Raw genomic sequence first — 72,089 nt, forward strand, 5'->3', positions numbered from 1 at the left:
CTGGATATGTTGCATCTCTCGTCTCGACAATGTAGAAGTCGACAGGCACTACGCAATCTCCTATTCTCAAAGGAATTTCATGAGCTATTCCTTGAGGTGTTGCATTTGAATCATCAGCTAGACTAATCTTTGCTCTAGTCTTGTGCAGGTGTTTGATACCAAGTCTCAAAGCAATTGCCTTGGACATCATGTAAAGACAAGCTCCAGAATCACATAGCACGTTTTTAAACATTTCTCCTCTAATAGAACAAGAGATAAGAAACTGACCTACACCTTCGATTTTGTGAAGTGTTCGAATAGGTTTACCTTTTCTTGCATGGTTGAACAAGTCTTCTATCTCAGAGATTGATTCCTTGCTCTCACAGAAGTAATGGCCTATCATGAAGTCTTTGCAAGCTCTGGCAAAGGTGATTCCTTCAGGCAAATTTCGAACCACATCATTGAATTCATCGAGCTTTTCCTTGCTGATTTTGTTGGTGTAGTGGCTGCAGTCTTCCGGTCTTTGAAGGTGGATTGAATAGATTGCAGCATCAGGTGATGTTCTGGGAAAAGTCAGACGTCTGGCCCTCCCAAAGTAGGTTCGGATATCCTCCTTTGTCTCCTTGTTGTACCTAAAGAAAACTTGCAAACAACCAAGATGCCATATATCATCCAAACCTGTGTAAAGAGGGAACGATTTCACAAACTTGTTGAATTCAATGAGCCTTTCTCTGGAGATTGGTGCTCCTAATTCCACCATTTTGTCTGGATTGCCTCCTTCTATGAACAGACGATAATCTTCATCTTCGAGATAATGTCCTTCATATTCATCTTCATATGCTAAAACTATGTTGCAAGGAAGTACCTCATTTTCTTCTTGAGATGTTTTGGAGCTGATAGCATACACCGTTTGCTCATGAAGAGGGGTTTTGACCATCCCAGCAGATGTATCAAATGAGCATTGACCTGTAAGAATAGAAAGGGGTTGAAACGTATCTGACGGAGCAATTGCCGCGGGTGGAGGCTGCACGACCGCGGGTGGGGAGTGTTTTGCGGCGGTCAGGAGGCTCACGACCACGGCTGGAGGGTTGTTGGCCGCGGTCGCGAGAGTTTCGACCGCGGGATGGAGACTCCGAGTTGTTTCCTCTGTTTCATCTTCTCCTTTGCCATCTAAACTGATTTCTGGATCCTCTAACTCTGTTTCCTCGTCTTTTAGGTCAAGATCTTTGATGGGAAGCGTCAAACCATTCGCTTCACGTCCTTGCATAAGCTTTTCGACCTTCTCTTTGACTTCATCAAGAGCATAGACTACTTTGTCCACGGTTGTGTTGATTTCCTCTGCTTTGTCTTGAACCTTGTGTACTCCATCCCAAATCTCTTCCACGTAGGAGTAGGTTTGGTTGTTATGGTCGTTAATAGTTTCTTCTGCTTCATCGAGCTTGACCTATAGGGTGCGGATGTTTCCACTAGCTTTGCGAATGCTAACTTCGTTCTCTCCAACTCGTCCTTCAACTGCTTCCATCCTCTCTTTTATAGTTTCAGCATCCTTGTTTGCTTGAGTTTCGATGGTTTTGACTTGAGCAGAAAGATCTTCAAGCTTTTTGTTAAATTGAGTTGACATGTTGTCAATCTTCTCGCGAAGGGCGGCTCTTGATGTTGCTTGAGCGTCGATTAAGTGCATTACCACCATCTCTAGTCGACTCAGTCGGTGAATGAGTTGGTCGTTTTCATCTTGGTGAGGCAGACGACGAGCAGGATGTCTAGGATTAGCCATTGGAAGTACGTAGGACTCGTTCTGGAACGTTCTGTAGTCTTCGGTTCGAATTTCTTCGTAGAGATCGCGTAAGTACTGCTTCTCTCTGCGTCTGGTGGCTTGAGGAGTGTTATAGAAACCTTCCTCATAGTGTGTATTTCGATTTATGGGATCCATATCTTCTGAAATGGAAACAAAATAACCAAAAAAATGGAAATATGCAGAAAAAGAGGTTCTAGAGTCGATTTACCAACCTTTCTTGGGGTTTTGCGGAAAAGAAAACGCGTGCCTTCCCCGGCAACGGCGCCAAAAACTTGATGTGTGTTGTCGTGGGGGTTGTCAAGTTTTACCCTAAATGAAATCAATAGCCGCAAGTGCACAGCTGATCGATTGTAGTACTTAGGGATTGAATCCACAGGGAAGGAGGATTTTTCCTGCAAAAGCCTTCGAAAGAAATATAAAGTAAGGAAGTCTAGAACCAAACGGTTTTGTGGGGGTTTTGGTGGTGTGTTTATAATGTAAAAACGAATCTAAAGAGAAAATACGAAAATTAAAATGACCTAATAACTAAACTTAACGAAAATGGGTAAAAACGAGATAAACGGCTAATCTAATTGCTTAAATGAAAATCGATTAAAAAGGAATGAAAATATTGAACTAAAGCTTGAATAAAACGGTGTGAATCTATAAGGAAGAAAGTGCTGGGGTTGAGGGAAGTTTTCTCAGGGGTACGAACGATTCAAAACATTGCTAGAGAGTAAAATTGATAAGATCGTAGCTTAAACTTTTCGAACTGGAGTCACGTACGTATGAATACGCCACTGTCGTGATCATAGACAACTATCTCTCTCAACCCTGACCAGTAGGTTTCCACTCTGGCCCTGGAAAAGAAGAGATGCATTATGTTTAAGACTCGTCAGCATTCACAAATCGCCCATAGGTTGGTTTCCACTCCTATGTTTGTTTTGCTCTCCCAAACTAGATCTGACACCGGATGAACACTTTCGTGTCACCAATCATCTGGATCAGATTGTAGTTCATGACGCTACTCTCATGCAGTAGAAACGAATTTAGAAGAAAAAATTCTAAGATTCGGCTCAAAAGCTCATGGAATCCTCATCGAACATATAAATCCCCATCGAAAATCCCTTAGTCCCAGCAATAAAACTACTGAGACATAATGAACGAAATCAAAAACATAGTATTAAAAAGTAGAATAGAAACCGAAATTGAAAAAGAAAGAACAAGGGTTCAAGAGACAAATCTCTCTCTCCCTAAAACCTAAAACTTAAAAAGTACTCTAAAATAATAAGAAGATATGAGGGCATACGAATTAGGATTCCTAAAACATGTATTTATAGTGCTCAAGACATCTTTGGGCGTCACTTAGGGTTTCTCGAAATGAGGGAATCATTTTGGGCTTCAGAAATGGGCCTTCGGGCTCAGAGTTAGCTGGCCGCGGTCGGGATGAGTGCGACCGCGGGGAATGGGTTGCTGTCCGCGGTCGGTGCCTCTGACCGCGGGAAATGCTCTGTCGCGGGTGGAAACGCTTACCGGCTGGTTTACGGGACATCTTGCTCTTCGCGTATCTTTTGATTGAACCGTTGGATTGCCAAGCTGTAAAGTGTGCTGGAAAGCTGATACTTCCATCTTTAAGATCTCCAAATTTGAGCTGGATCAGACGGTGAGAAGGCCTTCAATCAGGGGTGAATTTCTGACGGTTTGACTCTGAGCTGAAATCTGGTTTTCTATCCATTTTGTTAAGCTTTTTCCTAAATTACCTGAAAAGAGTTTTGGAACTATAAAAACTAGAAAAACGTAATAAAAGTACTTGAAAGCAATTAAAAACATAGAAAAAATATTTCAAAACGATCCATAAAAGTGGTCAAAATATGGTGTTATCACACATCAACTTATGCTAAATCTTTAATTAGTTAATACGTTTTTAAACATAATATAAATATATATATATATATTCAAACAAAAATAGTTAAAACTACATTATTTACATAAAAATTATTAAATTAAAATTTTTAATATATTATTAAAATCTTAATATATAAAAATTATATTTATTAATATATTATTAAAACATTAATATATAAAAATTATATTTTAATAAATTTAATTGATTGTATATAATTTTTGTTTAACAACCACAATAATAATCAATCACACAACAATAATAATCAACAACAAGTTTATTCTCAAAATTTTCACTGTATCGGAGGTAGATCCAATTTGAGAACGATCATCGAGCGATGGATTTGGTTGAATTGTGGGCGATTTTCGGGCCTGGTTTCTCCGGCGCCATTTTCGGAACCGGCTGGTGGTTCTGGGTCGACGCCGTCGTGTGCAGCTCCATCCAAGTTCCCTTCCTCCACTACCTTCCCGGTAAAATTATCCATCAACTCGAAAAATTCTTCGTGAATTAGGGTTTCAAAACTTGACCGCTTTTGGTCCGATTTGATTTTGGGGGTTCGCAGGCATATTCGCATCTCTCGGAGCTTTGATGTTCAATTGCGTCAGAAAAGAAGACATCGATTACTCTCCTTATGACGAAGGCGAATGGAGGTTAGTTCTCATAGCTTTCTTCGTTGATTAATGTGCGATTGTTGATTTGGAGTCAGTGATGATCATTGACTTTACGCAATCAAAAATTAGAAGTTTGTTACTTCCTTTTAATAATTTGTATTAAATCTGGAAACGAGAAGGTAGTTAAGATATCTTGTTAGGTACCCTCTTTTTTGAAATCGAGTTTTAGCTGAGATTTGTGACTGATGCATATAGTTTTTCATTGGTTTCTACAACATAAGTGTTGTTGATTTATTTTTTGTCTGTATTTGGATTCTTCAGATTGAAACTATGGCTTTTCATAGCGTATGTGGTAGCGTTTGTTTCGCTAGCTGCTTCTGTTGGTTTGCTGATTCAAGATTCGGTCGCGAAGACTGGGCCTTCTACCTGGACTGGTGTGGCTGGTGTCTTTCAATGTGTATTTGTATTGATAAGGTAAAGCAATTCTACACTCAGCTGTGCATTAGATTGAGAAGAATGAACTCGAATAGTTTTAGAAAAAAATTACCCAAACTCTAACAAAAAGATCAAGAAGTTTAGTGAATCTTACAATCTTAGACCTCTGATTCCAACAATTCCCTATTTAGCTTATGTGCGTGTCTTTCCTCTGTGAACTTTGCTTTATAACGACCATAGATTTTGTAGTGATAGCTATAAATCTATACTGAATCATTAGTTCGTTAACATCGAGAGTTTTCTCGGGCGAACATGTTTCAGTCTGAAAGTTTGTTCTCTAGTTTTCCTCTCAGCTAGAAGTAGCATATGATTAAATGGTTATAACTAGCTTTTGTGTGGCATAGTAAATCTGGAAAATGTTATTTGAATTGGAAATCAGGCATTAGACTCTGACTAAACTTGTTTTGGCAGTGGGCTAATGTATTGGACATCGCACTCAGAGTAAGTAGACGCACAGGGACATACTTCATATTCGACTCAGATACATGTTATGACAACTTAAAAGTGCTTCTCTTTACTTTCACTCTGTAAATTCTTGCGTCTTGTCTGGTCCAGCTTGGTGTTGTGTGCTAGATTCATCCGTTGCATTGGTGTGTATTTGCGTTGAATTGAACTTTGTCGTTCTAAGCTTGGGTTATGTCGTAAATTCATATTCAGAAGATGGAAAGAGAAAATTCGCGAACTTTTTGTGAATGCTATTAAAAGCCCTTGTTATAGTACAAGAATGCCCAGATGGACTGGAAATCAATCAACTCGAACTGCCAAAGTCGTTATACTGTTGCTAGCTCTGCTCAATCTTCTATAGAATCGGGACACGGTCTCCTTATTATGAAATCATCCGTAATGTGACAGTTATATAGCCATTTGAATCTTAGGATACAAATGCAAATGTCTCCTGCCCTGCACCACTCAAGATCATAAACTAACGACTCTAAGAACCGTGTATATTCTCACTGAGACTTAGGATGAGGTACTAAAAGCAAATGCTTAAAGTCTAAGCTTTTTTTTTTTCTTTTTTGGGTTAAATTGTAAATATTCAATAAAAATGAAATGTTTAGGTCAACTTGTTCGACCTAAAAAAGTTGTCCTAGGGTAAAAAAGAGAATCATGGAAGCAAATACAATTGTTATTTTGTCGATAGCTATGTAGCAACTATAAAAAAACCGGTGATAAGGAGCTTGAAAACCTTAAGTGTTGTTTTTCCTCTTAGGATTTAGCTGATGGTCGAACAAAGACAGTTTCGATGCTCAATTAACAAACCTAGATCCAATAGTAAAACATGACTACACTAACTAGTAAAGCTTAGAAGCGTAAGCTCACTATACCAAGATCTTTTCCCGATATTGGCTAGAATAGAGCCAAGTAACATTACAGCTCATTTACCTTTACTATAGGGTATAGACCCAAACTTGATGTAACCTCAATCAAGTCGCACAAACCAAAACACCTACTCCAAACCGAGAAAACAAGCAAACAAACTGTGGAGAGAAGAGGAGCCACACAACATAGAGACATTTCGAAAGTCTTGACGGCAGCGGCGAAAAAATTTGTAAGAGACTAAAACTACGACGAGCGATGCTGTTACGGTTGATGTCGTGGCTTTAAGTTTTATAATTATAAAATCCTAGTATCTGCAAGTGAACAACAGTGCAATATAATATTTAGGGTGAAGATCCACACTAAGAGGTGTCTTTTCTGCAAAAATTTCATATTGAAATTAATAAACGGTTTCTAAGACTATCAGGATTTTTATAGGGGTTTGGTGTCACGTAAAAATTAAAATTCCATAAGGAATAGGAAAAGAAGTAAAGTAAAATCGATGAAGGCTAATGATAAAACGAATGTTGGACCAGTAGGAATATCTCGGGGATGTTTGATTCATACATGCTCCAAATGTTTTATTTATTTTTAGGTCTACCATTGCAATTTCTCCCGCACATACCTAAGGCTAGGAGAGGCTTTATAGGTCAACGAGGTGGCAGTAAGAGCTTTTGCATGGTCCGATGGGATATCTTGCTTGATAAGTATGCAGCCACATGTTATTTTGCTTGGCTATAAATAGTGAACCAAGCTCCACATGAAGGCATTTCCGAAAACTCTACCTTCTCTCTAGAAAAAAATATAAGTGAGCTTAGTGAGAGAAAGTTGAGAGAAAAGAAGTTCTGGGAAGGAAAGGATCGTGGTTAGGAGTGTGGTTAAGAAGATACATGGGCAGGATCTTGATAACTAAGAGTTTTTGGGGCTCTTAGAAGGGTTATCAATCCCCTTGTCAAAGTAGTATAAGGGGTGTCAAACCAAGCTTGTAAACGAGACACTAGCCTATGTCATTTGTTCACTTAAGTCAAGACAAGAAGATAAAAGTTTGGTGACGATGATTAACAGGCAAATAAGCAATAAAATTAAATAAAAGCAGAGATTTAAACTAATCAAGATGCAAACAACAAACAGGTGATTCAGATGATGATAATATGCGATAAGGGAAGAGACTCTAGACAAGATAATCGACTCGGGTGCTTCCAAGCTAAACTAATGGGTTAATGAATTATTTTGTCAAGCGATTTCATTTAACTTTGAACTCAAGGCATGTTAGTCTTCTCATGAAAGTATTAAACATCTAAACTGATCCTCCTTCATACCAAAATGTCGTTTGAGAAGCACGAATCAATCAGCAATAATATTCAGTTCAAATATGTCATTTAAGAGAACAAACTATCACTCTCGCGATGAAAGACTCTTAAACCTTTAACCGAGTGGTTCAGACATTTCTACAAACACTTTTGATGCGAGATATGCCTCAGATCTGAACCTCAAGTGATATGCTTGGATCCAGCCTAGAGATCTCGTCGGTTAAAGAATGAAACATGCAAGACTAGACACCTAAACCCACTAATCTATCTTGAAAGCACCCTAATCTACTTATCTAAAGCCGCTTAAACGACTACTCACTGATCATAACTAGCTCACTAAGTCCTTTGCAAGACGTGTAGCTGGTCATGATTAGGAGTTTAATACTGATAATAAAAGAAGAATAAAGAAAGAACAAGATTCAGATGCAAAAACGAGATATCGGATTAGATTAATCTGGTTTCACAAAAGAGGCAAGTTCTTAAACGTAAATGGAGATAAAAGATAAGATGATTAGGTTTTTGGTCCTAAAATGTATTTATAGCAAAAGGGAAAGAGTCGCGGGTCAGCCCGGAACAAACCGGGTACTGAACCGCTTCCTTGGGTTGATGGGTGAGTGCCACGGTGTGTCGGAAAGTGAATCCGAGGTCTTCATGCCGAGGTGTGCACGTGAGTCAGGATCCAGATGAAGATCTCGTGAAGAACACGTCAAGAACATGCATGAACCCTAGTCTTTGATCCATCCTCACGTGTGTGTTCTTAAGCCATTCTGTTCTTGATTCTGGGTTCGTGACAAGGGACCTCGGGATAAAATGTCGAGGGGTCATGATGTCGAGGTGCTTGGGAGAACACAGTCCGGCATGCACGCCGAGGTCATTACACCGAGGTGTACTTTCAACACTTAGTCGTTTCCAGCTTCAGTTCTTACGTATGCATGCCTCGATCTAATCATGCCAAGGCTTTGGCACGAGGTCTAGTCCAGAATATCCAAGATATGAGCCTCGACTTGAGTGATGCCAAGGTAAAGATACCGAGGCTTGTGAAAACACTTAGCGCGTATCGCAACTCATTTAGGCTTGTATCAACCATGTCACATTCCGGAAGCAGTAACTTTCAACACACGACTCCAGTTGCTCTGAGGCCAGTTCCATAGTCAAGATGACTCAATAAGCTCGAACTTTGGTGAAGAAATCGTCGGAGCTTGGGAAGTGGAAGGCTTCCTGGATTTCACATCTTTGCACCGCATTGGATTCACCGGAAAATGAGCTTTTGGACCGATGTGAACTCCGGAGAGCTTATCTTTCAAACCATTGATCCGAATTGAGTGATTCCAAGCGTTCTGAGAAGAGCTTTCACATATCTCAAACTTTGATGAAGACCGGGCAAGCTAGTTCAGATCGGAAAGGCTCCGTCCGTCGTAATCCCTGAAATCCGCTGTTCGGTTCTCGAGTACGCGTAATGCTGGTGCTTCTTCCAGAAGCTGTATCTTCCTCCTCACTGGTACGAATTGGATGATTCCAACTGTTCCGAGATCTTTGCTTGATTATATCCAACTTTGATGAAGACCCCGCCAGCTGATTCGGACCGGAAGGTTCCCCGGATTGCTGATCTTTGAAACGCGCAGGCAAGGACAGGTTTTGGTCGAGAAAAGCTTCCCGCGGTAAGGAAAATGACTGAGGGCTGTGTACCGCGGTAAGCTTTTTGGTCGTAAAAATCCTTGCCTCGGTCAAAAACTTGTCCCGTGGTATTTTTGCACTCGATACTCGATTCTGGCCGATCGGTAAGGTTTTTGGCCGGTAATGAGCATCCGGTAAACATTTTGGCCGAAGTTTCCGACCAGCCGGTACGAGATTTGGCCGAGAAATTCCTCCAAGCGGTTTTCACCATTTTTGACCCTTTTCTTCACCGTTTTCTTTTCTGTTCCTCTTATTAGGCTCCAATTGGTCTCCAAAGCTCCTGATAAAGACTTCAAAACATGCAAAACTTTTTGGGACCTAATGCAAGCCCTAAGTCCTATTTTGACGCCTAAAGACTCAATTTACATGAGAAAACACATGATGAGGACTCTATAATGCAATCTAAATGATGTAAAATATAGACATATCAACTCCCCCACACTTGTCATTTGCTTGTCCTCAAGCAGAAAGAACAAATGAGAGAGAGAGGTTGTAATGCAGATGGAGCTCATATTTCCTTTTTAGAGAGAAGTGACCACAAAGAGAACTCAGATTCATGCTCAAATATGCAATGCAAAGCTATACTCAGATATTTTCCAACTAAAGCACGGAATCTCCACAAGTCGTTATCACATTCAACTCTTTCACATTCATTAAGTTTGTAACCGGTGAATCAAATGATGCAATGTTCAAATAGGCTGGCTTGGCTAGGGTAAGGTCATGAGATAAAAATGATCTCATCGATATTCAAGCGGGTGCAATGCAACAAGGATCTCTCTATGAACGACCAAACTTTGGGAGAATGCTAAAGGTAAAAAGCAACCGATGCATACAAGGGCAAGACTCATCACACCCCACACTCCACTCAAAGCGTTTCTCACTTGCTCACCCTCTCAGAATCCTCACTCTTCACAATCGTTTTCTTTTCACTAGGGGACTCGCCTTTTTCTTTTATTTTCAAGCCTTGGTTTTCACTTATTCACACAGCTCTTTTCTTTCATAGCGTATAGCCTCTTTCATTTTCATTTCAGAACACTTGAGCCTTTGGCTTCTTTTCATTTCAAAGCTTATCTTTTCACATCCAAGACTTAATTCATTTTCATTCATTCCCCTAGCTATTTCCACTCTCACTTTTCCACTCAGCTCACCTTTTTCCACTCACCAACAAGTCTTTTCCCCCACACTTATTTCTCACCAATACTCTTGGTTCCTTGATGTTGGAACATATCACTCAATGAGCCAAGCCCTTGTCGCTCTAAACCTAACACTTTCTGCCAAGTTCAGTCCAAGGTGGCCTTACAATTCACACACAAAGATTGGCTCGAAAGAAAGATGGGTTCAAGGTGAGGGAACTGATCCATGATGCGGATTCAGCTACTTGAGCTAAGGAAGGAGGGTGGTAAAAGCAACGATTCTAGCTCAAGTATGTATATCGGTATCCACAAGCCTATTCAAGCAATGCATCAAAAGATATTTACAATTCAAGTTCAGGGTTATCACTTAGTTAGAGTTGAGTGTAATTCAAACTTGCTTCTCAGATTCAAATCGTTTCAAGCTTTACAAGCACAGAATGAGTTTCACAAGCATATTTAGTTCAAGTTCTCAATTGATTTACTCTCTAGGAAAAAATCTATCATTGCTCCTTGCACTGATGCAATCCTACATGATGCAACTAGACTAGATCTTAAAATGCGAGATGCAACTAGAATGATGTATTTTTTTGTGTTTTTGGGTTTTATCATATGTGCTAAGCTAAATGAGACTCAAGAGTGCAAAAGTCAAACAAGAACAAAGAAAACAAGATTAGCAAACACAAAGCTCCTCCCCCACACTTAGATAACACAGTCCCTTGTGTTATAAAAGCGTGTGAGAGAAGTGAAAAGACAAACTGAACGAATGCAAGATGATATATACAAGATGCATATGTACAAGGTTTGAAGTCGATACCTTAGTCGGAGAGGTCGGATCCCAAGTAGTGCGAGGGATTCGATGTTGAGCAGGAGGGAGTGGGCTGACGTGGTGGGCTGCTTTCTGAGGGTTCAGGCAGGAAAGCCGTGGTTGGATCGATCCAGTCTTCTTTGCCCAGTGGAAACTCCGGGTTCCTCGCGTTTGAGCTTTCTCCAACTCCTTCTTCTGTAATTGGTGCGGTTGAGGTCGCTGAGTTCTTATCCAGTGAGGATGGCCTCGTGAGCTGCTTTACTTTCTTCTTCAAATGCCTCACACAATCCACCAATGCGTGGATGGTTTTGTCTTGCCACTTACACCAATTTTGGAGGGTGTTCACTCGTGAATACAGCTTCTTGGTGTGGTATTCAGGCTCACCCCACACTTGCGGATCAAAGTGATAGCGGCCTGCTCCGATCCTTCTCTCATAGTGTCTCTGCTCCTCGTTATCACAATCTTCCGGGCCATTAGTGTTCTCGGGTTTGCTAGGTGCTGCCTTGGTGCATTTGCGTGTTGGTGGGTCGAAAGCTGGGTTATACAACTGGTCTTCGAGAACGTAGAATGAGACGTTACACTGCTTGTCGAGCATGGTGAGGCTTCAGTTAGGCAGCAGAACCTGCGTGCCGTCTCTATGCAGTAGGGTGAAGTTGTAAACCCATTTGTCCCCTGACTTTCCTCCGAAGAAACCACTTTTACTTAGGTATAACTCATCAATGAGATTCGGCTTGGGCCTTACTTTGGTGAATCAGGGAATATAAACCCTTGAGCCCTCAGGATCTTGGTGACTATCCAACCGTTCTGAAGTCTTCTTGCTCCTCGCTTCTTGCGGTCGCACCATACATTGTGCCGATAAGTGAGCATTTGAATGGCAAAGAATGCACCCAATGATGGTACATGCATTGGCCCTTGGAACTCTTTCTTGTTCTTCATTTGAGTGATGAACGGCTTCAGTCCGAGTCCCAACAGTTCAAGCTCGGCCGTGTGAATAACACCAGGGTTAAAGGTCGAGAAGAATGTTGATGCTAGAACGCGGTTTGCGTATCTGATCGCAGGGTTCCTTATGCAGCTTGTCTTGCTCTTGCCTCCGAGGTAAGGTCCAAAAGATATCGTTTCCCACAAGGCGACCAACTCATCACGAGGGTACACAAACTTGTCAAGCGAGCTTCCATTCCTTTCAAACCCAAAGATTTCATCAAGCTCCTTGAAACTGACCTTGTAGTGCACGCTATCCATTGCAAACTCAATGTGGCCGAATCCTTTGCCATGTAAACGCTTTGGATCTCTCTTGGGGTAGATGATGACCTCCAGGGTTGCAATAAACTGCTGTGTAATCCCTTCATAGGCAACATCGCTCATCTCGAAGAACTTTGCCAAGCCCATATTCTCAAAAATGAGGGTCACGTCATCAAGTATCTCGACTTTCCTCAGCAACTCCAAGTCAGGGAATCGACCTTGAGCCACTCTTATTGAGTTAAAGTGGTCCAAGTATTCCTCAGTAGTTGGGAAGTGTTCTTCCTCGGGCTCGGCCTTTGGTTCTTTCTTGGACTTTTTGTCACCGTTGTCCACATAAGGGACTAAGGCTCCGGGCTCGTCGTCATCCGATCCCACAGCTGCCTTCTTCCAGTTCCTTTTTGATTCGAGAGCTGCTGCCAGATTGAGCTCAGTATTTCTTGCTCGTTTGGGGGTTGGCTCGTCATCGGGTCGCATCGAGGGTTTCTTGCTGGTCTCTCCACTACGTGGCACGGCAACGGCTTTACCCTTCAAAACTCTCTTCTGGCCCGCACTTTTGTTTGTCTCGTGGGCAGGAACGGTTCGGTCTCCGGTCATCTGCAAGGGAGATTCTCAAAGAAACCGTCAGAACCAAGTATATCGTTAAGCACATGTATCTCAAGATTGGCAAGTACAAAAATTTTTCTCTAACAGAACTGGTATTCATAGCTTTTTCAAACATCAAGGAAAGTAAAAACAAGCCAGAACAACCGATTAGAGACAAGTTATCTAGACATTTCAGCTCAAACACACAAATCATCATTAAGACCGATTCCAAGCGTATTTTCTCAAGAATTTAAAAAACTCAAGAGCAAGTGATATTAAATGCAAAGACCGGTTTTTCGTGTGTTGTCTACCCTGGTGGAATTTACAGAATTGTTCCCAAAGGCCGATATACTCTAAAAGAATCGATTCCACATTTTACAAACATTTAAGCTCGCAAAGAATGAAGGAAAAAGATGAGTTCTTTAAGATGCAAATACCTTTGGGAATGCAAGATTTAGGCTGAATGAGATGCTTATGCAGAGTAGACAACACCCTAACGAGTCTAGAACTCTTGGAATCACGCAAAATGAACAAGAAATGAGTGAGTTGTGTTCGTGAAATGCAGAGAAAAGAGTCAAGAGGGCAAACTCTGCGTTTTGGCCAAGTATGGAGGTTGGTATGGGCTGGAGCGCGCTTTCCAGCTGGCATTTGGACTGTTGTGGGACTGGTCCCCCCTTCTGCTCCAGCTCCAGCCGTTGACCGCGCCAAAAACTACCTTGACCGGGTGTTTAAATTCAAAATGCCGCGCAACCCTTCAAATGGACGCAGTATGGGGATGACGTGGGCTGTACGGACCAAGCCAAATTTTCTCGCGTTACTCTGAGCTGCCTCGACTTGTTCCACGCCGAGGGTACCAAGCCGAGTAGTCTGAGCCCGTGCCAACGAGTAAATCCCCATAGCTTTCACGTCTTTTCTTTGGACCTCGCAAAGCCTCTTCTTCGTTCTAAATGTTTCATGTGTTCTTGCTTTTGATCATCTCTTGAAACCGAGTACCTCGGCACGCTCCACCACGAGGTCATCATGCCGAGGTCACTTGTTTTTAGCAAAGAACACGTGAAGCTTGGGGGTTTAAACAGGCTGGCCTTGGTGTAAACTGGTCGCGGCCTCGGATCAAGGTTTTTTGACTGTTTTAAGTGAACATCGACTTATACCGAGGTGTTTACACCGTGAGCCTCCCCCACACTTAGTTATTTTACCATAGGACTTCTCAGAAACGACCATGATGAAATTAAGTCGAGGAATCTAGCTGAGGTTCTCAAGCTTTCACTTGGTAAAAGATGACCATGGTATGAATATACCGAGGGTCGATACCGAGGCTATGTATGCTCTTTGACTTAATTCATCAGGCCGTGTTTTTTTTTCAAGCTTTCTCTCACTTTCACCCTCAAGGTTCACTGTCTAACTCCTGAAACACTCAACAAACCCTTCAAAAAGCTTCAAATAAAAAGAAAAAGAAGATGAAAAACGAAATATGTACATAGATAAGCTTGGGGTGTCTCCCAAGAGCACTTTGTTTAATGTCGCTAAGTTTGACTTTTCATACCTTTTCAGGCTGATTCCGGTTCAAGTATAGGAACTGAGGTAGCTCCCCCTTTGTTTCTGATGCCAAGTAATGCTTTACCCTCTGGCCGTTTACCACAAAACCTCGTCCATCTTTTCCTTTCAAAACCACGGCTCCATAGGGTCTTACTTCAAGAATCGTGAACAGACCGGACCACCTAGACCTCAGCTTCCCAGGGAACAGCTTAAGTCTTGAGTTAAACAACAGAACTTGGTCCCCTTCTTTGAACTCTCTCTTGTGTATCTTCTTGTCATGGAGCGCCTTGGTTCTTTCTTTGTAGATCTTAGAGCTCTCAAAAGAATCTAACCGGATCTCCTCAAGCTCATGAAGCTGTAGAAACTCTTTTTTCTTGTGCGGTCTTGATGTCAAAGTTCAAAAGTTTCACTGCCCACAAGGCTTTGTATTCCAACTCAACCGGTAAATGACAGCTCTTCCCATAGAGCAAGTTAAATGGTGAGGTTCCAATGGGGGTCTTGTAGGCGGTTCTGTAAGCCCACAGAGCATCGTCAAGTTTCTTGCTCCAATCCTTCCTGGATGAGTTCACGGTCCTTTCCAAAATGGCCTTTATCTGACGGTTGGAAACCTCCACTTGGCCGCTGGTTTGCGGATGATAAGGGGTGGCCACCTTGTGCTTTACTCTGTGCTTCTTCAAAAGACTCTCAATAGTCTTGTTGATGAAATGGCTTCCCCCATCACTGATGACTACTCTTGGTACTCCAAACCGTGGGAAGATGATACTCTTGAAGAGTTTTACCACCACTTTTGAATCGTTGGTCGGAGATGCAACCGCTTCAACCCATTTACTCACATAATCCACCACTACAAGGATATATTGATTCCCATACGAGCTTACAATGGGACCCATGAAGTCAATGCCCCAACAGTCGAAGACTTCTACTTCAAAGATTGGGTTTTGGGGCATTTCATTCCTTTTGGATAGGTTTCCGTGCCTTTGACAAGCTTCACACCTCGAGACCACTTCCTGGGCGTCTTTGAACATGGTCGGCCACCAGAAACCGCTCTGTAGAACCTTGGCAACTGTCTTGAACGCACCTAAATGACCACCATACGATGAGCCATGGCATTCTTGTAGCACCGGATGAATTTCTTCTTCGGCCAAGCATCGCCTATAGAGATGGTCCTTGTTAAGCACGTAAAGGTACGGCTCATCCCAATAATACCTCATCACATCTCTAAAGAACTTCTTCTTCTGATAGGTATCAAGATCCGGTGGCTCTAAACCGCAAGACAAGTAGTTCACTAGATCTGCGAACCATGGTAGGCTTCTTTCTTTGATAGTGTTGGCTTCCTCCACTTCTAGGTAAGACCTGACTAGCATAAGGGTCTCCTCCGGTAATGCATCATCAATTGGGACCTGTTCTTCAATCCTCAACCTGGAGAGGTGATCTGCGGCTCCGTTTTCAATGCCTATCTTGTCAAGTATCTCCATATCGAACTCTTGGAGTAATAGGATCCACCTCAACAACCTCGGCTTAGCGTCCTTCTCAGCCATCAGATATCTCAAGGCCGCATGATCTGTGTAAACTGTAACCTTTGATCCCACTAGATAACTCCTGAATTTATCAAATGCAAACACAATGGCAAGCATTTCCTTCTCGGTGGTCGCGTATTTTTCTTGAGCTGAGTCCAAGGTGCGGCTCGCATAGTAGATCACATGGAGCTTTTTATCTTTCTTCTGCCCCAAGACAGCTCCTACAGCATAATCAGATGCATCGGTCATCACTTCAAATGGTAAAGACCAATCAGGGGCTTGTACAATCGGTGCACTGATCAAAGCCTCCTTGATTCTCTTGAACGCTTCCTCACATTCTTCATCAAAGTTGAAATCCAGTTCTTTGCACAATAACCTGGTCAAGGGCCTGGCTATCTTGGAGAAATCCTTGATGAACCGTCTATAGAACCCAGCGTGGCCAAGGAAGCTTCTTATTCCTTTCACACAATTCGGGGCTTGTAAGTTCACCATCACCTCGATCTTGGCCTTATCCACCTCGATGCCTTTCTCTGATACCTTGTGTCCCAAGACAATGCCTTCTTGGACTATGAAATGACACTTCTCCCAGTTCAAGACAAGCCTATGCTCCTCACATCGCTTGAGGACCTGAGAAAGATTAGCAAGACATTCGGAGAAAGAGGAGCCGTATACGGAGAAGTCATCCATAAACACCTCAACTTTCTCTTCAATTAGATCAGAGAAAATGTGCATCATACATCTTTGAAAATTTCCACTGTAGCTTCTGTTACCTTGCTGATTACCAAACCTCTGACCCTGAAATCCTGATCCACTGACAAAGTTGACATCCTCTTCCTCAGCTGCATCCTCAGGTTCGAAACTCTCCACCTCCTGTGCGAATCTGACAAATTTCTTACCCACTAAAAGGCTATGCACAGAATCAAGTTTAGCCTTCACTTCAGCGATCTGCGATCTATCCATGTTCCCAGCTTGCTTCTTTCGCTCAAGATCAGCATTCTTGGTGCTGTTGCTGGATGCCAAATTTTCGATGAGCTCAACAGCTTCGTCTGGGTATCTGGTGTTGAAGTTTCCATTGCTCGCTGCATCAAGAGCCATCTGATACCTCCAGTCGATGCCTCTGAAGAAAATACCCAGCAACTGCACATCGCTGAAGCCATGATGAGGGAAGTCTCGCTGGTACGATTTGAATCGCACCCAAGAAGCCTTGAACGCTTCAGTAGGGTCCTGAGAGAAAGTTGAGATCTTAGTCCTCAACTCCTCAGACCTAGCATCGTCGAAGAAGTTGTGCAGGAAGGCGTTTCTGGTCTCTTCCCAAGTGGTGAGTGATCCTGGCTCCAATTGCTTCAACCAGTTAGTTGCTTCTCCAGCAAGAGAGTAAGGAAACAGCTTGCAGAGGAGGAAATCATTGGACACTCCATTGTATTTGATGCTGGTGACCAAATCCTCAAACCTCTCGATGTGATCCATAGGGTGCTCATGAGAGTGGCCATGGAAAGGATGCTGACCCACAAGAGTGTAGTACACAGGCTTCAGCTCAAAATCGTTTCTTTGAAACGCAGGAGCGCGAATCGCAGAACGATTTGCATAGAACTGCTCAGGCCTGTTGTAGTCTCCAAGTGTTCGTCCACGTCCAGCTGCAGGTGCAGGTTCCCTCGCATTCCGATCCTCTGAAGCGTTCCTCTGTTGTGGAACGATCGCAGCATTCCCACGCGGTGCAGGTGGTGGGTTCTGGTCAACAACATCCACTGGTAAAGGAGCTGGTGGAATGATGTTACCATCTCCATCAATCCTTTGGCCTCTTGCATTGCACAGATGACCCTCTCGGTCTCTCCAGGTTCCATCATCATCACGAACAAGTCCATTGGCGTTTTCCATCATTGCCGGATCTCTTGCTTTCCGCTTCGTTCGCTCTAACTCAGCTAGCTGTTCGTTGCTCAAATTCACTAGCGGGATGTCCTTGTTGCTCCTGGTTCCACGAGTATGCATAAACCTGAAACACCAAAAACAAAGAGAGAAAACGAAAATAAGTAAACTAGATTAAAGAAAAGAAGGTGTCGCGCGACACCACAAGTGGTATCGCTCGACACTAAGTCGAAAAACTTAGTCGAAACTCAAAAACTAGGTTTAATGGCGAAATCAAGTCCCCGGCAACGGCGCCAAAACTTGATATGCTCAAAGTTAAATCCCTAAGCTACTCTGCAAGAGCACAGATGTGCAGTTGTAGTATCTAGGGGTCGAACCACAGAGACAAGAAATCACTCAATAAACCTTATGTAGATAGAGTTACGCTAAGCCAAGATATGCGAAATAAATAGTATTGCGACAAAAGTAAATAGAATAGCGATGAAGACAATTGTAAATTCGATGTGATGAAGGATAGGTCTAGGGTGATTTTCAGGAGATCAATGAATGCAAATCAACTTAACAAGTCAGGATTCAGTTATTAAGCACGGTTCTTGAACTCGAAACACAGAACTATAATTAACCAACTTCCGTTGTGAGAATTATCTAAGTTAAAATCCTAGAATTCCAAATTACTTTGTAAATCCTACAGATTTAAACCAGCCTTAATGCACAAGTTCGATATGTTCACAAAGCTCCTAAACCAAATTCCTTTGTGAATAGTTACTTTGCTCAACTCAGGTTCTTTCCAGTTATTCAATTACACTTCCGTGTCAATTAAGCAACCTAAGATCTAAGTTCTAGGTGATCAGTCTAGAATTAGCTTTAAGAACAACCTAAGGTGAAGAACAAATAGATATGAACCCTAACTAGCAAGTTAATCAAACATTCAAAGAAAACCCTAATTAACCCTAAACCTAACAGGTGATCTACTCAGACATGGTTACTGAAATAACAAACATGATGAATAGAAAGCAATAGAATAAATCGATATAGATAAAGGGGTTCGAAATCTTCTCTCTAAACGAACAGAGTACAGACTTGTCTCCCCAAGCTCAGAAATCGCAAAAGCCGAAAACTCAGAGTATCTCTCTCTCAAAAATCTAAGGTGTACGTAAAAAGGGAATAAAAATCCTATATATATCTCTAAAACACGTCTTGGGCTTCCTTGAAAACGTTTGGGCCCAACTCCTTCTTCAAATAGGAAACAAAATCGCCTTTTCCTTATTCCTCCTGAGTTAGACTATCTTCATTAACATTGTCAAAACTTGGCCCTTGCTCATCAAACTCGCCTACAAAGTGTATTGGCTTTTGAGTCGCCATCAAAACCTTGTCAAGCTTGCTCTGAAGCTCTCTTATATCCTTTTTCATACGCTGTTCATCACTAGATCCCTCTGTACGGTTTGCTCTATCTAAGTCCTCTCCATACGTGTCATTGGACATGGCTAGGTTCTCGACTAGTTCCATTGCCACATTGATCTTTTTCCCAAGAAAATTTCCATTTGAAGCTGTGTCGAGTTGGTTTCTGATCTTGGGGAGTGCACCTCGGTATAAAGTACTCAAGAGGGATGCCTCTGAGAAGCCGTGGTGTGGGCATTGGTTAGTATAGCTCCTAAACCGTTCCCAAGCCTCACTAAAGCTCTCGTTGTTGTGCTGCGTGAAACTTGAGATCTGATTCCTGAGCTTAGCCGTGCGTGATGTGGAAAAGAACTTTGATAAGAACGCCAGTTTACACTGCTCCCAGGTTTGTATAGAGGCCCTCGGTATATTCTTTTCCCACTGGTGTAGTTTATCACCGAGGCTGAAAGAGAACAAGCGTAGCTTGAAGCTATTTCAGAGACGCCATTTATCTTGGTTAAGTCGCAAACCCGATCAAATTGATCTAGATGCTCGAGAGGGTCTTCTCCAGCCAGACCGTGGAACTTAGAACTCAGCATTAGATCCAGAGCAGCCTACCATGTCAAAATGTGAAATGCAACTAGAATGAACATTTGTTTGTGAAAATTTTCTGATTTTTCGTATGCACTAAGCTATATGAGACTCAAAATGCAAAAAGTCAAATAAGAACAGAGAAAACAAGATCAGAAAACACAAAGCTCCTCCCCCACACTTAAATAACACAGTCCCTTGTATTATAAAAGCGTGTGAGAGAAGTAAAAAGAAAACGAGACTAATGCAAGATGATATAGACAGAATGCATATTTACAAGGGTGTGAAGTCGATACCTCAGTCGCTGAGGTCTGATCCCACATAGTATGAGGGATTTGACGTTGAACAGGTTGGTGTGGGCTGTCGTGGTGGGCTGCTCTCCGAGGGTTCAGGGTGAAATGCCGTGGTCGGATCGATCCAGTCCTCTTTGCCTGGTGGAAACTCGGGGTTCCTCGCATTCAAGCTCTCACATCCTTCCTCTTGTGTTACCGGTGCTGTTGAGGTCGCCGAGTTCTTATCAGGTGAAGAAGGTGCGGTGAGCTGCTTGACCTTCTTCTTTAGCTGCCTCACACAATCCACCAGCGCGTGAATGGTCTTGTCTTGCCACTTGCACCACTTTTGGAGAGTGTTAACTCTCGAGTACAGTTTCTTTGTGTAGTATTCGGGTTCTCCCCACACATAGGGATCAAATTGGTATCGGCCAGCTCCTATTATTCTTTCAGAGATTCTTGGTTCCTTGTTCTCACACCCAGCGGTTCCTTGTTCGTTTTGAGGCTTACTAGATGTAGCCTTTTCTTCTTTAGTGCACTTGCGCAATGGTTGATTGAAGAGTGGATTGTAAAGCTGATCTTTAAGCACGTAGAAGGAGACATTACGTTGCTCGTGTAACATGGTGAGGGCTCTGTTAGGCAAAAGAACTTGAGTGCCGCCCCTGTGTAGCAACGTGAAGTTATAAACGCACTTGTTCCCTGCCTTGCCTCCAAAGAAACCGCTCTTGCTTAGATATTGTTCATCAACGAGGCTCGGCTTGGTCTTGGTATCAGGGAATACAAACCCTTTCGATCACACCACACAATTTGATGGTAAGTGAGCATTTGAATCACAAAGAATTCACCTAGAGAGGGTACATGTATCGGCCCTTCAATTTCCTTCTTGTTCTTCATGTGAGTGATGAGTGGCTTCAAGCAAAGGCCTAGCATCTCAAGCTCAGTCAAGTGAATAACTCCAGGGTTATAAGTCGAGAAGAACATGCAGGCCAAGACTCGGTTAGCGTATCTGATCGCAGGGTTTCTGATGCAGCTTGTCTTGCTCTTGCCTCCCATGTACGGTCCAAAGGCGATGGTTTCCCACAGAGAAGCTAACTCTTCCTTCGGGTACACGAATTTCTCCAAGGAGCTTTCATTCCTTACAAATCCAAATATCTCATCTAACTCCTTGAAACTGACCTTGTAGCTGACCCCGTCCATTTCAAACTCTATGTGACCGAATCCTTTCCCATGTAAGCGCATGGGATCTCTTTTGGGGTATAGGAATACCTCTAGAGTGGCTAGAAACTGTTGTGTAATCCGTTCATAGGCAACATCACTCATCTCGAAGAACGAAGCCAAGCCCATGTTTTGAAAAATGAGGGTTACATCATCAAGTATCTCAAGCATCCTCAACAACTCCATATCAGGGAACCGACCTTGAGCCACTCTCTCTGTGTTAAAATTGTCCAAGTACTCCCCAGTAGTTGGCAAGTGTTCTCCTTCAGGCTCGGCTTTTGGTTCTTGCTTTGTCCCTTCATCACACTCGGCCTTATGCTCATGTGTACCGCCCTTTGGAACTACGGCTCTAGCTTCCTCTTCATCAGATTCCGAAGCTACTTGCTTTCCTTTCCTTCTTGGCTCAGTCACAGGTGCAAGCGCGAGCTCGCTGTTCTTTGCACGCTTTGCTGCTGGCTCGCCCTCGGCTCCCTTGGTGGTCGCGGAGGCTTTCTTGCTCGTACCTCCATTTCGTGCCGAGGCCACAGCTTTCCCTTTGTTGTTTCTCTTTGGAACATCTTTTCCGTAAGCTAGAGTGGTTGCTTTCTCGGTCATCTGCAAAAGAAATCCTCAAAGAAGGAATGAGAAACGAGTGTATCGCTTAGCTCAAGCGCCAAAAGAACAAGCAAGAACAGAGCTTTCTCTCAAACAGGGTTGGCTTAATGGTTTCTCAGGCTCCAATTTATCAACAAACAAGTCAATGTAATCACTATTAGCAAAGAAAAGCTGACAGTTCACCCGAGAAACCAGTTTCACCATTAAAGCCGATCTAAAGCACAATTTCTCATGAATTTTAAAAACTCAAGAATAAACGATTTTCAGTGCAAGAACCGGTTTTTCATGTGTTGTCTATCCTGATGGAATTTCTAAAATGGTTCCCAAAGATTTTAACAGTCTAAAAGAATCAATTCCATATTTTACAAACAATAAAGGTCGCAAATAATAATGGAAAAAGATGAGTTCTTTAAAGTGCAAATACCTTAGGGAACTCAGGATTCAAGCTCAGTGAGATGGTTATGCAGGATATACAACACCCTAACGAGTTCAGAACACTTGGAATCGCGCGAAACTAATGAGAAATGAGAGAGTTATGTGCGTGAAATACAGAGAAAAGAGTGAAACAGGCAAACTCTGCGTTTTGGCTCGGTATGGAGGCAGGTATGGGCTGGAGCTTGCTTTGCAGCTAGTTTTTGGACTGTTGCAGGACTGGTCCCCCCTTCCTTTCAAACTCCAGCCGTTGACCGAGCCTAAAATCACCTTGACCGAGCGTTTAAAATCAAATTGCCGCGCAAAGCCTCCAAATGACCGCGGTATGGATAAGACGAGGGCCGTACGGTCTGGACTCATTTTTCTTGTGTTAACACGAGCGGCCTCGGCATGTTCCACCTCGAGCCCACCAGACTGAGGGTTTCCAGCTCATGCTAACACGTAAATTGTCGTTGCCCTCAAGTCTTTTCCATTGACCGCGTAAACCTTCTTCTTTGACTTAAGTGTCCCAAGTGTTCTTGTTTTTGTTCTTTCCTGTTACCAGGCACCTCGGTATGCTCCACCACGAGAGAATCATGCCGAGGGCACTTGTTTTAACATAGAACACTTGGTGCTTGGGGGTTTTGGTGACTCGGCCTCGGTGTAAACAGGTCGCGGCCTCAAAATGAGGTTTTTAATTGTTTCTTCTGAACATTTACCCTCGGTATATTTATACCGAGGTGTTTACACCGTGGTTCTTCCCCCCCACACTTAGTCATTTCACGATCTCTCTTTCACCACACGGCCTTGATGTAAATAAGACGAGGAGTTTACCGAGGTGCTTAGGCTTTCACTCGGTAAAAGGTGACCAAGGCATAATCATGCCGAGGGTCGATACCGAGGCTATAGAAACTCCTGTCTTAAAACATCAGGCCGTGTCTTTACAAGCTTTCTTGCCTTTCTTTTCTTTCAAGATTCGCTGTCTAAACCTGAAACACTTAACAAACCCTTCAAAAAGCTTCAAATAAAAAGAAAAAGAAAAATTAAAATGAAATATTTACAAGGATAAGCTTGGGGTGTCTCCCAAGAGCACTTTGTTTAACATCTCTAAGTTTGACTTTTCTTACCTTTTCAAGCAGTTTCGGGCTCAAGAAGAGGAACTGAGGTAGCTCCCTCTCTCGTTTCGGATGCCAATTAATGCTTTACCCTCTGACCGTTCACAACAAAGCCTTGCCTATCTTTTCCCTCTAAGACAACGGCTCCATATGGCCTCACTTCCAGAACTGTAAACGGACCGGACCACCTAGACCTTAGCTTTCCAGGGAATAGCTTAAGTCTCGAGTTGAACAACATAACTTGGTCTCCTTCTTTGAACTCTCGCTTGTGTATCTTCTTGTCATGGAGCGCCTTGGTCCTTTCCTTGTAGACTTTAGAGCTCTCAAAAGCATCTAAACGGATTTCATCAAGTTCATGAAGCTATAGAACCCTCTTTTCCTGAGCCGTCTTGATATCAAAGTTCAAAAGTTTCACTGCCCACAAGGCTTTGTACTCTAACTCAACCGGTAGATAACAACTTTTTCCATAGAGCAAGTTGAATGGTGAGGTGCCAATGGGGGTTTTGTACGCGGTCCTGTAAGCCCACAAAGCATCATCGAGCTTTTTGCTCCAATCCTTCCTAGATGAGCTCACAGTCCTCTCTAAAATAGCTTTGATCTGACGGTTCGAGACCTCCATCTGGCCGCTTGTTTGAGGATGATAAGGGCTAGCTACCTTGTGCTTCACTCCGTGCTTTTTCAGAAGACTCTCAAGAGTCTTATTGATGAAATGGATACCCCATCACTGATAACTACCCTTGGGACTCCAAATCTTAGGAAAATGATGCTCTTAAAGAGTTTTACCACAACTTTTGAATCATTGGTTGGGGATGCAACCGCTTCTACCCAATTGCTCACATAGTCCACAGCAACAAGTATATACTGATTCCCGTATGAGCTCACAAAGGGACCCTTGAAATCAATGCCCCAACAGTCGAAGAATCGACTTCAATGACCGGTGATGGTTCTTTGGGCTATAAGCTCATCCTTTTCGTTTTTTACCACCGTGATCCCACCTTTCTTGGGCACAATGTGAACAGGAGATACCCACCTTTAGTCAGAAATTGGGTATATTATCCCTGCCTCAAGGAGTTTGAGTATATCCTTTTTAACCATCTCCTTGAGGTTCGGGTTAAGACGTCGTTGATGCTCAATAGAAGACATAGCTTGGTCTTCTAGGTGTATCCTGTGGGTGCATATGTCCGGAGAGATCCTTCTGATATCGGCCAAAGAATACCCTATGGCTCTCCTGAACTTTCTAAGCTCGTTAAGCAATGCACTCTCTTCATGCTCTAACAAGCTATCATTGATGATTACGGGATATGAAGAGTTTGAGCCTAAGAAATCATACCTCAGCCCTATTAGTAGAGGCTTGAGCTCAACAGGGGCGCATCAGCCTCATTCCAATCAGCATCGAAGCTGCATTGCCTCGGAAGAACTTCCTCGGCCCTTTCTTTCTCGCGCGGTTTACTGATAACACCGGATTTTGACCGTTTTTATGGATCACTTTAATATCTTTTACAGGTGTTTTTACTCCATTTCCAAAGGTTTTCAAAGGATTTCTATGTTTTCGGATTTTAAAAGATTTTTCAGGTAATTTGGGATAAAGAGGCACAAATTGGAACAAAAAGACTCTTTTGGATAATTGCAGACCGTCAGAACTCTCATGGAGAGACGAAGACCTTCTCACCGTCTGATCACCCTCAAAATTGGACAACTTATAGAAGACTCAACCAGCTTTCAAATGCACTTGGTTTGGAGACATTCCAACGGTTGGATCTCAAGATATTCCATTAGCCCCGGAGCCACTCGAAGACGGCCAGCAAGTCACGCGACCGCGGCCAACAGCCCATTTCCCGCGGTCACAAGCCTCCCGACCGCGGCCAACCACCTATTCCCCGCGGTCACGTCACTCCCGACCGCAGCCGTCAAACTCCAAACTAAAGCCCATATTTCTGAAGCCCAAAGTCATTCTCAGCCTCAATTCCGGAACCCTAGAGACCATGGAGTATTGAAGACTATAAATACTTGTCATTTAGGTCGTTTTTAGGAACACCCCTTCATACTTTACAGAAACCCTTTTTCCTTTAGCCGTTTTTATGCAATTTTTGTAGAAGATTGTTCAAGTCCGAGTTCTTCAATAGAGAAGCTTTCTTCATCTCTTTTCTTTACCGTTTTTGATTACTTTTATTAAAACCAATGATGATGTAGACCTCAGCCATGTTTGAGTAGATCCCGAGTTGGGCTTAGGGTTCCCGAAAGGGGCTCTCATAATCGATTAAGACATCTAGGTTTATAGATCTGGGATTTCAACTTTGTTCTCTGTTTATTCTTGTTCTTATTGCATGTATGCTTGATTGATCACCTAGTATCTGATCTAGATAGTTAGTGTTGCGAAAGTTTTCATTAAGTATCAGCCCTAGAATGAAACAGGCGATTTTTCCGTAGGAGTGGAAACCTACCTGCGGCGAGATCGTGAGTATTGACGAGTCTTGTGCAGCTCTTGCGTTCTCTCCCTTCCAGGGCCAGAGTGGAAACCTACTGGTCAGGTTTGCGAGAAACAGTTGGTTATGATCACAACAGTGACGTAGTCATACCGCCGTACTCTAGCTCTAGAACCCTATATATCGATATCCGTCAATCCCAATCTATCTACCCTAGTGTCAAAACCGATTATGATCCCTTAGAGTTCCCAAAAGCTCAGCGTTTTTAGCCATAGTTTACAAACCAATCAATTTTTACTTGTTTATTTAGATCTGCATTTCAATTGCCTTAATTCGATATTTTACTTGCTTTACTTGCTTTCCATTCGACTTTTCTACTTGCTTTCCAGGATAGGTTTATTTGCATTCTTTTGTTTTAGTTGAATTCGTGATAAACAACCAACCTTTAAAACCAATCTAGTCTAGACATAAAGTTAGAAACCGTAGAAGAATACCAGGCACACAAATCTCTGCGGCTTTCATTTGTTTTTGTTAAGGGTAAAACTTGTTCCCTCACGCAGTTGACACGCAATCAAGTTTTTGGAGCCGTTGCCGGGGATTTGTTTCGCTGCTTTTTGCTATTTTTCTTGTTTTAACTTCTGTTCTAGACACCTGATCTCTAGTTCTTTCTTAAAGTTTTGCTGAATTATCTTTCTCTTCTTTTTTTTTCTCTGAATTGCATGAATACCAGGCGCAGACCTGTAGAAAACATTCCAATTCTAGACGAGATAGACAGACACGAAAGAGAACTTCGAAGACTTAGACGAATGCAAGGAATGGCCAACGACGACCAGCCTGGAGATCCTATTAACCGAGCTTTAAATATGGACCAAGACGGGTCCGAACATGGAGAAAATGAAGAGAATGATCACAGAGGAGGTGATAATGCTCGACAAGATGGAGAGGAGGATGAGGTTCCTCCAAGAAACCACCAGAACCGCGAGAGAGAAGAGCGTGAAGACCTTGATGCACCCATCAATGCAGCCGATGGTGACCACCAAGGAATGCAGCCGAATGGGTTCGTTAACCGCCCTGTACAGCCAGAAAATCAACACCGAAGACAAGCCAGGAACCATCGCATAGCTGATTTCGATGCACCTACTCAAAACTTAACCGATCTGCAATTCAAGTGCCATTTCCGAACCGGAATGAGTTTGAAGTCAAGCCTCAAATCATCTCATTGGTGAAGCAAAACCAATTCCATGGAGATCCTTCTGAACACCCAATGGACCATATCGAACTCTTTGAAGAAATCTACAGAATGATGAGAACAAACCAAGTTCCAGCAGACTATTTAAAGTGTAAGTTGTTCCCTTTTTCATTAGCAGACAAAGCTCACCGTTGGTTGAAATCTTTACTTGAGGATCGATTACTAATTGGTAAGAATGTAAAACTGCTTTCCTGAATCACTTCTATACTAAGTCAAGGTCAAATTTGTTGAGAACAAAGATCTCAAGCTTTCAACAAGGCCCGACTGAAGCTTTCTACGAAGCCTGGGAACGTTTTAAGGAGTATGAACGTGATTGCCCTCACCATGGATTTCCTGGATCAAGCCTGCTGAGCACATTTTACCGAGGTTTGCAACTAAAATACAAAATTTCACTTGATACAGCTAGCAATGGAGATTTTGGACAAAAGACGATAGCCCAAGGAAGAGCCCTCATCAAAATTTTGGCTCAAGCCAATAGCAATGATTGTCCTGAATACGATCGATCAACGAAGCAAACCGGAACTGACAACAAGGAGATAACCGAGTTGAAGAACATGATGAGCCAGCTTCTGAAGAGCAACAATCGCCCAATCCATGCTTGTGAGACCAACAATGGCACAGAAGATGAAGGACCTAGTGATATTGATCACATTAATCAAGCCTTTCAAGAAGAAGATATGAACTATGTAGGAGCGCTAGAACCATATCAAAATCGCTTCAACAATGGCTTCAACAACAACTTCCGAAATGCAAATTACAACAATCTCTCTTACCGCAATCCAAATGTGGAGAATCCTCAAGATCAGTACTACCCACCTCAGCAAAAATCCTTTCAAAACAAGTTCCAAGGTGGAAACTTCGGAGGAACAGGACCATATCAACCGCGACAGCCATATAACTACCAAGGTACAGGTTTTAACAATCAATTTGTACAACAGCAGGGAGTCACGACGAACCAGCTAGCTTCACAAATCGGTAGACTTGAACAGTCCATCCAACAGCTCGTTATGACGAACGAAAAAGCATCTAAAGACGTGAACGTGAAAGTTGACTGCATGTTCAATGATCTGAACGGGAAGTTTGAAGCTTTATCTTCGCACGTCAAAAAGCTAGACGTGCAAGTCGCCCAAACAGCCGACTCTATGAAGAGGCAAAGTGGAGTTCTTCCAGGAAGAGTTGAAGATAACCCTAAGAGGTTTTGCAACGCCATAACCACATTGCCCGAAGAAGAGGCCAGAACCGATGGAAAGAAAGAAGAAACCCCAATCTTTGTACCACTGTACAAGGATGTCGATGCCAAGCAGCCACCATTTAAGGTACCTGAACGATCACCGTTTCAAAGGCTTACAAAAGCCGACGATCCGGGACGTTTTGTTTTCCAATGTTTCATTTCAAGAATCAAGTTTATAGACTGCCTGTGCGATTCCGGAGCCAATGTCAACATCATGTCAAAGACATTTGCCAAAAAATTGGACATAAAAACCTTAAGGACATCGACGGTTAAGGTTATTTTTGGAGATTCATCTCAAAAAGATACTGAAGGGGCGATTCATGATCTACAAGTTCTAGTTGGAGACAAGATTGTTCCACAAAATTTCCAAGTCCTAGAGATGGACAAAGACCAGAAGAGGCCACTCATTTTCGGGAGACCATTAGCTACTGTAGGAGCAGTAATCGATCACGCAAACTGTCATGCTGTTTTCCTCAATGTGGATCGCAGAAGGTACTACCCGACTATCTTAGACGATTTTCCAAGCAAGGGAAACAGGCCCAAAGAGAAAGAAAAAGAGAAGCCGAAAGCTTTTGCGAAGATCAAGATCATCATTCCACCAGATGCAACAGATACTAGTGAGGACCAAATCCAGGAGCTAATCGAAAACACAAAAAGGGTTTTAAATAATGTTAAAGTCCGAAAGAAGAGTAAAGGAAAGAAGACGGCTCCTCAAGGAGAAGAAGTAAAACCTCCAGCGACCGGGAGTGATAAGGACACATTAAGTGGAGTGCCATTCAAATCAGCCTGATTTTTCATGCTTAAGTCGAGCTAACGACTTAAAACAAAAGCGCTTAATGGGAGGCACCCATTTAGGTACTTTTTCTTTTAGTTTCCTTTTCCTTTTTACAATTTATGCTTTCTTTTTCTTTTAAGTTTCAGGTATTTTATAAGACAAAAAAACACAAAAAAAAAAATCAGAAAATTAGAAAAACCAAGAAGAAAATGGTAGGTTTTTAGCTGCTCGGCCGGCAAAGACCAGAAAGTTGGACAAAGGTCGCAGGAGAAAGAGCCGCGGTCGCGACCAACCGACCCGCGGCCAAAGGTACATCGACCGCGGCACCGTGAATGTGACCGCGGCCGAGCCTTCAATCGCCGCGGTCGCGAGTCTCCTGACCGCGGCCGTTGGTCGTTGAGGTGACGATGCGGATTTCCACCGCTTTTCGAAAGTTCCCGAAAATCCCGGTGATCTCAGGAGCATTCCCGGTAAAGCACGTTAAGATTTTCCGTAAGTTTTAAACCTCCTTTGCGTGCAAGACAAGAAAGGTAAGTTCCCGTAAACTTAAAAAATTCTCGGAAATTTTCCGTTTTTGCTACAAAAACGCTTTTTAAAGAAAAGAAATGCACTTTTTGGATCAAAACTCCTTCTTCTCTTCCCTTCCAAAAGACTTGGAGATTTAGGAGATAGAACACTTTTTTTCAATTCTTGAGCTTTTTAAGAGATTCTTGGCCCAAACCTCACTCTTTTTCAAAGCTGATTTCAATTATGTCATCAAATCTCTCTTTCCAGCAAGGTATGAAGCTCAAACCCGCCATTTTTAATTGATTTTAGAACTTAGGGTTTTCTTAAAAAGCCCAAATCTTGGTTTATTGATGGTGGAAATAACTTAAGAACAATAGATTATCCTCTTAGGTTATGTAAAAATCGATTTTAACACCTAGTTTAAGAGAAATTGAGATTTTTGAAATTTGGATTCTACATGCTTTATAAAAATCGAATTTGGAACAGCAAAATTGATGAATCTGATTAAGTCTTGTGTGATTAGTGATTAGTATTAGGTAACCTATAGGTTTGACATGGAAATTGCTCATAAAACCGATTTTTAGAAGATTTCTATGTTGACAACATCAAAAATCCGAATCTAGTCATGAACTACTCGATTTCTTTGATTTAATGTCAATTCTGCTTGCTCATGGTTTTAATTAATCTCTTTATACTAGTATTAGTATAACTGATCTTAATGTGTTAAAATTAGCATCCATATTCACAATTTTTCCAAGAATCATTTCGTTTTGCAGAAAAAATGGAACAAACCAGATCCCGAAGAAGCCGTCGCACTGGTGACAGCTCTGACGACATTCCCAATGATGCTATTCTAGGAGAGTACATGCTGAACCAAGCCAGACTAAGAAGAAGAAACTATGTGATGAGATTGCTCCAGCACTCAAGAGAAACACGAGCAGCTCCTGAGCCACCACAGATTCGATACATTGGCAAGGAGATAAACCCAAGAGTGGACTATGCAAGACGTTTCAAGAAGCTGAACATCAAACCCACGCCTTGCATTGATTATCATACACTTGAGATGCTTGGAATCAGAGAAGATGTAATCTGGTACAGCGATGCGCTTAAGCAGAGACCCTACATGGAGCTGAACCTTCCGACTTATCCTGAGCTAGTCCGCGAGTTCTTAGCAACTATTACACTCCACCACATGAAGAGGAGGAACCCCAGAAATTGAGATGGTATCTTGTCATTCTCTATCCGCGGACAGCCTTACTCGCTCACCATTTCTGAAGATCTTTGATAAGCACATCTTTTGATTTGGGTAGTTGATGAGTGTTTCAACAGATGCTAGGAACGAAGTACCAAATATCAAGGGTTTCGTTTCATATTTTCTCATCTCCATAACATGGAAATCAGTAGAAACAAGACAACATATCCCTTGAAAAGGCAATTCGGGTTTGAAATCAAGTGTGTCTGCACCTTTGTTTGTCTCAAACAAAGCAAAAGCCTAAACTGGTTAAGTGAAAACAAAAATAGGGAATGCACAAATCTCAGAGACGTGAACTCGTAAACTAGGACCAAAGATCGTGCATCAATCCACAACTTAGTCTAGAAAATTCTCACCAATGCACAAGAGATACTAGTCCACTTTTTTCGTCATGCAAAACTTAAACAATCTAAATCTTGATTCCAGTCAACTAGCTCTCTACATTCATTAAGTTCAATAGTGAGTTCTCATTAAAGACATCATCCAGGGTAGACGGCTTTTGGCATTAAAGGTCTGTTTAAGTGGTGGAGTTAAAGTGTTTCAGGTTACTTGAAGATCTGGAGGATGCAAGATAATATGCAAAACCGCAAGAGAGATAAGGACCTGTTGATGACCGCAATTTTCAGTCACTTCTTCTTGCCAAATTTTGTTGCATAATCCTTCCTCCTTTGTTGTAAACAGCTATTCCCCCAGACTTAGATTCTTTCTGGGAATCCGGAAATGATCTCCAAAACTCCATAAAATTCGAACTCCAATTGCCTTGGGACTTAAAATTCGACCTCTCTAGACTCTCTAAGGCTCTTATTTCCTTTCTTTTTTTATTTTCAGATTTTAATTTTTTAAAATTTTTTTTTTTAAGAAGGAAATGCCTTTTATAGAGAGAGAGACTAGAGGACAATATTGTACCAAAATTTGAGATTTTTCTAGCACAAACTGAGCTTCCTCTTGTGTTGAATCCTTCTGGGAACTTTTCCGGCAAATCGCAGGTCTCTGTCCTTGGTGACTGAAAACTGCGTCGTTCCTCTTTCTCTCAAACGTTTTTGCACTTATCTGCATATAAGACAATAGAAAACAAGAGTGCATCTGGTTTGAAAGAGGATTGGTTAAGGTGGGGAACTAGCTTAAGATGAACTAGCCATTCAGGATCAACAGAGAGTAGTAAAAGGATAAAGGAGTCCTGAATGTATGATTCGTTTCCCTGGTCTAATGCTTCAATGAGAAAGTTAAGTCCGGATTAAGTCCAAATAAAACAGAGTTAGTGTATCCCTTCATCTAAATCGAAGTCATTCAAATTCCTTTGGGGTACTTCGTTTCTAATGTGCTTAGCTACCGCCTAGTCTAGTCCTAAATCATGAATGAGCATGTCACTAGGAACAGTCTAAAGCACATAGTCAACTATCATTGATTCATGTTCACCATTCCCTTTAAAACGTATTTTGTTTTGAAAACCGATTTTGTAAAACTTTAAGGAAAATGCAAAAAGTGTAGATATTGCAAGACTCATGAAAGAAAAGTGGTTAGAAAGGGATGAAATCACAATGTCCTCAGTGTGAAACAAGTCGAGATTAGATGAGAAAAATGCATAGATAATCGAATTGGTAAGGCCAAACAGAACTTACCTGGATCCGGGATGCTGGTGGAGATGAACCGGATTCATTCGAAGAGGTTTGGGAAGGTGATGGGTGGTTATGAAGGTGGTGGAGGGTGATGAATGTGGTGGAGTGGGGATTGGTGAGGTGGAATGAGGTGAAGTGGGTGGTTTGGTGGTGTGTTTAAAATGTAAAAACGAATCCTAAAGAGAAAATACGGAAATTAAAATGACTTAATAACTAAACTCAACGAAAACGGGTAAGAACGAGAAAAATGGCTAATCTAATTGCTTAAATGAAAATCTATTAAAAAGGAATGAGAATATTGAACTAAAGCTTGAAATAAAAACGGTGTGAATCTATAAGGAAGAAAGCGTTGGGGTTCAGGGAAGTTTTCTCAGGGGTACGAACGATTCAAAACATCGCTAGAGAGTAAATTTGATAAGATCTTAGCTTAAATTTTTCGAACTGGAGTCACGGACGTATGAATACGCCACTGTCGTGAGCATAGACAACTAGCTCTCTCAACCCTGACCAGTAGGTTTCCACTCTGGCCCTTGAAAAGAAGAGATGCATTATGTTTAAGACTCGTCAGCATTCACAAATCGCCCATAGGTAGGTTTCCACTCTATGTTTGGTTTGCTCTCCCAAACTAGATCTGACACCGGATGAACACTTTCGTGTCATCAAGCATCTGGATCAGATTGTAGTTCATGACGCTACTCTCATGCAGTAAAAACGAATTCAGAAGAAAAAGTTCTAAGGTTCGGCTCAAAAGCTCATGGAATCCTCATCGAACATATAAATCCCCATCGAAATCCCTTAATCCCAACAATAAAACTACTCAGACATGATGAACGAAATCAAAAACATAGTATTAAAAAGTAGAATAGAAACCGAAATTGAAAAAGAAAGAACAAGGGTTCAAGAGACAAATCTCTCTCTCCCTAAAACCTAAAACTTAAAAAGTATTCTAAAACAATAAGAACATATGAAGGCCTACGAATTAGGGTTCTTAAAACATGTATTTATAGTGCTTAAGACATCTCTGGGCGTCACTTAGGGTTTCTCCAAATGAAGGAATCATTTTGGGCTTCAGAAATGGGCCTTCGGGCTTGGAGGTAGTTTGCCGCGGTCGGGATGGCTGTGACGGCGGGGAATGGGTTGCTGGCCGCGGTCGCGGTGCTTCTGACCGCGGGAAATGCTCTGTTGGCCGCGGGTGGAAATGCTTGCCGGCTAGTTTACGGGACATCTTGCTCTTCGCGTATCTTTTGATTGAACTGTTGGATTGCCAAGCTGTAAAGTGTGCTGGAAAGCTGATACTTCCATCTTTAAGATCTCCAAATTTGAGCTGGATCAGACGGTGAGAAGGCCTTCAATCAGGGGTGAACTTCTGACGGTTTGACTCTGAGCTGAAATTTGGTTTTCTATCCATTTTGTTAAGCTTTTCCCTAAGTTACCTGAAAAGAGGGTTGGAACTACAAATACTAGAAAAACGTAATAAAAGTACTTGAAAGTAATTAAAAACATAGAAAAAGTATTTCAAACCATCCATAAAAGTGGTCAAAATACGGTGTTATCAGAAACCAGTGAGGATCTCTATTTCACCAATTCTCAAAGGGAAATCTTCAAGTAAACCCACCGGTAATCTCACTGATCTATCAGCTAATACAAGGGAGATCTTGGCCGGCTTATAGCTTTTAAACCCCAATCTCTTGGCCACCGTGTAGGGCATTAAGCTCACAGAAGCTCCTAGATCACACAAGCAACTTGAGAACTTCAGGTGACCTATTGCACACGGCAAAGTAAAGCTGCCCGGATCTGATAACTTTCTTGGTATAGACCTCCTTTGAATGATAGCGCTGCATTCGTGACTCAAGATTACCATACCCTGGAGCTCCTTTGTCTTGTTGAGAATGACATCCTTTAGAAACTTTCCAAGTTGTGGTATAGCTAAGAAAGCATCTATGATAGGCAAGGTCATTTGCGTATTCTCCAAATGTTTTTCAAAGACCGCCTTGGCTCTATCTAGGATTTGTTTCTTGAAGCGCCCTGGAAATGGTATCTTATGCTGATAAGGTGGTGGTGGTACGTATGGCCTTCAAGCTGGGGTGTCTTCTCCACCTCTTTACTTTTGTCTTTAACCAGTTCTTTCTCCAAAACCTCATCTTCTTGCGCATCATTTGAGGCTGCCTCCCCACCAATTTTCTCGTTGTCCTCAACGAGTTTTGTCTTAGGTGCTGGAGTTTGTAATTCGTTTCCACTCCTCAATGTGATGGCGTTCACATTCTCCTTGGGGTTAGGTTCCAGCTTACCTGCGAAAGCGGGACCTCTTGAAGATGTTGAAGCTTGATTCTGCTTAAGCTCCCGTATATCTTCTTGCATTGTTGCGTGCTGGCTCTCAACTCGTTGCTGACCTTGTAACAGCTTCTGTAGAAGCTCACAGACGTCAGGTCCCATCTGATTCTGAGTCGTTCCCTGGTTCTGTTGCTGATTACCCATCTGCTACGGACTGAACCCTGGTGGAAACATATGCTGCTGCGGTTGGCTGCTGAAGTTGTTGCTTTGAGCCGGTTGATTCTGCTGACTGTAGCTCTGTTGTTGCCCACCGAACTGTTGCTTGGGCTGAAAACTGTTCTGAAATGGATCTTCAAGAGCATAGCTTTGTTGGTGTTGTTGAGCAGGGTATACGTGGTCTTGAGGATTAGCTACATTTGGGTTTCGATAAGAGAGGTTTGGATTGTTCCCAAAGTTGTTAAACCGCTGATACCGTTGTTGATTCCCTATGTAGTTGATCTCTTCTTGTGTTAGACCATCTTCATTGACATTATCAAAGCTCGGCCCTTGCTCATTGAACTCGCCTACAAAGTGTATATGCTTTTGTGTAGCCATGAGAACCTTGTCAAGCTTGCTCTGTAGCTCTCTAATATCTTTCTCCATCCGAAACTCTTTACTAGATCCTTCAGATTGGTTAGCCCTGTCGAAATCCTCTCCATACGTGTCATTAAACATTGCAAGGTTCTCCACAAGCTCCATTGCCGCGTTTATCTCTTTCCCAATAAAATTTCCGCTGGAGCCTGTATCGAGTTGGTTCCGGATCTTGGGGAGGGCACCTCGGTATAAAGTACTCAGGAGGGATGCCTCTGAGAAGCCGTGGTGTGGGCATTGGTTGGTATAGCTTCAGAACCGTTCCCAAGCTTCACTAAAACTCTCGTTTGTGTGCTGTGTGAAGCTGGAGATCTGATTTCTCAGCTTGGCCGTGCGTGATGTGGAGAAGAATTTGGACAAGAACGCCAGTTTGCATTGCTCCCACGTTTGTATAGAACCTCTCGGGAGGTTCTTTTCCCATTGGTGAGCTTTATCACCGAGGCCTTGCTGCTCAGTCCTTTGTTGTTCTGCTATTCCAAGCCGTTCAAAGTGCCTTTCTCTCTCGCGTGTCCTCCTTTCGATTCTGTTGATGTTGTTGTTGTTAGGGAGAGGCGGTTCTGTTGATAGTTCTCATTCGGAGTAGTGCGTGGTCGCGTTCCTCTTCTAATATATCAAGGTTATCTTTGATCATCGCTCCACTGGTCTCAGCATCTTGAGTTAGCATTGTTTGACGGAGGCTTGGTAAACCAACCTCGGCCGGAGCTAGAGCCTCCATTCCGTGTGACAATGAGAAAGGGGTTTTGTTCATTGATCATCGATGTCTTGTTCTATGCGATCAGAGTACTCCATCGAGCTCTTCGGCCCACAGGCATTTCTTGGATTCTAATCCCATTTTGATTCTGTCGAGAATAGTTTCGTTGGTTGCCTCGGTTTTCCCTTTACCTTGCAGGTATCTCGGTGTCGACTAGCTGATTCTGATTTTTCACTTGGCGCATGATAACTAAGAGTTTTCAAACTCTTTATAGAGGTTATCAATCCCCTGTTTTGTAGTACATGGGGTTATCAAACCAAACTTGTGGAGAGGCACTAATCTATGTTACTTGTGATCTTAAGTCAAGATGATTAAGCAAGGTTTTTTGGTAACTAATCTACTTGAAAAGCAAATAAACATGAAAATAAAACCAGCGATGATATTTAGACTAGATGAAGATGCAAATGATAACAAGTAAATGAGTAAATGATCGGATGATGATAATAGATGATAAGGCAGAGGCTTTAGAGAGAGTAAAGGACTCAGGTGTCTCCAAGCTAAACTAGCGAGTTAATGAATCAATATTAGCAAACATTTTCATTTAACATGAACTCAAAATATGATAATCCTCGCATGAAGGTATTAAACATCTAAACTGATCCTCTTTCATACCAAAATCCCTTTTGAGAAGTATGAATTAGTCAGCTTTAAGATTTAGTTCAATAAGTCGTTTAAGGGAACAAACTATCACTCTCCCGATGAAAGACTCTTAAACCCTTAGCCGATTGGTTCAGACATTTCCTCAAACACTTTTGATGCAAGGAAAGTCTCAGATCTGGACCGCAAGTGATGTGCTTAGATCCAGCTTGGAGTACATGAATGGCTAAGGAATGAAACATGCAGGCTAGACCCCTAAACTCACTAATCTGTCTTGGAAACACCCTAATCTACCTATCTAACGCCTCTTAAATGGACTACTCACTGATCATAACGAGCTCACTAAGTCCTTTGCAAGACGTGTAGCTGGTCATGATTAGAAGTTTGTTGCTGGTGAATAAAAGAAATGAAAAAGAACAAGATCTTCACGTGAAAACGAGATATCAGATTTATCAAGTTTCACAAAAGAGGCAAGTTCTTAAAGCTAAAACAGGCAGGAAATAAGATAAGATAAAAGATGATTAGGTTTCTGGTCCTAAAATCTATTTATAGCGAATGGTAAGTGTTGCGGGTCAGCCCGGAACAAACCGGGTTCTGAACTCTCTTCTTGGGTTATCGGGTGAGCACCTTGGTGTGTGAGAGTGTGAAGCCGAGGTCTTGATGCCGAGGGGTGCACGTGAGCAAAGATCAAGATGGAGATCTCATGAAAAACACGTCAAGAACATGCATAAACCCTAGTCTTCAATCCATATTCACGTGGTAGTCGAGGGGTTCAGGAAGATGAAGTCCGGCATGCCATACCGAGGTCTTTAAGCCGAGGTTTACGTTCAACAGTTAGCCGTTTTCAGCTTCGCTTCTCCAGCTTGCACGCCTCAATCTTGACATACCGAGGAGTTAGTAAGAGGTCTAGTCCAAAGAGCTTCAGGGGACGAGCCCCGGCTTAAGCAATGTCGAGGTAATGATGCCGAGGTCTGTAGAAACACTTAGCGCGTATCGCGACTCTTTGGGCTCGTAATGATCAACTCGTCTTCCGGTTGCAATAACTTTCAGCAAAAGACTCCAAAATGTCTTGAAACCAGTCCCATAATCAATATTACTCTTTTAGCTCAAACTTTGGTGAAGAAACCATCGGAGCTTGGGAAGTGGAAGGCTCCCCGGATTGCTCATCTTTGCACCGCATCGGAATGACTAGAAAAACAGCTTTTAGACAGATGTCTCCTCCGGAGACAGTATCTTCCAAACTACTGCTCCAAATTGGGCGATTCCAGGTGTTCCAGAAAGAGCGCTTAATGATCTCAAATATTTATGAAGGTCTTGTAAACTGATTCGAGCTGGAAGGGCATCGTCCTTTGTAATCTTCGAGACCCATCAGATCGGCTCTTGAATGCATGCGAGACGGGTGTGTCTTCCGGTGGCGATATCTCTCTACTCACTGCTTCGAATTCTTCGATTCAAACTGTTTTGGGATCTTGACTTGATTATCTCCAACTTGTATGAAGACCCCGTCAACTGATTCATACCAGAAGATCCCCCGGAGTGCGATCTTTGATGCGCGCGAGTGAAAATGGATTTTAGCTGAGAAATGCTTCCTGCAGTAAGGAATATGTCCGAGAAACATGTACCGCGGTAAGCTTTTTAGCCAATAAAAACTTCTCGCTTCGGCATAAAATTTCACCCGATGGAGTTTTCACCCGGTAATGATTTTTAGCCGGTAAAGACTACCCGATAGCGATTTTAGCCGATATTCTGATCCAGCCGATAGGATTTTCGCCGAGAAATTCCTTCAAGCGGTTTTCACCATTTTTGAATCTCTTCTTCACAGTTTCAACTACTGATCTTCCTCTTGCGCTCCAAATAGCCTCCAAAGCACCTGATAAAGACTCCAAACCATGCAAAACTCTTTGGGACCTAATGCAAATCCTAAAACCTATTTTGATGCCGAAAGATCTAAAATAAATGAGAAAACACATGATTTGGACTCTAAAGTGCAGTTTAAATGATGCAAAATATAGATATATCAGCGCAAAAATCCTCAAACGCGTTAGAAATGAACTGAGGGTCGTTGTCCACACGAATGGGAGACCGTGGCGGAACATTATATGTTTCCACACAAAATTTTTGACGTCGCTGGTGTGGATTTTGGAATTGTATTCTGCCTCAATGCATTTTGTAAAGTAATCGGTGACGATGAGCATAAATCGCTTCTGACGGAAGCGAGGAAGTGGACCGGCGATATCCATCGCCCATCGCATAAAAGGATAAGGTGGGTCTGAAACGGCGAGGAGCTGCCGGGGCATGGATCATTGGGGCATGTCTTTGGCATTGCTAGCAGCGAGTAACGAATCTCTCGCAATCTAGTAATATAGTAGGCCAGAAATGTCCATGGTTTTTTATTTATAGAGCCAAAGCTCGACCGTTTGACTGATTTCTCCACGCACTTTGGTGCGTTTCTAGCATAACATTTAACGTTTCTTCTCCATGCAAATAACTAAGTAATTCACGGAGGAGCTCCATCAGTATACATTTCCCTCCGATTGAATGTACTTGGCAGTGTGAGCTTTAAGGTATCGAGCTGCCCATCGGTCTGGAGGTGCCTGGCCTCTTACGATATAGAGCAGTATCTCAACTCTCCAATCAATGTTAGATGGTTCTTGTTTGGCTAGTTCGTCTATCACATCGGGAGCGGTTGGTCGTCCGCGTCTTGGTTTCCCGCCTAGAGCTCGCTGATGGCGCAAATTCTCTTAGGGAGATCGATGCTTGGCATGTCGACTGGAATCACGCGCCATTGGTAAGGCTCAGAAGTTGACGTGAGGGCTGCTAATGCATCGGCGGATGTGTTATCGCTTCACGGAATTCTGGTGAGGGAGGAAAAATCGAACTGTTTGGTGACCTTTTTGACGGTTTGGAGATTTAGATCCATCTGATCATTCCTGGTATCGTAGTCGCCGCTATACTGGTTAGCGACGAGTTGAGAGTCGCAGAATGCCTCAATTTTTCTGATTCCAATTCTGCGGGCTAGGCGCAGACGGCGATTAGCGCCTCTTAATCTCCTTCATTGTTTGATGCCGGAAACTCGAGACGGAACGATTGCTCAAGAACTTCTTTGTTGGGAGATTCTAGATGAATTCCTACTCCTCCTCCTCATGAAGATGACGATCCGTCGACGTAAAAGGACTAATTCTCCTCGGGGATATCGGTATGTACGACCACAGGAGGGAGCTCGATTAGGAAATCTGCAAGGATCTGAGATTTTATGCTGGTTCTATTGCGATACTCTACATCATATTCCGTGTGCTATACTGTCCAATTCACCATGCGGCCGGATTGGCTTGGATTATGAAGTATTGTTCTCAGCATTGATTTGTAGGAACCATGAATGACTGGGACTGGAAATACAGGCGATGTTTCCTCGCTGACCTAATGACTGCTAAGGCAAGTTTTTCAAACCTTGGATATCTTTTTCGGCATTGTCTAAGGTTTTGGTGACGTAATAAATCTTCTTCTGCTCGCCTCTATTTTCTCAAACCAGCACTCCGCTCACTGCTGAGTTCCAAACTGCGATGTATAGGTAAAACGTTTCCCTTGTTTGGCTTGGCCAAGATTGGTGGATTTGCGAGGTACTCCTTAAGTTGCTTGAATGCGTACTTGCATTTACTGTCACATTCAAATCGCTTGTTACCTCGCAAGTGCTGGTAAAACGGGAGGAACTCGTCCGTCGATCGCAATATAAATCTGTTGAGCGCTGCGTTTCGTTTGGTGAGTCATTGTACGGGTGTTTCAAGGAGACGGGAAATTGATCTACGCATCGATCTGCCTTAGGTTCGCTTTGATCCTTTTTTTGGTGACAATGTAACCGAGAAATTTGCCAGAGGTAACTCTGAAAGTACACTTGGTCGGATTCAGCTTTATTTTGAATTGTTTCAGGATGGTGAAGCATGTCTGCAAATGACTGATGTAATTGCCTGCCGTTAGGTACTTTACCATCATATCACCGATGTAGACCTCCATCGTGTGTCCTAGTTGCTCAGCCAACATATGGTTGACCAGTCTTTGGTAGGTCCCCCCCCCCTCCCACATTTTAAAGCCCGAAGGGCATAGCCTTATAGCAGTAGGTTTCTCGATCGGTGATGAAGGATGATTTCGCTCGATCGTCGACATGCAATGCGCTCTGATTGTATCCCGAAAAGGCATCCATGAAGGATAAAAGCTTGTTTCCAGCGGTTGCCTCGACCAATCGATCTATATGCGGCCGAGGGAAACTATCCTTCAGACACACTTTGTTTAGATCTGTGAAGTCCACACAGATTCTCCATTTACCGCTCTTCTTTTTAACGACCACTGCGTTGGCCAACCACGGATACTTCACCTCAGTGATAGATCCTGCCGGTGATAGATGCTCGACCTCATCATTGACAACTTTGGCGTTTTCTGGACCGCGCTTCCTTGTATTCTGTTTGATTGGTTTGAAGGTGGGGTCGGCATTTAGCTCATGGAAATACTGCAGGATCGATGCCCGGCATATTGCTTACTGACCAAGCAAATGTTGAGACGTTTAGACGGAGGAGTCTGATGAGCTCGCTTATTATCTCTTCCTTTAAAACAGCTCTGATGCCTATACATCACACAAAATTGCTTTCATCAATGTTAACTTGAACGATAAGCTTGCGCTTTGGTCCCTTTTGAGGTGGGAGGTCGACCTGAATCGTGGGTTTGCCTGCGACACATGCCTTTGTTGAGATTTGCAGTTTATGTTCGGTCGCGAAACAGAGCCTCAACATTTCTTGGGATCCCCTTATGGGTTTTACCCCAAATGTCGTCGAAAATTTGAGGCATTATTGGTAGGTCCACGGAACTGCTTTCATCAATTACAACCAAGTGATAGAAAAGACTTTTTAGGTCTTAGGACTATCAATCCCCTTGTCAAAGTAGCACAAAAGAGGTTGTCAATCCAAGAATGTGGTGATGGACACTAAGCTATATGATCAGTTTCTCAATTCAAGTGAACAAGTGAGGTTTTGATTGACTAATGACAGCTAAAAACTTAAAACATGATTAAAAACTAAGGAAATGATCAAACAAGAACTAAGCAAATGACAAGTGATGTGAATATGAGATGATGGAAGCATGAGATTCTAGACATGATAGTTGGCTAGGGTGCTTTGGTGTTAAACTAGAAATGCTAATGACAATGATGAGACATGATCCAAATGATTTAGACTCTAATCTAGATTAATCCTCTCATGAAGGTATTAACCTCTACACTAATACATTTTCAAACCAAATCATCATTTGTGAAATATGAATATATGAGCATTATGAAACAGTTCTAAAAGATCATTCAAGCAAATAACAAGACATCATCATGCAGCAAATGCTTAAACCTCTAATACAGCTCTTTCAGGAATTTCATCAAACACTTTTGGTGCATGAAATTCCCAGAATCTAGATCTCAAGTGATGTGCAAGGATCTAGACTAGAGAGCTGATGTGGTCGTGTGTGAGGGTGTCAAGTTTTACCCTAAATGAAATCAATAGCCGCAAGTGCACAGCTGATCGATTGTAGTACTTAGGGATCGAATCCACAGGGAAGGAGGATATTTCCTGCAAAAGCCTTCGAAAGAAATATAAAGTAAGGAAGTCTAGAACCAGGCGAGTTTTGTGAGGGTTTTGGTGGTGTGTTTAAAACGTAAAAACGAATTTTAAAGAGAAAGTACGGGAATTAAAATGACCTAATAACTAAACTTAACGAAAACGGGTAAAAATCGATTGAAAGAGTAAAGAAACTAGACTAAAGCTTGAATGAAAATCAATGTAAATCTATAAGAAAGGAGGCACTGGGTTCAAGGAAGTTTTCTCAGGGGTATGAGCGATTCAAAACATTGCTAGAGAGTAAATTTGATAAGATCTTAGCTTAAACTTTTCGAAATGGAGTCACGGACGTATGAATACGCTACTGTCGTGATCATAGACAACTATCTCTCTCAACCCTGACCAGTAGGTTTCCACTCTGGCCCTGAAAAAGAATAGATGCACTATGTTTAAGACTCGTCAGCATTCACAAATTGCCCATAGGTAGGTTTCCACTCCTATGTTTGTTTTGCTCCCTTAAACTAGATCTGACACCGGATGAACACTTTCGTGTCACCAAGCATCTGGATCAGATTGTAGTTCATGACGCTACTCTCATGCAGTAAAAACGAATTCAGAAGAAAAAATTCTAAGATTCAGCTCAATAGCCAATGGAATCCTCACCGAACATATATAACCCCATCGAAAATACCTTAATCCCAACAATAAAACTACTCACACATGATGAACGAAAACAAAAACATAGTATTAAAAAGTAGAACAGAAATCGAAATTGAAAAAGAAAGAACAAGGGTTCAAGAGATAGATCTCTCTCTCCCTAAAAGCTAAAGTAAAAACAATAAGAAAACAAGCTGGCGTAAAAGGTGATGATGATACGAATTAGGGTTCCTAAGACATGTATTTATAGTGCTCAAGACATCTCCAAATGAGAGAATCATTTTGGGCTTCAGAAATGGGCCTTCGGGTTCGGAGTTAACTGGTCACGGTCGGGATGTGCGTGACCGCGGGGAATGGGTGGCTGGCCGCGGTCGGGTGCTTGTGACCGCGGGAAATGACCTGTTGGCCACGGGTGGAAACGCATGCCGGCTGGTTTACAGGACATCTTGCTCTTCGCGTATCTTTTGATTGAACCGTTGGATGCCAAGCTGTAAAGTGTGCTGGAAAGCTGATACTTCCATATTTAAGATCTCCAAATTTGAGCTGGATCAGACGGTGAGAAGGCCTTCAATCGGGGGTGAACTTCTGGCGGTTTGACTCTGAGCTGAAATCTGGTTTTCTATCCATTTTGTTAAGCTTTTCCCTAAGTTACCTGAAAAGAGTCTTGGAACTATAAATACTAGAAAAATGTAATAAAAGTACTTAAAAGCAATTAAAAACATAGAAAAAGTATTTCAAAACGATCCATAAAAGTGGTCAAAATACGGTGTTATCAACTCCCACAGACTTAAACCTTTGTTTGTCCTCAAACAATGCAAAAGCCTAACTGGTTAAGTGAAAACAAAAATAGGAAATGCACAAATCTCAAAGACATGAACTCCTAAACTAGGACCAAAGATAGTGCATCAATCCACAACTTAGTCTAGAAAATTCTCACCAATACACAAAAGATACTAGTCCACTTTTTCCGTCATGCAAAACTTAAACAATCTAAATCTTTATTCCAGTCAACTAGCTCTCTACATTCATTAAGTTCAACAGCGAGTTCTCATTAAAGACATTAAAGGGCTGTTTAAGTGGTGGAGTTAAGTGTTTTGGGTTATCTGATGAATCTGGAGGATGCAAGATAATATGCAAAACCGCAAGAGAGATAAGGACCTATAGATGACCGCAATTTTCAGTCACTTCTTCTTTTCAAATGTTGTTGCATAATCCTTCCTCCTTTGTTGTGAACAGCTATTCCCCCAGACTTAGATTCTTTCCAAGAATCAGAAAATGATCTCCAAAATTTCATAAAATCGAACTCTAGTTGCCTTGGGACTTAAAATTCGACCTCTCTAGACTTTCTAAGGCTTTTATTTCCTTTCTTTTCTTATTTTCGGATTTTTTTTTTTTTTTTGAAAAGGAAATGCCTTTTAAAGAGAGAGAGATTAGAGGACGAGATTGTACCAAAATTTGAGATTCTTCTAAGGCAAACTGAGCTTCCTCTTGTGTTGAATCCTTCCGGGAACTTTTCCGGCAAATCGCAGGTCTCTGTCTTTGGTGACTGAAAACTGCATCATTCCTCTTTCTCTCCAACGTTTTTACACTTATCTGCATATAAGACAATAGAAAACAAGAGTGCATGTGGTTTGAAAGAGGATTGGTTAAGGTGGGGAACTAGCTAAAGATGAACTAGCCATTCAGGATCAACAGAGAGTGGTAAAAGGATAAAGGAGTCCTGAATGTATGATTCGTTTCCCTGGTCTAATGCTTCAATGAGAAAGTTAAATCCAAATTAAGTCTAAATAAAACAGAGCTAGTGTATTCCTTCATCTAAATCGAAACCATTCAAATTCCTCTGGGGTACTTCATTTCAAATGTGCTTAGCTACCGCCTAGTCTAGTCCTAAATCATGAATGAGCATGTCACTACGAACAGTCTAAAAGCACACAGTCAACTATCATTGATTCATGTTCACCATTCCCTTTTAAAACGTATTTTGTTTTGAACATCGATTTTGAAAAACTTTAAGGAAAATGCAAAAAGTGTAGATAATGCAAGACTCATGAAAGAAAAGTGGTTAGAAAGGGATGAAATCCTCCCCCAGACTTAAATCACACTGTCCTCAGTGTGAAACAAGTCGAGATTGGATGAGAAAAATGCATAGATAATCGAATTGGTAAAGCCAAAGAGAACTTACCTGGATCCGGGATGCTGGTGGAGATGAACCGGATTCATTCGAAAAGGTTTGGGAAGGTAATAGGTGGTGATGAAGGTGGTGGAGGGTGATGAATGAGGTGGAGTGGGGATTGGTGAGGTGGAATGAGGTGAAGTGGATGATTTGGTGTCAGGTTTGATCTCAACGACCATTTGCCGCAGTCAGGAGCCATGCGACCGCGGCAAACCGGTGCTCGGCCGCGGTCAGAAAGACGCGGCCGCGGTCGATCATACGTTTCCCTCGGTCAGAACACCTGCAACCGCAGGGGCTTATATCGCGGCCTGTTCCTGCTTCTCCTTGGTTCCTGCTGGGCCGAACAGTCAGGGACCATCCTTCTTTTTGGTTTTTTTCTGTTTTTTGGCACCTGAAACTAAGAAAAAGGAAAAGATCAATAGAAAAAGAAAGAAAAATCCTAAAGAAAACAATACCTAAATGGGTTGCCTCCCATTAAGCGCTTCTGTTTTAAGTCGTTTAGCTCGACTTTTGGTGTTGGACGTTGCTTAGTCCAATGAAGAAAACCTTGTCCTGAGACAAGTCTTTTTCGACATCTCCTTGCTTTGCCTAGTAGGTTCTTCGTCACTCCAAAGTTCTTCTTCAAATTCTTCTGTTGCAGAAAGTTTTCCTGCTTTGCTGTTGTATTGAACAGCTTCTGTGAAGACATCTTTGTCGATATTAGCAAATGAAATCCTCCGGTTTGGCCAGTCCATTATAGCTCCGGAAGTTGGTAGGAAAGACCAACCGAGAATCATTGGATATGCTGCGTCTCTCGTTTCGACAATGTAGAAGTCGACATGCACTATGCAATCTCCTATTCTCAAAGGAATTTCATGAGCTATTCCTTGAGGTGTTGCATTGGAATAATCAGCTAGACTAATCTTTGCTCTAGTCCTGCGCAGGTGTTTAATACCAAGTCTCAAAGCAATTGCCTTGGACATCATGTTAAGACAAGCTCCAGAATCACAAAGCACGTTTTTAAACATTTCTCCTCTAATAGAACAAGAGATGAGAAACTGACCTGCAGTCTTGACCTTATGGAGAATTCGAACTTGCCTTTCTCTGTAGGTGTTGGCTGGTGTTTCAAACGCAGAATAAGATTCACAAAAGAAAGCTGCAGCGTCATATTCAATGATTGAATCGATGTATGGGATCTTTATCTTGCTGCATATCGGGTCTTCTTGGATTGAAGAGTCAGCTGAATCTTCAACACATTCCCTTGCCATCATACAAGGTTATGATTCCTGCCAATCTGTTTCTTCATCTGAAACTTGGTTTTCTTCTCCTTGAGTTGCTTTTTAGGTGCTGGAGGTTGAAGTTGGGACAGAAGATGTATTGTTTTTTTCTCTCAAATCCCGGAGATGAGTCTAAACAACCAACTCCCGCGGTCAGAGGTCTTGAGCACTATAAATACATGTCTTAGGAGCCCTAGAAATTGTGGAACCGAATATCATCTATCATTACTTCATATTTTTATTGTTTTTGCTTTAGCTTTTAGGGAGAGAGAGATTTGTTCTCTTGAACCCTTGTTCTTTCTTTTTCAATTTCGGTTTCTATTCTACTTCTTAATACTATGTCTTTGATTTCGTTTATTATGTCTGAGTAGTTTTATTGTTGGGATGAAGGGATTTTCGATGGGGATTTATATGTTCGATGAGGATTCCATGAGCTTTTGAGCCGAATCTTAGAACTTTTTCTTCTGAATTCGTTTTTACTGCATGAGAGTAGCGTCATGAACTACAATCTGATCCAGATGCTTGGTGACACGAAAGTGTTCATCAGGTATCAGATCTAGTTTGGGAGAGCAAAAAAAACATAGGAGTGGAAACCTACCTATGGGCGATTTGTGAATTAGGACGAGTTTTAAACATAATGCAGCTCTTCTCTTCCAGGGCCAGAGTGGAAACCTACTGGTCAGGGTTGAGAGAGATAGTTGTCTATGATCACGACAGTGGCGTATTCATACGTCCGTGACTCCAGTTCGAAAAGTTTAAGCTAAGATCTTACAAAACTTCCTCTCTAGCAATGTTTTGAATCGTTCGTACCCCTGAGAAAACTTCCCTGAAGCCCAACGCCTTCTTTTCCATTGATTTACACCGATTTTCTTTAAAGCTTTAGTTCAATATTGTCTTTCCTTTTTAGTTCATTTTTATTTAAGCATTAGAATATCCGTTTTTATTATTTTTAGTCATTTTTGTTAAGTTTAGTTATTACGTCATTTAATTTCCGTATTTTCTTTTAAGATTTCGTTTTTAGATTTTAAACACACCACCAAACCCCCACTAAACCGTTTTTGTTCTACACTTCCTTACTTTAACTTATTTCAAAGGCTTTTTTGCAGGAAAAGATCCTCCTTCCCTGTGGATTCGATCCCTAAGTACTACAATTGATCAGCTGTGCACTTGCGGCTAATGATTTCAATTAGGGTAAAACTTGACAACCCTCGACACATCAAGTCACACACCATCACTGATATTGCTCCAGCACTCAAGAGAAACACGAGCACCTCCCGAGCCACCACAGATTCGTTACATTGGGAGGGAGACAAACCCGAGAGTGGACTATGCAAGGCGTTTCAAGAAGCTGAACATCAAACCCACGCCTTGCATTGATTATCATACACTCGAGATGCTTGGAATCAGAGAGCATGTGATCTGGTACATCGATGCACTTAAGCTGAGACCCTACTTGGAGCTGAACCTTCCGACTTATCCTGAGCTAGTCCGTGAGCTTTTAGCGACCGTTACACTCCACCACACGAAGAGGAGGAACCCCAGAGCATCAGATGGCATCTTGTCATTCTCTATCCGCGGACAGCCTTATTCTCTCACCATTTCCGAGGTTTGTGAAGCTCTTAAGCTTCCATACAATGATGGCATTTACCTTGAAGATGAACCTGATCTTAACCTGTGGAGAGAGATGGGTCATGGAGCCTATGATAGTGGGAGATCTAAGTCAGCCCTTCTTAGCCACCCAGCAGTGAGAGTTGTGCACAAACTCTTAGCACACACGATCTTCTCTAGAGCCAACATGGGAGGTGTTTTGAAGACTGAGCTCATTACACTTCAGATACCATTTATGGACGACCCACGACTTGCCTGCTTTGCCTGGATCATATCGCAGAATATGGTAAAGGTGAAGCATGATTTACATGGTTGCGATGACGCTACTCCAGCTTTCGGGAGTTCTATTACAGCGATACTACAGGCTGTAGGATTTGATTTCTCATCTGATGATCCACTTCCCGATGTATGGTATGATCTACTTTATCTCTCTCGCGATCACACTATCTCTCGTGCCGCTTTCGATCCAGACAGGTTTGGTTACAAGTATTGCACTGGCACTGAGGCGCACCGAGTCCGCTTACCTTCAGCATCTATCCCGAGATTGAGCAATGGAGGACGCCCTCGATGGACTCCGGAATCCGATGATTTTCATCCATCTGTACCTCGTCTACCATTCACCATTGGCCAGTACATAGTGGCCAAGGCGAAGCGTGATGCAGCTGCGGCCCGTGCTCATTTTCACCCATCTATTCCGACTGGCCACACCTCATCATCTACGTCATCACACACTCATTCCGATCTGGAGCGCAGAGTTGATAGACAGGGACGACGCTTTGAGCGCGTTGTCACCTTCTTACAGGAGCAGCACCAGTTCGCAGACGACACTTCGGAGGATGAGTGATTGATCAGCACTTCACTACCATCACGATTCTATCATCATTTTCTTTTCTTTTATCTTATTTTATTTCGCTTTTATTCACCATCTTCTCACCAACTTTTTCACACTGGGGACAGTGTGATTTAAGTCTGGGGGAGGATGTCTATCCGTACTAATTATTTTCCTGCTTTTGCTTTTTAATTTCAAGTACTTTTTATATTTTAATATGTAACCTATTCGACATTAAGTATTTTTCAGGAATGTTTGACGCAAAACTATGATGATTTAGACCTGCACGCTTCTACACTATGCATAATAGCTCATTTGTGGTTAGCACTAGACTAGACGGTAGCTAGAGTACTTGCACTACGAACTCCCACCAGAGGACTTATATTCATGGAGATTCTTTCTGACAGGATATACTAGCTCATTTTATTTGGACTTAATATTGATATCTAATTTTCTCATCATTGATTTTAGGCAGGCATCGACATACACATCTAGGACGTCTTTTACCATCACTTTTACCACTCTTTGTCGTCCTAGATGACCAGTTTATCTTTATCTGGTACCATACCCTAAACCCAAAACCTTTGTTTTCAATCCTCATGCATTCTCTCTTTAGTTTATATCAGTAGATATGTGCAAAAACGTCGGAGAGAAGAGGAGCAACGCAGTTTTCAGTCACTCGCAAAAGAGTCTGAATGGAATTGGGAAGGAAGAGTATCAGAAACATAATAAAGCTTTACAAGACAGATATTAACTGGTAAATTCGTGCTCTCTAAGACTCTATATCTAAAGGTGTTCCCTATCTTTCTCTAAACAAAAAAAAAAAAAAAAGACACATGAAAGGAGAAAAGGAAACAAAAAGCCTAATGAGTCTTAGATTGTCGAAATTTGTGGAGCAATGAGAAACCACTATTCGTTTAAGGAGCTATTGTTTTGAAAGATTCACAAAAATCTAAGTCTGGGGGAGTTTGGAGAGAACTTGAGGAAGAAGACCATGAATCTATGTCAAGAAAAAAGTGACTGAAAACTGGGGATACCAACAGCTTCACTCTCTCTTGCGGTTTTGCATAATGTCCTGCATCCTCCAGATCTTCAGGTAACCATTAAACACTTTAAGCCATACCCCCAAAATAATCATTCTTTACACCTAGCCTAGATTGCCTTGCCTAGATTTTCTTTGATGAGAACCACCGAGATTTTTAATGAATGTTAAGAGCTAGTTGACTGGAAGTTAGATCTTAGTGCATAGATTTCTGCATGACGGATTAACGGACTAGTTATGCCTGTCCCGATTGATGCATACTGATTGATATTGGTCTAGAAGTTTGGTCTCTGAGATTTTGTTTAGTTCCTGCGTTTTCAAACCTCTCGCCGAGATTTAGCCTTGTTTTGTTTGAGGACAAACAAAAGACTAAGTCTGGGGGAGTTGATAACACCGGATTTTGACCATTTTTATGGATCATTTTAATATCTTTTACAGGTGTTTTTAATCCATTTTCAAAGGTTTTCAAAGGATTTCTATGTTTCCGGATTTTAAAAGACTTTTCAGGTAATTTGGGATAAAGAGGCACAAAATGGAACAAAAAGACTCTTTTGGATAAATGCAGACCGTCAGAACTCTCATGGAGAGACGAAGACCTTCTCACCGTCTGATCACCCTCAAAATTGGACAACGTATAGAAGATTCAACCAGCTTTCAATTGCACTTGGTTTGGAGACATTCCAACGGTTGGATCTCAAGATATTTTATTAGCCCCGGAGCCACTCGAAGTCGGCCAGCAGCTCACGCGACCGCGGCCAACAAGCTATTTTCCGCGGTCAGAAGCTTCCCGACCGCGGCCAATAAGCCAATTGCCGCGGTCACAACACTCCCGACCGCGGCATTCAAGCTCCCACTTAAAGCCCACTTATCTGAAGCCCAAAGTCATTCCCAGCCTCAATTCCGGAACCCTAGAGACCATGGAGTATTGGAGACTATAAATACATGTCATTTAGGTCGTTTTTAGATAGAGTTTTTCATACTTTACAGAAACCCTTTTCCTTTAGCCGTTTTTATGAGATTTTTGTAGAAAATTGTTCAAGTCCGAGTTCTTCAACAGAGAAGCTTTCTTTATCTCTTTTCTTTACTGTTTTTCATTACTTTTATTAAAACCAATGATGATGTCGAACTCAGCCATGTCTGAGTAGATCCCGAGTTGGGCTTAGGGTTCCCAAAAGGGGCTCTCATAATCGATTAAGACATCTAGGTTTATAGATCTGGGATTTTGACCTATTCTCTGTTTATTCTTGTTCTTATTGCATGTATGCTTGATTGATCACCTAGTATCTGATCTAGATAGTTAGTGTTGCGAAAGTTTTCATTAAGTATCAGCCCTAGAATGAAACAGGCGATTTTTCCGTAGGAGTGGAAACCTACCTGCGGCGAGATCGTGAGTATTGACGAGTCTTGTGCAGCTCTTGCGTTCTCTCCCTTTCAGGGCCAGAGTGGAAACCTACTGGTCAGGGTTGCGAGAAACAGTTGGTTATGATCACGATAGTGACGTAGTCATACCGCCGTACTCTAGCTCTAGAACCCATATATTGTTATCCGTCCATCCCAATCTATCTACCTTAGTGTTAAAACCGATTATGATCTCTTAGAGTTCCCAAAAGCTCAGCATTTTTAGCCATAGTTGACAATTCCATCGATTTTTACTTGCTTTCTTAGACCTGCATTTCAATTTCCTTAGTTCGTTATTTTACTTGCTTTATTTACCTTTCATGCGATATTTTACTTACCTTATTTTTGTTTAGTTTGATATTTTACTTATTCCATTTGCATTTCATTCGATTTTCTTTACTTGCTTTTTAGGATAGATTTATTTGCTTTCTTTTGTTTTAGTTTAATTCGCAAGAAAAACAACCAACCTTTAAAACCAATTTAGTCTAGACATAAAGTTAACAACCGTAGAAGAATACCAGGCACACAAATCTCTGTGGATTCGATCCCTAAATACTACAACTGACTAGCTGTGCACTTGCAGCTTTCATTTGTTTTGTTAAGGGTAAAACTTGTTCCCTCACGTAGTTGACACGAGTCACGCATCAAGTTTTTGGCGCCGTTGCCGGGGATTTGTTTCGCTGCCTTTTGCTATTTTTCTTGTTTTAACTTCTGTTCTAGACACCTGATCTCTAGTTCTTTCTTAAAGTTTTTCTGAACTATCTTTCCCCTCTTTTGTCTTTCTCTGAATTGCATGAATACCAGGCGTAGACCTGCAGGAGACATTCCAATTCTAGACGAGATAGACAGACATGAAAGAGAACTTCAAAGACTTAGACGAACGCAAGGAATGGCCAACGACGACCAGCCTGGAGATCCTATTAATCGAAATTTAAATATGGACCAAGAAGGGTCCGAACATGGAGAAAACGAAGAGAATGATCACATAGAATGTGATCATGCTCGACAAGATGGAGAGGAGGATGAGGTTCTTCCAAGAAACCTCCAGAACCGAGAGAGAGAAGGACGTGAAGACCTTGATCCACCCATCAATGTAGCCGATGGTGAACCACCCAGCAATGCAGCCGAATGAATGCGTTCACCGCCCCATTCCGCCAGCAAATCAACACCGAAGACAAGCCAGGAACCATCGCATAGCTGACTTTGATGCACCTACGTAGTTGACACGAGTCATGCATCACCCGTGGTACGCGTTTTGGCCGAGAAAAACCTTCCTTGTGCGCGAGAATGGCCGATAACCTCCAAAGACCCCATTTCACCATTTTTCAAGCCTTGATCACCATTCCACCTCCTGGATTCATCTTTTTAGATCCAAATACACCTGATAAACACTCAAAACATGCAAAGACTCATTGGGACCTAATGCATCTCCTAAGTTCTAAAACAAACCCTAAGGACCTAAAATGCATGGAATAAAACATTATTTAGAATGAATTATGCAACCTAAATGATGCAAATTATGAACATATCAACTCCCCCACACTTGTCCTTTGCTTGTCCTCAAGCAAACAAGAACAAATGAGAGAGAGAGGTTGAATGCATGGGAGTTCACATTTCCTTTTTGAGAGAAGTGATCACAATGAGAATTCAAGTTCATGCTCAATTATGCAATGCAAAGCCATACTCAGATATATATCAACTCAACAAGGAATCTCCACAAGTTCTTCTCTCTATCAACTCTTTCACATTCATTAAGCTTTTTACCAAGTGGATCAAATGATGCATTGTTTAAACAAACATAGTTTGGCTAGGGTGAGGTTATGAGACTAAAAGGATCTCATCAATTCCTGAGTGGGTTCAATGCAGCAAAAGGATCTCTCTATGAATGACCAAACTTTGGCAGAATGCTAAAGGTAATAGGCAACCTATGCATACAAGGGCAAAGACTCATCCCACCACACACTCTACTCAAAGTTTCCTCACTTGCTAACTTTTCACACTCATTCTTCTCTCACTAGGGGATTCTTTTTTCTTTTTCATACACAAGTCTTGGAGTTCAAACTTTCCATAGCTCTTTTTCACTTTCTTTTGTAACCTTTAACCTCTTTTTTCTTTTTTCCTTTCTTTTTAAAACATTTGAGTGATAGACAAGACTTTTTAGGGTCTCAGGGCTATCAATCCCCTTGTCAAAGTAGCACAAAGAGGTTTATCAATCCAGATGTGGTGTTAGACACTAAACTATGTGATCAGGTTCTTAATTCAAGCAAACAAGAGTGGTTTTGATTATCTAGAGACAACTACAAACTTAAACAGTATTAAAGACTATGAAATGATTAAACAAGAACTAAACAATGACAAATGATGAGAATGTATGAATGATGATGAGAAAGGTCTTAGACATGATAGTGGATTAGGGTGCCTTCAGTGATAAACTAATGAGCTAATGAACCATATGATCAAGCAAGCCATTCAACATAAACATCTTTAATTAAGTTAATCCTCTCATGAAGGTATTAACTTCTATGCTAAAACAGTTTCTAACCCAATCATCATCAGTGAAACATGAGTTAACAAGCATTAAGAATCAGTTTAATCTGTCATTTAAGCATATAAACAATCATTCCCATGATGAATAACACTTAAACCTCTAACAATTTTGGTTCAGACATTTCATCAAACACCTTTGGTGCATGAAATGCCCAGAATCTAGACCACATATGATTTGTATGGATCTAGCATAGAGATCAAGTTGTAAAGAATGGAATATGCATGATCTAACCCTTAAGCTCACTAATCTACCACTTAAGCACCCTAATCTACATATCTAAGACCTTAATATGGGATTACTCACTAATCATGATTAACACACTAGATCCTTTGCAAGATGTGTTGTTAATCATGATTAGAAGTGTGATTTGATGATAAGAAATGATGGAATAAGATGAAAAGAAACTCCAAATCGATATTATACTCTAAAAACAAGGTGTATCAAGTTCTCTTTCACAAGAGGGGAAAAGAAACTAAAAGTGGATAAAAGGTGTTCTCCAAATTAGGTCTAAAAACAATATATAGGAGTCTTGGGCGAACCGGGTCAACCCGTAACAAACCGGGTACTGACCCGGCCTTGATGTGTGAAGATGGGTTTGCCACGGTCTGATGTGTTCTTGGTGTGACAGTGGCAACCTAACCGTGTCAAAGCTTTCTCTTGTGTTCTTGGTCGCCTTTTGATGCCACGGTCTGATCAAACCTCGTCCGAATCCCGTGGCAAGTCACCGTGTCAAACGCCGAAGATGTGCAAAAGTTGCCACGGCCAAGCCCTAGACCGTGGCATTCAGACCGTGTCAAAAACCGCATGCATGTAAAATCCTTCCCAGCCAAGTATTTGATTGCCACGGTCAAGCTCCGAACCGTGGCATTCAAACCGTGTCAAAACCCGAATGCATGTAAAAGTTGCCCCCAGCCATCTTTTGTTTGCCACGGTCAAATGTAGACCGTGTCATGAAGCTCGTGCCAATCGCCGAAGGTTTGCAGAAGTTGCCACGGTCAAGTCCCAGACCGTGGCATTCAGGCCGTGTCAAATGCCGAATGCTTGCAAAGTTCCTCCCAGCCAAGTGTTCGTTTGCCATGGTCAAGTGTAGACCGTGGCATGAGGATCGTGTCATTCGCCGAGGGTGTGCAAAAGTTGCCACGGCCAAGTGTGGACCGTGGCATTCCATCGCGGCATGTTTAACTTAGTCTGGGCCGTCTGGACCACCTCGCATTTCGGAGAGTGTAACTTTCTGGAGACTTGTCCGAATTGAGTGATTCGGGTTGCAGAAGACAGAGGATTCATTTATCTCCAACTTTGGTGAAGGAAACTTCGGTGCTTGGGAAGTGGAAGGCTTCCTGGAGGGCTCATCTTTGCAATGCATTTACACGATCAGAGAGAGCCGTCTATACATGTGTCCATTCCGGAGATCGTATCTTCCTGCTCATAGCTCCGAATTGAATGATCTCGGATGTTCTGGAAAGAGAACTCAAATTTATCTGATTCTCATGAAGGCCCCGGAAACTGAATCGGCCTGCAAGTGCACCGTTCTTCGCATTCTTCAGAGCTTATCGGCTTGGTCCAAAACAGCAGCGAGATAGGGATTTCTTCCAACGAGCCTAACTCTCTGCTCACGCGTCCGAATTCCATGATTTTACTTGCTATGAATCCGTGATCCAATCCTCTCCAACTTCTATGAAGCACCCGACATCTGAATTGGACCGGAAGGTTCCTCGGACAGGCGATTTTGGAAACGTGTCTGAACCCGGAGATTTTGGCCGATACAATCCACTCGCGGTACGCGTTTTGGCCGATAATGTCTATCCGCGGTACATGAAAATGGCCGGTAAAAACCTCCCTGGTCCGCGAGAATGGCCGATAACCTACAAAAACATAAGTTCACCATTTTTCAAGCCTTGATCACCATTCCACCTCCTGGATTCATCTTTTCAGCTCCAAGTAGACCTGATAAACACTCAAAACATGCTAAGACTCATTGGGACCTAATGCATCTCCTAAGTTCTAAAACAAAACCCTAAGGACCTAAAATGCATGGAATAAAACATGATTTGGAATGAATTATGCAACCTAAATGATACAAATTATGAACATATCATTGAGCTCTTTGGCTTCTTTTCTTTTCACTTAGAGGCTAGACTCTTTCTTTTCAAAACACTAGAGCTCACTTTCTTTGACTCAAAACTCCAAGACTGATTTCTTTTCTTTTTCTATCCCCTAGTTCTCACCATTCTCCTTTTATTTCCACTCATCTCTCCTTTTTCCACTCACCAACATGTATTCCCCCACACTTAATTCTTGCCAAATCTCTCAGCTCCTTGATGATGGAACTTAGCACTCAATGAGACTTGCCCTTGTCGCCCTAAACCTAACACTTTCTTCTTAGTTTGGTCCAAGGTGGCCTCTCAATCACACACAAACAATTGGCTTGAAAGAAGGATGGGTTCAGGGTGAGGAAAACTTATCTATTATGCAGATTCAGCTATTTGAGCTAAGGAAGAGGATGGTAAAAACAGGATTCTAGCTCAAATATGTATATTGGTATCCACAAGCTTGTTCAAACAATGCACCAAATGATAATTTCAAGTTAAGTTCAGGGTTTTCACTTAATTAGAGTTGAGTTCAATTCAAACTTGCTTCTCAGATTCAGATCATTTCAGACTTTGCAAGCACAGCAAAAGATTCACAAGCATATTCAGTTCAAGTTCTCAAAGTGATGTACTCTCTAGAAAACCTATCATTACTCCCTGAAAGATGCAACCTACATGCATATGCAATCTAGACTCAATCCTAAAAATGAAAATGCAACTACATGATCATTTTTTTGTAAAAATTTTTCAGATTTTTCCATTTTTTTGGTTTTTATATGCACTTAGATGAGACTACATGAATATGCAACTAGAATGTGACTCAAGACTCAAAGTGTAAAATAAGAAAAGAGAAAACATGATTAGTAAAGGATGAAACTCCTCCCCCACACTTAAATAACACAGTCCCTTGTGTTATAAAAGCATGAGAAAGGAGTTAAAAACAAATCAAACAAGTAAAATGCAAAATGGAAAAGAAGAACTACATGCATATATACAGAGTTTTGAGTGTTTACCTCAATCACTAAGGTCTGATCCCAGGTAGTGGGATGGGTTGGAGGTGGAACATGATGGAGTTGAGTATCTAGGTGGGCTCCTCTCAGGTGAGTCTGGTTGGAACGCTGTGGCCGGGTTCACCCAATCTTCTTTTCCTGGTGGTAATACAAGGTCATGAGCAGCTGAGCTTTCTCCCACATCTTCTCTTGCATCTTGTTTGGGTGAGGTGGCTGGAGCTGTGAGTTTCTTCACCTTCTTCTTTAGCTGCCTAACACAGTCAACTAGCTTGTTGATCGTTTTGTCTTGCCATTTGCACCATTTCTGAAGGGTGTTAACTCTGGAATACAGCTTCCTTGTGTGATAGTCAGGCTCACCCCAAAAGTAAGGATCAAAGTGATACCGGCCTGCTCCCATCCTTCTTTCAAAATCTCTTGGCTCCTCATTCTCACAACCAGCGGTCCTAGTTGTGTCTTCCTCTTCAACTGGCTCTTTACCCTTAGAACTAGCGGTTCTCTTGCATTTGGGAATTGGAGGGTGAATGGATGGGTTGTAGAGCTGATCTTTTAGGATAATAAAGGAGACATTGTGCCTTTCTGTGAGAGTGGTGATGGCTGGGTGTGGCAACAGAACATGAACCTTTTCATTTTGCAAGAGCTTGAAGGTGTAAAAGAAGTTTTCACCATTGCTTTCTTTTAAAAACCCAACCTTGGTGAGGGTAGCTTCATCAATCAACTCAGGCCTGACCTCAACATCATCAAAGACAAAACCTCTTGCTTTCAGAATCTTTGTCACTAGCCATCCATTGTGCAACTTAGTGAGCTTCTTTCTTTTACCCTCACTCCAAGCAATGTCCTTGTATATCAGCATTTGGCGTGCCAAAAATGCACCACTAGATGGGATGTAATGTGGGAGGTGAAACTCTCTCTTGCTCTTCAAGTAACTGATGAGAGGATGAAGACCCATACCCAGTAGCTCCATATCAGCTAGATGCACCACTCCATCATTGTGCTTGGTAAAGAACATTTGGCAAAGCACCTTGTGAGCATAGCGGATTGCTGGGTTTCTTATCCATGAACTCTTGCATCTTCCTCCTCTAAAGCTCCCAAAAGCAATTGTATCCCACAAGTCAGTAATCATGTGATCAGGGTATGTGAACTTCACTGTCTGTTCTTGTACAGGTCTTGGAAAAGCAAAGATCTCATCTAGTTCCTTGAAGCTTACATGGTATTGTGTACCATCTATTGTGAACTCTATGTGCCCAAGACCATTTCCCTCATTGATTCTTTCATCTCTTGGGCCATATCCACAAACTTGAAGGGATGCAAGGAACTCTTGTGTAACACCATCATGAGCCACATCTCTCATCTCAAAGAATCCACCAAACCCCATGTTGTTGAAAATGAGCTGAACTTCTTCAAGAATTCCCATCTTCCTCAGCAGCTCCATATCAGGGAACTTGGTTTGCAGCACTTTTACACCCCTGAACATAGCAAAGTAGTCATCAAAAGTTGGTTCTTTGTCCTCAGAACTTGTCTTTGCTTTCTTAACCCGCTTCAATGCTGTTTCAGGATCACTCTCTGTTTCTTCTACATCCTCAGCCACAGCCACCTCTTTTCCTGCCCTGTGAACGACCTCAACCAATGCCAGCTCTTTACCAGAAGTTTTTGAAGTAGAGGCCTTTGTTTTCTTTGGTGCAACAACCTTCTTTGTTTTCTTCTCAGCTGGATCCATTGGCTTTCTCTGTTTTTTCTGTTTCTTGAAAACCTTATGCCCAAAAGGCATAATCTGATCCTCTGAAGCTCCAGCTTTCCCTTTTTTAGATTTCTCCATGGCTGCTTGTCTTTTTGTTCCTGCCATCCTGCATTTTCTCAAACAGTTGTAAGTACCAAAGCAAGAGAACAACAAGGGTTTTCCAAAAATTTCACCAAGTTCATGAGTAGTACAAATCGATTTCTCTTGAAAAAAATGTATTTTAAGCTGATTAAAAACTCAATAAACTCAAAGAAATGGCAAGAATCAATGCACACAAAGAGTTCAGCTTGAAACACTATTCTAAAAGAAATCGATACACTTGATGAATTTCAAGAAAAAATTCTCAAAAATTCCAAGAACAGGTTATTCTCAAGCAAGATCCATGAAATTCCTATCCATTCTACTTGCACGATACTCACAAAATGATTCCAAGGTATCAAGAAGCCCATTAAAATCTATTCCATTTGTTTTTCTGTTCATGAACAGTACTCTAAAGCATGGAAAAGGTGAGTTTTAACAGACTAAATACCTTGGAATCTTCAAGTTTCGAGTGAAAAACGAATGTGCAGCAAGAAACTAGACAGGATTACGAGTTCAATGCAGTTGGAATTTCTCGATTTGATGCAGGGACGAGAGAGATATGAACGTTTAAAGTTCAAGAATGGAGAGAAAGGAGCAAACTCGCGATCAAGAAGAAGGAGAGGTGGGGAACAGCTGTCTTGGTGCGTCCTTTGACCGATCAACGTCCGTACGGTCAACTTAAATTCAAAATTAGGTCACGCCTGGTTGACCGTGGCACGTGACCGTGTCAAGAAACGTGTATGCTTCCTCTTTTTGCCGCGGCCTTGGTGCGTCCGTGTCAACTTCACCGTGGCAAACACCGAATGTTGCCTCTTTCTTCTTTCTCTTGCCACGGTCAAGTGTTCTCCCGTGGCAATATCACCGTGTCAAAGCATCGAGCCTCGACCAAATCCTCATTTCCTTGCCACGACCAGGTCTTTAGCTCGTGTCCTCTAGACCGTGTCATTCTTCGAACGTTGGCCTTTTCACCTTGCTTTGCCACGGCCTGGTCCTCATCCCGTGGCAACTAAACCGTGGCAATCTCCGAACGTTGCTCACTCCACCTTTGTTTTTGCCACGGCCTGGTATCTTCCCGTGTCTTGTAGCCGTGGCAAACCTCGAATCCAGGCCTTTGTTAATCTTTGTGTTGCCACGGTCAATTTCATGTCCGCGTCTCGTGGCCGTGGCAAGAACCGAATGAATGCTTAGTCCTCTTTTCTTTTTCCACGGTCACCTTCCATCTCGTGTCATTCCACCGTGGCAAAGCCTGAACCAGGTACTCTTCTCATTTCTCTTTGCCACAGCCGTCTGTGTTCCGTTCCTTTTACCCGTGGCAATCACCGAACTCTTGCTTCTTTTGCCACGGCCAGGCCTTGAGGCCGTGATTCATTCCCCGTGGCAAAGCAAAAAGGCTTGCCACGCCTTCTTCCTGACCGTGGCTGGTGACCATGTCAAAGGCCGAGCACAAGCTTGTCTCCATTCCTTCATCCCTTTGTATCTTGTATTCACTTTCCAAGGGTTTAGACTCAAACCTATAACCTGTAGACACTAAACAAACCCATCAAAACATCCTAAAACATAAAAAGAAAGAAATCAAAAGATCAAAAGCATATTTACAAAGGATAAGCTTGGGGTGTCTCCCAAGAGCACTTTGTTTAAAGTCTCTAAGTTTGACTTTGGAAACCTGTTTAACAGGCTGGTGGATCAAGAAGGGGAACTGATGTAGCTTCCTCCTTATTTTGTGAAACCAGATAATGCTTGATCCTCTGGCCATTTACCACAAACTCTTGCCCATTCTTTCCTTCTAACACAACAGCACCATATGGTCTCACTTCAAGAACTTTGAAAGGTCCAGACCACCTAGACTTAAGCTTTCCTGGAAACAACTTAAGTCTAGAGTTGAACAGCAACACCAAATCACCATCATTGAACTCCCTTTTCAGAATCTTTTGATCATGCAGAACCTTGGTCTTCTCCTTATAGATCTTTGAGCTCTCAAAAGCCTCAAGCCTAATCTCCTCAAGTTCATGGAGTTGCATGACCCTCTTCTCTTGAGCTGTCTTGATATCAAAGTTCAGCAACTTAACAGCCCACAAAGCCTTGTACTCCAACTCAACAGGAAGGTGGCAGCTCTTCCCATATAGCAGATTGAAAGGTGATCAGAAACGAATGGAAAATCTTGAATTTGATAAACCTCTGCAGTGTTCACCATCCCTTGATCATAAGAATTCATTGGGTTGTCCCAACCATCAAAGTTACACGTATTGTGTACCCTATTTGGTTGTTGCAATCCAAGATGACTCATTATGTGACGGAGACACTTTATAACTTCTGAAATTTCTTCTTTCTTCTCAGGAAGTGCAGAATTACCAAAGGTTACTTGATTTCGGATGCTGTTTCCTAAATTTTTAATGAAAACGTGAGCATCTTCTACAGATCTAGTTGTGAAATCTCCATTACTTGCTATATCAAAAGAGTGTCGCAACTATGGAGTTATACCGCGATAGAAGATACTTAGCAGGTATTCCTCGGCATATCCATGGTGTGGACAATCTCTTTGGTATTCCCTAAATCAAAAGAACTATGTACAAAGATAAGCTTGGGGTGTCTCCCAAGAGCACTTTGTTTAAAGTCTCTAAGTTTGACTTTGGAAACCTGTTTAACAGGCTGGTGGTGGATCAATAAGGGGAACTGATGTAGCTTCCTCCTTCTTTTGTGAAACCAGATAATGCTTAATCCTTGGTCCATTTACCACAAATTCTTGACCATTCTTCCCTTCTAAGACAATAGCACCATATGGTCTCACTTCAAGAACTTTAAAAGGTCCAGACCAGCTAGACTTAAGTTTTCCTGGAAACAACTTAAGTCTAGAGTTGAACAGCAACACCAAATCACCATCCTTGAACTCCCTTTTCAGAATCTTTTGATCATGCAGAGCTTTGGTATTCTCCTTATAGATCTTTGAGCTCTCAAAAGCCCCAAGCCTTATGTCTTCAAGTTCATGGAGTTGAATGACCCTTTTCTCTTGAGCTGTCTTGATATCAAAGTTCAGCAACTTAACAGCCCACAAAGCCTTGTATTCCAACTCAACAGGAAGATGGCAGCTCTTCCCATATAACAGATTGAAAGGTGATGTCCCAATAGGAGTTTTAAAAGCAGTCCTATAAGCCCACAATGCATCATCTAGCCTTTTGCTCCTATCTTTTCTGCTTGAGCTAACAGTCCTCTCAAGAATGGCCTTAATCTGTCCATTAGATACTTCAACCTGGCCACTTGTTTGAGGATGATAAGGAGTAGCTACCTTGTGTTTCACTCCATGGTTTCTTAGCAAACCCTCCAAAGTCTTGTTCACAAAATGAGATCCTCCATCAGAGATAACAACCCTTGGGACTCCAAATCTTGGGAAGATAATGCTCTTGAACAGCTTCACTACAACCTTGGAATCATTGGTAGGGGAAGCAATGGCCTCAACCCATTTGGACACATAGTCCACAGCAACAAGTATATACTGATTCCCATAGGATGAAATGAAGGGCCCCATAAAGTCAATCCCCCAGCAATCAAAGATTTCAACTTCTAGAATTGGGTTTTGAGGCATCTCACTCCTCTTTGATATGTTCCCATGCCTCTGACAGGCATCACATGCTGAAACAACCAACTGAGCATCTTTGAACATTGTGGGCCACCAAAACCCACTCTGAAGAACCTTTGCCACAGTCTTGAATGCGCCCATGTGACCTCCAAAAGCTGAACCATTACACTCTTGCAACACAGGTTGCATCTCCTCCTCAGCAAGACACCTTCTATACAGCTGATCTTTGTTCAGGACATAGAGGTAGGGCTCATCCCAATGGTATCTTTGAACTTCTCTGAAGAACTTCTTCCTGTGGTAAGCATCTAATTCAGGTGGTTCCACTCCACAAGCAAGATAGTTCACAATGTCTGCAAACCAAGGCATCCTCCTCTCTTGAATGTTGTCCACTTCTTCAAACTCCAAATAAGAATAGAGCACCATCAGTGATTCCTCAGGAAGACTGTCATTAAGAGGCACTTCAGAGTCAATTCTCAGCCTAGAGAGATGGTCTGCAGCTCCATTCTCTATACCCTTTTTGTCCTGTACTTCCATATCAAACTCCTGAAGTAGAAGAACCCATCTCAATAGTCTTGGCTTAGCATCTTTCTTGGTCATCATATACCTGAGGGCTGCATGATCAGTATAGACAATGACTTTTGATCCCACCAGGTAACTTCTGAATTTATCAAAGGCAAAGACTATTGGTAACATTTCCTTCTCAGTAATAGCATACTTCTCTTATGCAGAGTCAAGTATTCTACTAGCATAGTAGATGACATGAAGCTTCTTATCTTTCTTCTGGCCAAGTACAGCTCCAACTGCAAAATCAGATGCATCTGTCATAACCTCAAAAGGAAGGGACCAGTCTGGGGCTTGGACAATTGGTGCACTGACTAATGCATCCTTGATCATCTTGAACGCCTCTTCACATTCAGCATCAAAGATGAAATCCACTTCTTTACACAACAGCCTTGTCAAAGGCCTGGCAATTCTTGAGAAGTCTTTGATAAATCTTCTGTAAAACCCTGCATGCCCAAGGAATCTCATTATCCCTTTGACTGAAGTGGGGGTTTGCAGGTTCACCATTACTTGTACTTTTGCTCTGTCAACCTCTATGCCCTTCTCAGATATCTTGTGCCCAAGAACTATTCCTTCCTGCACCATGAAGTGGCACTTCTCCCAGTTCAACACCAAGTTATGCTGCTCACATCTCTCCAAGACCTGTGACAAATTAGAGAGACAATCCGAGAAGGAGGAGCCATAGACACTAAAGTCATCCATGAACACCTCCACCTTCTCTTCAGTAATGTCAGAGAAAATGTGCATCATACATCTTTGAAAAGTGGCAGGGGCATTACAGAGACCAAAAGGCATTCGCCTGTATGCAAATGTGCCATAAGGGCATGTGAATGTTGTTTTCTCTTAATCCCGAGGATCTATGGGAATTTGGAAGAACCCCGAGTACCCATCGAGAAAACAAAAGAAGGGGTGGTTTGCAAGCCTCTCTAACATCTGATCAATGAAAGGTAAAGGAAAATGATCCTTCTTAAAGGCTGCATTGAGCTTTCTATAGTCTATACACATTCTGTGTCCTGTGACAGTTCTAGTAGCTATAAGCTCATCCTTCTTGTTTTTAACCACTGTGATCCCACCTTTCTTGGGCACAACATGAACAGGAGACACCCATCTTGAGTCAGAGATTGGGTAAATTATCCCTGCCTCAAGAAGTTTTAGTATCTCCTTCTTAACCACTTCCTTAAGGTTGGGGTTAAGTCGTCGTTGATGCTCAATAGAGGACATAGATTGGTCCTCTAGGTGGATCCTATGGGTGCAAATTTCAGGAGAGATCCCTCTAATATCAGCCAATGAATACCCTATGGCTCTCCTGAACTTTCTTATCTCACTAAGCAATGCACTCTCTTGATCCTCTAATAGGCTATCATTGATGATTACTGGATATGTGGAGTTTAAGCCCAAGAAAGCATACCTGAGCCCTGTTGGTAGAGGCTTGAGCTCAATAGGGGGTGCATCAGCCTCATTCCAATCCTGGTCCAAGCTGCTTTGGCTTGTGTCTGATCCTTTGATAGCAAAAACTTCACAGCCACTTTGTTCCAGCTCCAAAAACCTTGTCTCAGGACCCAGCTCTCTAGCATTGTCCAAATACAACTTGTACCCTTCACTTGCTTCAGCTAAGAGCCCATTGTCTCCTTGTTCTTGAGTTAGAGCAGCTTGAAGAGGATCCTCAGTGTTCAGCTCCTCTAGCAACTCATCAGCCAACTGATCCATTGTCTCCACATAGAAACATTGACCTTCAATGGTGGGTTTCTTCATCATCTCATTCACATCAAACTTGAGCTTTTCAGACCCAAGTTGAAGCTCTATTATCCCACCTCTCACATCAATAAAAGCTCCTGCAGTTGCTAAGAATGGTCTGCCCAAGATAAGAGGATCTACTGGTTCTTCATCCATTTCCAGCACAACAAAATCTGTTGGAACCTCAAAACCACCAATCTTGACAGGTAGATCTTCCAACATACCAACAGGCAATCTAACTGATCTATCTGCAAGGATAAGAGAGATCCTTGCAAGTTTGAAGACTCTAAATCCCAGCTTCTTTGCTATGGAGAATGGCATCAAGCTGACTGATGCTCCTAGATCACAAAGACATCCAGAGAATAGAAGAGGTCCAATGGCACAAGGGAGTGTGAAGCTCCCTGGATCAGTTAACTTCCTTGGAATGGACTTCTTCTGAATGATAGCACTGCATTCATGACTTTGTATCAACATGCCTTGAAGCTCTTTTGTCTTGTTCAGAATGGCATCCTTCAAGAACTTCCCCATCTTTGGCATCATTAAGAATGCATCAATGAGAGGCATAGTGAGTGGTGTCTCATTGAGTGCCTTCTCAAATACAGCTCTTGCCTTGTCCACTAGTTGCTTCTTGAATCTCCCTGGAAATGGGAGCTTGGGTTGGTATGGAGGTGGTGGCACATATTTCTTCTCTGGTTCTGGTTCCTTTGCTACCTCTTTACCCTTTTCTGTCATTGGTTTCTCAGCAACTTGATCCTCTTTTAAGGCTGCCTCCCCCTCAGTTTGATCATTGTCCTCAATGATCACATTGTTGTTCTCAATACCAGGTAACTCCTTTCCACTCCTCAGTGTAATGGCCTTGGCATATTCCTTGGGGTTCGGTTCTGGTTTTCCAGGTAGGTGACCTTGGTTCCTTGAGCTTGAGGCCTGGTTCTGCTTCAGTTCCTTGATTTCCTGCTGCATGGCTGCATTCTGGCTTGCAAAGATCTGTTGACCCTAAAGTAGTTGTTGCAGAATACCAACCATATCTGTACCCATCTGTGGCTGCTGTTGAACCGTTGGTGGCTGAAACTGTTGTTGAACAGGCGCTTGCTGTTGGGACTGTGGTGGACCAAACCCTGGTGGTACCTTTTGCTGCTGTGTACGGAAACTAGGACCGTGAAATGGCTGCTGTTGCTGACCAAAACCTTGATTCTGAGCAAACTGATTCTTTTGTTGAAAAGATCCTTGAAAGTTGTTCTTGGGAACAAAGTTCTGTGGAGCTTGAGAATTGGGATACACCTGGTCTTGTGGGTTAGCTACATTTATGTTCCTGTAAGAAAGGTTTGGATTGGCATTACCATACTGATATCTCTGGAACCTCTGATTCCCAATGTAGTTTAGCTCCTCCTGGGTGAGACCCTCTTCACTTATGTTCTCAAAGATTTGAGATAGTTCCTCATACTCTCCAACAAAATGCATTGGCTTGTGAGTTACCAACTTCAACTTGTCTAATTCATTTCTCAACTCCTTAACTTCCCTAGTGAGCCTCTGTTCTGAGCTTGAACCTTTAGATCTATTTGATCTGTCATAGTCTTCACCATAAGTATCATTGCTCAATGCTAAGTTCTCCACTAGCTCTAAAGCAGCATGTATCTCTTTTCCCAGAAAGTTCCCATTGGAAGCAGTATCCAGCTGGTTTCTAATCTTGGGAAGAGCTCCTCTATAAAGTGTGCTGAGAAGTGAAGCCCTCACTAAACCCATGGTGTGGGCATTGGTTTGTGTAGCTCCTGATTCTCTCATATGCTTCACCAAAACTCTCATTGCTGTGCTGAGTGAAGCTAGAGATTTGGTTCCTCAGTTTTGCAGTTCTTGAGGTTGAGAAGAACTTAGATAAGAAGGCTTGCTTGCATTGCTCCCAAGTTTGAATGGAGCCTCTTGGAAGATTCTTCTCCCATTGATGAGCTTTGTCACCAAGACTGAATGGGAATAGTCTTAGTTTAAAGCTGTCTTCTGAAACTCCATTAATCTTTGTCAGATCACACACCTTATAAAATTGATCCAAGTGTTCCAAGGGATCTTCCATTGCTAACCCATGGAACTTTGAGTTTTGGACCATATTCAGCAATGATGCCTTCACTTCAAAGTTGTTGTTTTGCACAGGTGGTGCCTGAATTCCGGCTCCATACTGATGAGCATTGGCCCTGTCATTCTCTCCAACATAGACTTGGGGTTGCTCAAATCTTCTTTGCTGGTGTTGGAAGGGCTGATGTTGGTGGTGCACCTGTTGTCTTTGCTGTACATTGGCCTGATGCCTCTGTTGATGAGCTTGAGCTTGTCCCTGTGGACATAAGCTTGTTGGTGATGCACCTGTTCCTGATGAACATTACCCTGATTTAATCCTTGACCAACTCCATTACCAGCTCCATTACCCTGAGCCTGTTGCTCCTGAACCGCTTGTTCTATATCCACCACGTGCTCTCTTTGTTCTTCCATGTCAGCCTGATCAACTTGTCTTCCACGCCTGTCCCTTCTCCTCCTTGGTACCAAAAGATTGATATTGTCGTTGAGAGGGAAAGGTGGACCACAGCTTCTTGATCTAGACCTGGTGTTCATACACCTGAAATCACAAACAGAACTTGAAAGTAATCATTAAAAACAAGAAAGTAAGCACTTGATCTCAAGAACAGATCAGAGCTTAATGCTAAACAACCACAATTTGGCAACGGCGCCAATTGATAACTAAGAGTTTTCAAGGCTCTTTGTAGAGGTTATCAATCCCCTGTCTTGTAGTACAAGGGGTTTATCAATCCAAAAATGTGGTGATAGACACTAAGCTATGTAATCAGGTTCTTAATTCAAGCAAACAAGAGTGGTTTGGTTAACTAGAGACAACTACAAAATTAAACAGGATTAAAGACTAATGAAATGATTAAACAAGAACTAAACAATGGCAAATGATGAGAATGTATGAATGATGATGAGAAAGGTCTTAGACATGATAGTGGATTAGGGTGCCTTCAGTGATAAACTAATGAGCTAATGAATCATATGATCAAGCAAACCATTCAACATAAACATCTTTAATTAAGTTAATCCTCTCATGAAGGTATTAACTCCTATGCTAAAACAGTTTCTAACTCAATCATCATCAGTGAAACATAAGTTAACAAGCATTAAGAATCAGTTTAATCTGTCATTTAAGCATATAGACAATCATTCCCATGATGAATAACACTTAAACCTCTAACAACTTTGGTTCAGGCATTTCATCAAACACTTTTGGTGCAGGAAATGCCCAGAATCTAGACCACATATGATTTGTATGGATCTAGCATAAAGAACAAGTTGTAGAGAATGGAATATGCATGATCTAACCCCTAAGTTCACTAATCTACCACTTAAGCACCCTAATCTACATAACGAAGACCTTAATATGAGATTACTCACTAATCATGATCAACACACTAGATCCTTTGCAAGATGTGTTGTTAATCATGATTAGAAGTGTGATTTGATGATAAGAAATGATGGAACAAGATGAAAAGAAACTTCAAATCGATATTAAACTTTAAAAAAAAGGTGTATCAAGTTGTCTTTCACAAAAAGGGAAAAAGGCTAAAATGGATAAAAGGTTCTCTCCAAATTAGGTCTAAAAACAATATATAGGTGTCTTGGACGAACCGGGTCAACCCGGAACAAACCGGGTACTGACCCGGTCTTGGTGGGTGAAGATGGGTTTGCCATGGTCAAGTGTGTTCTTGGTATGGCCGTGGCAACCTGACCGTGTCAAAGCTTTGTTCGCGTGTTCTTGGCTGCATTTTGATGCCACAGTCTAACAAACCTCGTCCAAAACCCGTGGCAAGTGGTCGTGTCAAACGCCGAAGGTGTGTAAAAGTTGCCACGGTCAAGTCCCAGACCGTGGCATTCAGACCGTGTCAAAACCCGAATGCTCGTAAAGTCCTTCCCAGCCAAGTGTTTGTTTGCTACGGTCAAGTCCCAGACCGTGGCATTTAAACCGTGTCAAAACCCGAATGCTTGTAAAGTTCCTCCCAGCCAATTTTATGTTTGCCACGGTCAAGTGTAGACCGTGGCATGAAGATCGTGTCAATCGCCTAAGATTTGCAAAAGTTGCCACGGTCAAGTGTGGACCGTGGCATTCCATCGCGGCATGTTTAAATTAGTCATTCAGGGCTGTCTGGACCACTTCGCACTCCGGAGAGTGTAACTTCTGAGATACTTGTTCGAATTGAGTTATACCGGTTGCAGAGGACAGAGGACTCATATATCTCCAACTTTGATGAAGGGAGATTCGGTGCTTGGGAAGTGGAAGGCTTTCTGGAGGGCTCATCTTTGCAGTGCATTTACACGATCAGAGAGAGACGTCTATACATGTGTCCATTTCGGAGACTGTATCTTCCTGCTCATAGCTCCGAATCGAATGATCTCGGATGTTCTGGAAAGCGGACGCAAATTTCTCTGATTCATATGAAGGCCCCGGAAACTGAATCGGCCTGGAAGTGCACCGTCCTTCGCATTCTTCAGAGCTCATCGGCTTGGTCCAAAACGGCAGCGAGACAGGGGTTTCTTCTGACGAGCTTAACTCTCTGCTCACGCGTCTGAATTCCATGATTCCACTTGCTATGGAACCGTGATCCAATCTTCTCCAACTTTGATGAAGCACCCGCCAGCTGAATCGGACCGGAAGGTTCCCCGGACAGGCGATTTCGGAAACGTGTCTGCACCCAGAGATTTTGGCCGATACAATCCACTCGCGGTACGTGAGAATGGCCGATAAAATCCACCCGCGGTACGCGTTTTGCACGAGAAAAACCTTCCTGGTGCGTGAGAAAGGCCGATAACCTCCAAAGACCCCATTTCACCCTTTTTCAAGCCTTGATCACCATTCCACCTCCTGGATTCATCTTTTCAGCTCCAAATACACCTGATAAACACTCAAAACATGCAAAGACTCATTGGGACCTAATGCATCTCCTAAGTTCTAAAACAAACCCTAAGGACCTAAAATGCATGGAATAAAACTTGACTTAGAATGAATTATGCAACCTAAATGATGCAAATTATGAACATATCAACAACTTAGTCTAGAAAATTCTCACCAATACACAAAAGATACTAGTCCACTTTTTCCGTCATGCAAAACTTAAACAATCTAAATCTTGATTCCAGTCAACTAGCTCTCTACATTCTTTAAGTTCAATAGTGAGTTCTCATTAAAGACATTAAAGGGTTGTTTAAGTGGTGGAGTTACCTGATGAATCTGGAGGATGCAAGATAATATGCAAAACTGCAAGAGAGATAAGGACCTATAGATGACTGCAATTTTCAGTCACTTCTTCTTGCCAAATGTTGTTGCATAATCCTTCCTCCTTTGTTGTGAACAGCTATTCCCCCAGACTTAGATTCTTTCCGGGAATCAGAAAATGATCTCCAAAATTTGACCTTGGGACTTAAAATTTGACCTCTCTAGACTTTCTAAGGCTTTTATTTCCTTTCTTTTCTTATTTTCGGATTTTTTAATTTTTTTTTTTTATTTATTTATTTTTTTTTAAAAAGGAAATGCCTTTTAAAGAGAGAGAGACTAGAGGACGAGATTGTACCAAAATTTGAGATTCTTCTAAGGCAATCTGAGCTTCCTCTTATGTTGGATCCTTCCAGGAACTTTTCCGGCAAATGGCAGGTCTCTGTCTTTGGTGACTGAAAACTGCGTCGTTTCTCTTTTTCTCCAACGTTTTCACACTTATCTGCATATAAGACAATAGAAAACAAGAGTGCATGTGGTTTGAAAGAGGATTGGTTAAGGTGGGGAACTAGCTAAAGATGAACTAGCCATTCAGGATCAACAGAGAGTGGTAAAAGGATAAAGGAGTCCTGAATGTATGATTCGTTTCCCTGGTCTAATGCTTCAATGAGAAAGTTAAATCCAAATTAAGTCCAAATAAAACAGAGCTAGTGTATTCCTTCATCTAAATCGAAACCATTCAAATTCCTCTGGGGTACTTCGTTTCAAATGTGCTTAGCTACCACCTAGTCTAGTCCTAAATCATGAATGAGCATGTCACTAGGAACAGTCTAAAAGCACACAGTCAACTATCATTGATTCATGTTCACCGTTCCCTTTTAAAACGTATTTTGTTTTGAACATCGATTTTGAAAAACTTTAAGGAAAATGCATAAAGTGTAGATAATGCAAGACTCATGAAAGAAAAGTGGTTAGAGAGGGATGAAATCCTCCCCCAGACTTAAATCACACTGTCCTCAGTGTGAAACAAGTTGAGATTGGATGAGAAAAATGCATAGATAATCGAATTGGTAAAGCCAAAGAGAACTTACCTGGATCCGGGATGCTGGTGGAGATGAACCGGATTCATTCGAAAAGGTTTTGGAAGGTGATAGGTGGTGATGAAGGTGGTGGAGGGTGATGAATGAGGTGGAGTGGGGATTGGTGAGATGAAATGAGGTGAAGTGGGTGGTTTAAGGTCGGGTTTGATCTCAACGACCATTTACCGCGGTCAGGAGCCACACGACCGCGGCAAACCGGTGCTCGGCTGCGGTCAGAAAGACGCGGCCGCGGTCGATCATACGTTTCCCTCGGTCAGAACACCTGCAACCGCAGGGGCTTATATCGCGGCCTGTTCCTGCTTCTCCTTGGTTCCTGCTGGGCCGAACAGTCAGGGACCATCCTTCTTTTTGGTTTTTTCTGTTTTTTGGCACCTGAAACTAAGAAAAAGGAAAAGATCAATAGAAAAAAAAAGAAAAATCTTAAAGAAAACAATACCTAAATGGGTTGCCTCCCATTAAGCGCTTCTGTTTTAAGTCGTTTAGCTCGACTTTTGGTGTTAGACGTTGCTTAGTCCAATGAAGAAAACCTTGTCCTGAGACAAGTGTTTTTCGACATCTCCTTGCTTTGCCTAGCAGGTTCTTCGTCACTCCAAAGTTCTTCTTCAAATTCTTCTGTTGCAAAACGTTTTCCTGCTTTGCTGTTGTATGGAACAGCTTCTGTGAAGACATCTTTGTCGATATTAGCAAATGAAATCCTCCGGTTTGGCCAGTCCATTATAGCTCCGGAAGTTGCTAGGAAAGACCATCCGAGAATCATTGGATATGCTGCGTCTCTCGTTTCGACAATGTAGAAGTCGACAGGCACTATGCAATCTCCTATTCTCAAAGAAATTTCATGAGCTATTCCTTGAGGTGTTGCATTGGAATAATCAGCTAGACTAATCTTGACTCTAGTCCTGCGCATGTGTTTAATACCAAGTCTCAAACCAATTGCCTTGGACATCATGTTAAGACAAGCTCAAGAATAACAAAGCACGTTTTTAAACATTTCTCCTCTAATAGAACAAGAGATGAGAAACTGACCTGCAGTCTTGACCTTATGGAGAATTCGAACTTGCCTTTCTCTGTAGGTGTTGGCTGGTGTTTCAAACGCAGAATAAGATTTACAAAAGAAAGCTGCAGCGTCATATTCAATGATTGAATCGATGTATGGCATCTTTATCTTGCTGCATATCGGGTCTTCTTGGATTGAAGAGTCAGCTGAATCTTCAACACATTCCCTTGCCATCATACAAGGTTATGATTCCTGCCAATCTGTTT

General features: G+C 42.2%; 1 protein-coding gene and 5 non-coding genes across 6 annotated transcripts; 5 read left to right on the top strand and 1 right to left on the bottom strand.

Annotated features, from left to right (window-relative positions):
* The first annotated feature begins 3,898 nt into the window (after positions 1 to 3,898).
* On the top strand, positions 3,899 to 5,438 carry LOC18012926 (transmembrane protein 50A). The gene is made up of 4 exons (XM_006395953.2): positions 3,899 to 4,126; positions 4,219 to 4,306; positions 4,589 to 4,741; positions 5,174 to 5,438. The coding sequence occupies exons 1-4, from the start codon at positions 3,994 to 3,996 to the stop codon at positions 5,205 to 5,207; spliced, it is 408 nt and encodes a 135-aa protein (XP_006396015.1). The 5' UTR covers positions 3,899 to 3,993; the 3' UTR covers positions 5,208 to 5,438.
* Positions 5,439 to 17,025: 11,587 nt separating this feature from the next.
* On the top strand, positions 17,026 to 17,132 carry LOC112083754. The gene has a single exon (XR_002897883.1). It is a non-coding gene; the product is annotated as a small nucleolar RNA R71 (small nucleolar RNA).
* Positions 17,133 to 19,356: 2,224 nt separating this feature from the next.
* On the top strand, positions 19,357 to 19,463 carry LOC112083716. The gene has a single exon (XR_002897852.1). It is a non-coding gene; the product is annotated as a small nucleolar RNA R71 (small nucleolar RNA).
* Positions 19,464 to 27,204: 7,741 nt separating this feature from the next.
* LOC112083726 lies at positions 27,205 to 27,313 on the bottom strand. The gene has a single exon (XR_002897860.1). It is a non-coding gene; the product is annotated as a small nucleolar RNA R71 (small nucleolar RNA).
* An 8,171-nt stretch (positions 27,314 to 35,484) lies between these two features.
* Positions 35,485 to 35,591, top strand: LOC112083809. The gene has a single exon (XR_002897937.1). It is a non-coding gene; the product is annotated as a small nucleolar RNA R71 (small nucleolar RNA).
* A 30,632-nt stretch (positions 35,592 to 66,223) lies between these two features.
* On the top strand, positions 66,224 to 66,330 carry LOC112083635. Its single transcript, XR_002897771.1, has one exon. It is a non-coding gene; the product is annotated as a small nucleolar RNA R71 (small nucleolar RNA).
* Positions 66,331 to 72,089: the final 5,759 nt, after the last annotated feature.

Source organism: Eutrema salsugineum, unplaced genomic scaffold (assembly GCF_000478725.1).
Source record: "Eutrema salsugineum unplaced genomic scaffold, Eutsalg1_0 scaffold_6, whole genome shotgun sequence".
Lineage (NCBI taxonomy): Eukaryota > Viridiplantae > Streptophyta > Magnoliopsida > Brassicales > Brassicaceae > Eutrema > Eutrema salsugineum.

Coding starts and splice junctions, on each gene's coding strand:
- LOC18012926 (XM_006395953.2), top strand. CDS start 3,994: ATGGATTTGGTTGAATTGTGGGCGATTTTCGGGCCTGGTTTCTCCGGC. Junction 4,127..4,218: donor CTTCCTCCACTACCTTCCCG/GTAAAATTATCC, acceptor GGGGGTTCGCAG/GCATATTCGCATCTCTCGGA. Junction 4,742..5,173: donor TGTGTATTTGTATTGATAAG/GTAAAGCAATTC, acceptor TTGTTTTGGCAG/TGGGCTAATGTATTGGACAT.